This window comes from Alnus glutinosa, chromosome 1 (assembly GCF_958979055.1).
Source record: "Alnus glutinosa chromosome 1, dhAlnGlut1.1, whole genome shotgun sequence".
Classification (NCBI taxonomy): domain Eukaryota; kingdom Viridiplantae; phylum Streptophyta; class Magnoliopsida; order Fagales; family Betulaceae; genus Alnus; species Alnus glutinosa.
Window position 1 is genome coordinate 8,494,024 of NC_084886.1, and position 60,948 is coordinate 8,554,971.

The 60,948-nt window shown below is 36.0% G+C and overlaps 8 protein-coding genes, 1 long non-coding RNA gene and 1 other non-coding gene across 11 annotated transcripts; 4 read left to right on the forward strand and 6 right to left on the reverse strand.

The window, feature by feature from the left end:
- Nucleotides 1-898: 898 nt before the first annotated feature.
- On the forward strand, nucleotides 899-5,928 carry LOC133870594 (thioredoxin X, chloroplastic). Its single transcript, XM_062307757.1, has 2 exons — nucleotides 899-1,450; nucleotides 5,487-5,928. The coding sequence occupies exons 1-2, from the start codon at nucleotides 1,115-1,117 to the stop codon at nucleotides 5,691-5,693; spliced, it is 543 nt and encodes a 180-aa protein (XP_062163741.1). The 5' UTR covers nucleotides 899-1,114; the 3' UTR covers nucleotides 5,694-5,928.
- A 929-nt stretch (nucleotides 5,929-6,857) lies between these two features.
- LOC133870602 (putative pentatricopeptide repeat-containing protein At5g08310, mitochondrial) lies at nucleotides 6,858-12,239 on the forward strand. Its single transcript, XM_062307767.1, has 3 exons — nucleotides 6,858-7,326; nucleotides 8,457-8,852; nucleotides 9,510-12,239. The coding sequence occupies exon 3, from the start codon at nucleotides 9,582-9,584 to the stop codon at nucleotides 12,123-12,125; it is 2,544 nt and encodes an 847-aa protein (XP_062163751.1). The 5' UTR covers nucleotides 6,858-7,326; nucleotides 8,457-8,852; nucleotides 9,510-9,581; the 3' UTR covers nucleotides 12,126-12,239.
- Nucleotides 12,240-15,401: 3,162 nt separating this feature from the next.
- LOC133870609 (E3 ubiquitin ligase BIG BROTHER-related) lies at nucleotides 15,402-24,334 on the reverse strand. The gene is made up of 7 exons (XM_062307775.1): nucleotides 23,835-24,334; nucleotides 22,927-23,281; nucleotides 22,784-22,824; nucleotides 18,801-18,842; nucleotides 18,579-18,700; nucleotides 18,390-18,498; nucleotides 15,402-15,729 (listed from the first exon to the last, which is right to left on the reverse strand). Exons 1-7 carry the CDS (start codon nucleotides 24,141-24,143, stop codon nucleotides 15,682-15,684), a joined length of 1,026 nt encoding a protein of 341 aa, XP_062163759.1. The 5' UTR covers nucleotides 24,144-24,334; the 3' UTR covers nucleotides 15,402-15,681.
- A 172-nt stretch (nucleotides 24,335-24,506) lies between these two features.
- TRNAP-AGG (transfer RNA proline (anticodon AGG)) lies at nucleotides 24,507-24,578 on the reverse strand. Its single transcript has one exon. It is a non-coding gene; the product is annotated as a tRNA-Pro (tRNA).
- Nucleotides 24,579-25,189: 611 nt separating this feature from the next.
- LOC133858510 (uncharacterized) lies at nucleotides 25,190-27,773 on the reverse strand. Its single transcript, XM_062293985.1, has 3 exons — nucleotides 27,230-27,773; nucleotides 26,086-26,647; nucleotides 25,190-25,681 (listed from the first exon to the last, which is right to left on the reverse strand). The coding sequence occupies exons 1-3, from the start codon at nucleotides 27,620-27,622 to the stop codon at nucleotides 25,377-25,379; spliced, it is 1,260 nt and encodes a 419-aa protein (XP_062149969.1). The 5' UTR covers nucleotides 27,623-27,773; the 3' UTR covers nucleotides 25,190-25,376.
- A 1,709-nt stretch (nucleotides 27,774-29,482) lies between these two features.
- LOC133865637 (pentatricopeptide repeat-containing protein At5g08305) lies at nucleotides 29,483-31,602 on the forward strand. The gene is made up of 2 exons (XM_062302088.1): nucleotides 29,483-31,073; nucleotides 31,537-31,602. The coding sequence occupies exons 1-2, from the start codon at nucleotides 29,483-29,485 to the stop codon at nucleotides 31,590-31,592; spliced, it is 1,647 nt and encodes a 548-aa protein (XP_062158072.1). The 3' UTR covers nucleotides 31,593-31,602.
- A 1-nt stretch (nucleotide 31,603) lies between these two features.
- On the forward strand, nucleotides 31,604-36,355 carry LOC133858465 (uncharacterized). The gene is made up of 3 exons (XR_009898518.1): nucleotides 31,604-31,655; nucleotides 35,698-35,859; nucleotides 36,173-36,355. It is a non-coding gene; the product is annotated as an uncharacterized LOC133858465 (long non-coding RNA).
- LOC133858464 (protein TRANSPARENT TESTA 16) lies at nucleotides 34,876-39,662 on the reverse strand. Its single transcript, XM_062293936.1, has 7 exons — nucleotides 39,475-39,662; nucleotides 37,462-37,534; nucleotides 37,188-37,352; nucleotides 36,184-36,225; nucleotides 36,053-36,094; nucleotides 35,624-35,833; nucleotides 34,876-35,046 (listed from the first exon to the last, which is right to left on the reverse strand). Exons 1-6 carry the CDS (start codon nucleotides 39,660-39,662, stop codon nucleotides 35,645-35,647), a joined length of 699 nt encoding a protein of 232 aa, XP_062149920.1. The 3' UTR covers nucleotides 34,876-35,046; nucleotides 35,624-35,644.
- A 1,576-nt stretch (nucleotides 39,663-41,238) lies between these two features.
- LOC133870618 (lysine-specific demethylase JMJ25-like) lies at nucleotides 41,239-53,452 on the reverse strand. Of its 2 annotated transcripts, none has more exons than XM_062307784.1 (13): nucleotides 52,825-53,452; nucleotides 52,641-52,756; nucleotides 51,863-51,962; nucleotides 51,598-51,736; nucleotides 51,179-51,242; nucleotides 50,344-51,073; nucleotides 49,287-49,616; nucleotides 48,190-48,714; nucleotides 46,663-46,735; nucleotides 46,419-46,504; nucleotides 42,610-42,729; nucleotides 41,753-41,814; nucleotides 41,239-41,567 (listed from the first exon to the last, which is right to left on the reverse strand). In XM_062307784.1, the coding sequence occupies exons 1-13, from the start codon at nucleotides 53,353-53,355 to the stop codon at nucleotides 41,525-41,527; spliced, it is 2,919 nt and encodes a 972-aa protein (XP_062163768.1). In that variant the 5' UTR covers nucleotides 53,356-53,452; the 3' UTR covers nucleotides 41,239-41,524. The 2 variants fall into 2 exon arrangements, 1 of the variants encoding a protein (XP_062163768.1); XR_009900755.1 differs by lacking the exon at nucleotides 41,239-41,567 and adding an exon at nucleotides 44,355-44,534 and having other exon boundaries at nucleotides 41,802-41,814.
- A 1,986-nt stretch (nucleotides 53,453-55,438) lies between these two features.
- LOC133870631 (large ribosomal subunit protein eL42) lies at nucleotides 55,439-57,790 on the reverse strand. Its single transcript, XM_062307798.1, has 4 exons — nucleotides 57,634-57,790; nucleotides 56,008-56,187; nucleotides 55,755-55,829; nucleotides 55,439-55,676 (listed from the first exon to the last, which is right to left on the reverse strand). The coding sequence occupies exons 1-4, from the start codon at nucleotides 57,697-57,699 to the stop codon at nucleotides 55,617-55,619; spliced, it is 381 nt and encodes a 126-aa protein (XP_062163782.1). The 5' UTR covers nucleotides 57,700-57,790; the 3' UTR covers nucleotides 55,439-55,616.
- Nucleotides 57,791-60,948: the final 3,158 nt, after the last annotated feature.

Below are 60,948 nucleotides of genomic sequence, written 5' to 3' on the forward strand. Positions count from 1 at the left end.
TTTGAAAAAATCACCATGGCCACCCCCTCTAGAAGTATTATTGTCCAGATTCCATTTTAAGCTCTAAATTAAATCATATTGCAACTAGAACACAAACCCTAATTATTTTTTAGTTAGAAAAAAAAAAAAAAAAAAAAAACTGGCCTATTAAACCCCCTAATTCGGCTGACCCTGTCTGATTCCCCTCACTTTTCATTCTTCCAAAAATTTACCAGCTCTAAATCGGTAGCTCAACTTTCCCCAACTACAAAGAGATTTTCTTATGATTAATGTTATATACTATTATTTTATTTTATTTTTTTATTCTTTAAAGTTGATATAGTTTTTAAAATTACAATTGAATTCAAATTTAATTTAGGAGAGATCCCAAATTTTGATTCAATTTTAATTTTACAAGCTACTCAACTTTAAGAAGATAAAAAAAAAAAAGTCAATATCATTACTCTTTTCCGCCATACCAACACTGCCAGCTCCTCCACTCTCTTGCAATAAAAATGCACCACATAGACTCTTTAAGAAATTCGGATTCTCTCCGGTTGAAATGAACGTTAAATTAAATAGGAACCGATTCATGTAAACAGAAAAGCAAAATTTATCCTTTTAACATCTTTTTAAACAATTTTACCTTTCTGTGCACATGAACCCGCTCTTCTCCAATTCATTTTCAATTCAAATGATCAAATTCCTCCTCAAGATCTTGAACTCACACAACACAATTTTTTTCTTAAAATCAGGCCTTCGAAATTTCGAATAAGAAGGTCGAGAAATAATAAAATTGTGTGGTTTAGGAAAACAATAAATAAAATAAAATAAAAGACAATAAAGAACAAAAAAAAAAAAAAAAATTGTTAGAATTTATATTGAAAAAGAAGTAGAGTGAAAAATTGTTCGAAAAAGTAGTAACGAGAAGAGCTTCATCCACAGTGACACGATGTTGCTTCGTTGTGGCCACAAATTAACGAAGAGTGGCTTTCACGCCATATCCTTTGGGGTAGCAGCTTGGCTTTCTTTCGGTCCACAATTTTAACACCATTTTTCTTCGGCTCGCTCTCTCGCTGATAAATTGCTCTGAACCCTACTCTCTCTGCGCGTATCTAGCTGAGCTCAATCGGCGATGGATATTATGCTCTCAAATACAACGTTATTTCCAAGACCAACCCTCCTTCCGGTTTGTACAGTTACCTCCACCTCCTATTCTCCCGCCACTTCTTTCGCGCCCAAGATGCCTTTCTTCGCGTCTCGAAGTCAAAGAAGAGCACCGTGCAGGTCCCGTAATTCCCCGACTGCAGTTGGTAAATTTTCAATAACTTGCGGTGGTATTACGGAGATAAACGAGAGCCAGTTCTCTGACACGGTCTTGAAGTCGGACCGGCCGGTTCTCGTGGAGTTCGTCGCCAACTGGTGCGGTCCCTGCCGCTTGATCTCTCCTGCCATGGAATGGGTCGCCCAGGTTTGATTCCTATCAGTCATTTTTTTCTTTCCAATTGAAATTGGCTTTGAAAATCTATATATGTATACATGTATTTACGTATATGTGTGTTTGTTCAGTTTGATTTGAAGGAGGTCTGTTTCTCTCTCTCGCTTATGCATGTATGTATATGACATTAGAATACAGATGTGTACATGTCAAAAAACAAAGAAAAAAAGAATACAGATGTGTAGAAGAGTAGTGTGGATAAATATCATGAATTATGAGAAGTGATGGTGGCTTAAACAGAATTAAGAAGGTCATTTTATTATTTGAATTTTTGGTGCATGATTGCGTGCTTAGAACTTGTACATCGTGCACAAGTTTTTGTTCTTTTATGATTAAAGTTTTCAGAGTGATTATCATTATTAGTTTTATGGTATTAGAACAAAGAAGTGGGAGGTTTGTGAAGACAAAGATTGAAAAGAGAAAAATGACGTACAAAAAAAAGAACCTAGAAAATAAAAGATGTATAAAGTTTATGATCAACAGAGGAAGAAAGAATCAACAACCAAAAACACCAGTAAATTAAAGCAAACTTGACAGTTAAAATTATGTAAAGAAATCCACTTGAAATTATAAAGGTACCGTTCATAGAGCTCGCTCAATAGCTGATGCAAATACTCCTCTATGTCCACCCTGTCTTTAATTTAATGTATGCAAATTTGCACTTGATACTTGACTTTCCAAAGACATTTACGAATTAAGCTCTGATCTTTGGATGAGTTGTTCAACTAGTCTATGTTGAACCTTTTTCTTTTCTGTGGGTTCAAAGCTAAAAAAATGTTTTTCTCTATGTACAATATTTTGTACGTTTAGTTTTGTTACAGTGAAGTCTTAGTTGCCACTAGTCTGAACGTTTATTCAGTACTGGATCCAGGAATAGCTAGAAAGTCTATGCCTTCTCTACTCATAATAATCCTGTGGTGGATTTACCGCAACTCCTGCTTTATAATTGTTATTATAATACCTTCTTATGACAAGGCCTTGCAAGCAAAGGATGTTTTATGACAAAATGTCACATAAATAGTTTCCCATGAGGCTCCAACTGTAGCTGGTGGTGACATATCGGTGACGATGTTTTTTTGCTAGGATGAATGCATAGAGAATGGAAGTAAACATAATCCTGTCATTTCTTTGATGATTCATACAATTGGATGTGTCCAGTTTCTTTTTCATGCCACTTGTACTATAGTTTAAACATGGTACAGAATAAAAGATTATTTGCAACCGTACCTAGGAAAGCAGCTAGTTGCTGGGATGTCATGATGCAAATTGGGTTTCAAAATTGAACCTGATCAATCTTGACATTTACAACAAGAAGCTAGTGTAGCCAGGCCCCTCCCCAGACACAACAGTAGCTAGGAAAGCAGCTAGTTGCTGGGATGTCATGATGCAAATTGGGTTTCTAAATTGAACCTGATCAGTCTTGACGTTTACAACAAGAAGCTAGTGTAGCCAGGACCCTTCCCCGACGCAGCTCCTCTGATCCAGGCCCCTCCCTGGACACAACTCTTCTGATTGAACCCAAGACCTCTTCCTTTTGAATCATGATTGGTACCATGAGCTACAAAGCTGGTGCTACATATAAGGTTGTCTGCATTGGGATTTATAATTTGTGGAGATGTAAGACAAAATGCTCCAACACCAAAATGACATAGAATGAATGCCTTTTTGTTTTTGTTTTATTTAAATAGAGAAGAAAGGGAAGATTGCCAGACTTGTTTGTTACCATCCACAAACATTTACTGGTTTAATTTTGTGGTTTTAGTGGGTATAAATGCTGGGTTGCTTTAGTGTTTTTATCATTGTGACTCTTAAGGTTATTTGAGGTCAAGTTGACGCTTGGAATTGGTTATATTGTGCTATAATTTGCTTCAGAAAGAAGACATTCTAGGCATAACTCCTAAATTCCTTGGGCATGAACCAATGATAAGGCCAGGAAATATTTCTAGGAGAAGATAAGGGGGGAAAGACAGGTGGCCCCTAGAATTTCAAAATAGATGGGGGATATCTATGTGAAATTTTATACAGGGTAGCTGGATTATTAAAACCCAGGGGTGGTCATGGCACCCCCTTGTTACCCTAGGTTTGCACCTGATACCTAGAGTTGAATTGCATCATACAATTCCCAAATTCTGGAGCATCATTTCTGAAATGCTACTGATACTTAGGGTTTAATTGCATCACGCAATTCCAAATTGTAGAGCATGATTTCTGAAAATTTCTAGAATTTTTATTTTCTATTGAAATGAAACAGTTTCATTAATATTTATAGAATTTTATGTCCCCTTATCATTGTGAGCCATTGACTCTCAATTTAGAAATACTATAAACTAGGTTCTGAACTGCTAAAGTACTAGAAAGAGGGATCAGTAATTCAAGTTGACCTGAAGTAAAACCCATGTGCTGCAAATACAGCCTATCTCCAAGAATCTTGACATTACAAAATACCATTGACTTCTAAAGTTAAAGCACTAAAATGAATCTAATTCATCAATTTAGTTGTGCCAAGAAAGAAAAAGGACTCAGTAATAGATAAAGTAGCTTCTAGACATTGATGAACTTAGCATTGGAGTAATGGCGGCAAGCCAGCAACTACTACTGAATTCTTAATAAGTTTTGGGGCCACTTCAATAAATTATGAAGTTTTTAAAAGGTCAAAATGCGATTTTGGTCGTTAAGCTACATGTCAAATTTCAAACTGTTTGTGAATTATCGTTGTTTAATGTGGTGCTTGAAGTTTTAAAAAGACCTCAATATTAGCTTATCCTGTCTTACCATTATTCTGTGAACATCAATCACTCATTTGGTAGATGTTTTTGCTATACATATTCTTATAATTTGGTTTGACACATTTTTTTCAAATCAAAACATATGATGCCACAAGATAAGAACATTAGGGATCATTATATTTTCAATTTATGTTAGTACTTTTTAAATATTAAATTAATGTCTCTTCTCATATTCTGATTTTATGAAACTGACATATGACTTTATATGCCACATCAACATTATAAGGATATGTACAAAAAAAATAACATTAGTAGTTATGGTTTGGATAATGATAGTTAAAAGTGACAACTAATAAAGATGAAGTGGGAGTTGTGTCTTGTGATTGCAACAAGCGGGAGTTCCTCCGTGCTCAAATCTTCCTGCTTCATGTTATCTGGCAAATTCCAGTCAAATCCGTGTAACATATTTGCCAAGGTTGAAGTAATCATCTTTAGTCCTAGGCTGTAACCAAATGGCAATAGCTCGGAATTTTGTCCCTTCACATCAAAAGCCTTTCCTAAGAACCTCTCCGAGCGTAACTCTTCAGGTGCATCCCATATTGAAGGGTTTCTTCCCATACCCTATGTACTTATGAAGACTATAGTTCTTTTACGAATATCATAACCCTCTATGTTACGGTCTTCAAGAGCTAAGTTCAGAGCAAGCATTATGGCCACAGGGTGTTTCTTCAGTGTTTCCTTTATAATAGCATCAATATAAGGTAGTTGTGGGATATCTATATATATTATTTGTTATTCGATCTATCTCTATATATATTGATAAATAGCCATTCCTCCAATAAATTTTTAGAGTGAGAGCATTTTAGGAAATTGATTCAATTTAGGAAATTCGGTCGTTCATGTATTGTATCGTCAGCAAACAAAACAATAGAAATGGTCATTTCATTCCAGCCTTTTGTATTCCTAATGATAGTCATTCCTATTCTTAGAGAATCATCATTTTTGTATACTAAATGTAGTCTTAGTCAAATAGAGACTCACTGAAGTCTTAGATTGTAATGATTTTGAATGGAAACGGATACAATTGAGACTTAAAAAGTGTAATTTGACTAGTCAAATTCTAGGGTTTATTAATTAATTACCCCCAAAATAAATAAGTATTGTATTGTGATGTGCCGATATTATGAATAACTTTGGGTGGTGGTCATTGGTTTGAATGTTATATTTGTTATTTGTATATTTATGTGTTCACTCTTGAAAGAGAGTTCTTTTACCACTTTTAGGAATATAGAGACAGATTGACGGTTGTAAAAATCGATCATGATTCGAACCCAAAACTAATTGAAGAGTACAAAGTTTATGGATTGCCAGCTTTGATCCTCTTCAAGAATGGGCAGGAAGTTCCAGAAAGCAGGAGGGAAGGTGCGATTACAAAAGTGAAGCTTAAGGAATATTTGGATGCTTTGTTGGGGTCAATATCAGTTGCCTAGTCAGCTAAACATCTTGCTTGCCGAACTTGCTGATTCCTTCATATTTGAAATGGGTGGGAAATTGTGGATATGGACAGTTCGCTTCCTTTAATTCATCTCTTCTTATAAATACTTTGTAACAGAGTCGGTTGTATAATTTAAGCTGTTAAAAACAGAGTATTTCATGAGCCTGTAAGGATTTGGTTAAATGCGCGTGTTACATATATGTATGTTCTGTACTCTTGTCCGATTTTAATCCTTTGAATTCCTTCTAAACTCCAACATTAATAAGAGGATGAAACTCTATAATAACTTTCTTTTTTTTATATCATTTAAATATTCTTTGAAACAAATACTAGGAGAAAAAGAGAAAAAGAAAAACTAATTAAATGTTATTTCAAATAAATATTATGGAAAAGAAAGTAAAGGTGGATACCCTGTATTTGAAAAAAGAAATAAAATTTTAAAGAATTTGTGGCTAGTGCTTTAACAATATTAGATTTAAATATAATATCATTGAAATCTATGAAAAACTCTATTACATCTTGACATCTCCCCGTGTCCTGTGGCTGTGTACATAAACATTAGATTTAAATATAATAGTATTATTTATTATGTTCGCACTTTTATACCAATGTTATCCAAATACTCAGATTTAACAAGTTTTACCAATCGCTAATTGGGAATATAAAAACTGTGATTTTATAAATTAAACTGCGTTTTAAAATCGTTATTTTGATAAACCGTAATCCCAAACGGGCTTTAATATCCTTGTTAATTACAAGATTAGACATCGTCGTTTATTTTGTTATTGAGAGTAGTACTTTTGCTTTCTTTGAATTTTCCTTAATTTAAGTAACACCTAAAGAAATTAAGTCTGTTGCATGGAATCTTTTAATAATTTCATCTATATTTAGATAAAAGAAATAAGATTTAAAGACCATACTGTTGCTAGTAGTCAAACAGTGTAGATGCCCTTCTTACAAGATTAGACAGATTCGTTTATTTACATCTTCCTTTGGTTATTAATTATCGCCAAGTTTAGAGATTCAAACGGAAAGACAGATCGATGGCGCTACGATCGATCGACTTTGTCACACAAAATAACAATATTCTGTCAATTACCACGACACTGAAAAGCAAGGCATGCAAGCAGCTTACATGAAGCAATAAGCTGCCCTGCCCGGCCTTTTCTTGTAAAACAATTGTTAAGAGAACCCCTTCGCCGGGAGGCCCAACAGCCCTCGATCTAAATATATATAAAAATAGTATAAGCAAGACCGATCTTTTGGGATGGGGCCTGCATGCCAGAATTCTCTCTAGCTTGCTGGATTAAAGGATTCATCAGATCGAGTAAAAGCACTTTGAAAGATCATTTCTTGATCAAAGATGGCAGCTGGAGAAAGCTTTGTTGCATGTGTTCACTCGTTCCATTCTTCCAGCAGGTCTCTGGAATTAACGTGATCATGTTTTATGCGCCTGTTCTTTTTCTGATCGACTTTGGGTTTTGGCCAGAAAGCTTCACTCATGTCTGCGGTCATCATCGGAGTTGTCAATGTCCTTGCCACGTTTGTTTCCATCTACTCAGTCGACAGGTTTGGGAGAAGGGCTCTGTTCCTTGAAGGTGGCGCTCAAATGATCGATTATTTGCCAGGTAACAACAAAACTATCTTTCACTTTTCAATTTAAAATATTATTTCTATATCTACTTTCATTATTTCTAAAGAAGAGTGGAACTTAATGATTTTTTATTTTTTATTTTTTTGTATAAACATAAATTTCCTATAAGTTGAGTTGTAGGGCCCTATAAAAAGTTACATATGTCCTTTAAACTTCCTTATTAAGGGATAAATATATTTTTTGTCCATATAGTTTGGAGTTTTGACATATGGCTTTATAAGTTTTAAAAAAAGTGATTAATCACCCGTTGCGGTAAGCGAAAAAGAATAAATTATTAGTTTCCACCGTTAGAAAAGTTTACAAATCCGTTAATGTACTGGATCGGCACAAATCAGACCGGCTATAGGAGGTGGCCAAACCACCCTATGGCCATTGGTGGTGGTTCAGCCATCCCCTCATTTTTTTTCATTCTTTTTTATTTATTTATTGCCATTTGAGGATGGCCATGGAGAGTTTTGACGACCCCATATATGCTTAGGGGGAGTGGTTCAACCACCCCAAGGTCTTGAGAGTAGTTTGGCCACCCTTATTTAGCACATTAATTAATTTTGTCAACTTTTTTAACTGCAATGAATAATTTGTTCTTTTTTGCTTATCTCATAGAGTGATTAAGCACTTCTCGAAACTAAGGGATTTATTTGTCAAAACTCCAAACCACAAGGACTAAAAATACATTTATTCCTCTTATTATTAATGTTACTAAAAATGCATGTAAGAATCACATGCTATTAAAAAGATATGCGATTTTTACGTGAAAAGAGATATATGTCACTTTTTTAGAGACTGAGTTGTAGGATTTCGTACAACTCAATTTATAAGAAATTTTTGTAATTTTTTTTTTAAATATAAATTATGCATTGTTGAGTTTGCTAAGCAATGTAGTACCTCAACAAATTCTTAGCTATTTTATCTATCTGGATGTGAAGCTTTTTTGAAATTTTTTTTTTCTTTCTACATAACAAACTAGTTAAAATAACCTTTTAGCTAAATAATATGGGCCTATTATTTTTGTTTTATTCTCTCACTCTTGTTATGGACATATTATATATATATATATATATATATATATATATATACAACATATTTCTTTAATTTGCACCGCAGATTGGTGTGGGAACCATGATTGGCATGAAATTTGGGGCAAGTGGAGAAGCCGTTTTGTCGAAATTCGAAGCGGATTTAATCTTGCTCTTAATTTGCTGTTATGTGGCTGCATTCGCATGGTCTTGGGGCCCATTGACATGGCTGTTACCCAGCGAAATCAGTCCTCCAGAGATCCGATCGGCCGGGCAAGCCATCAACGTCTCCGTCAACATGCTGTTCACCTTTGTCATTGCTCAAGCCTTCCTCGCCATGCTTTGCAGTATGAAGTTTGGTCTCTTCTATCTCTTTGCCATCTTTGTCAACTTCATGACTATTTTCATTTACTTCTTCCTTCCCGAGACAAAGAACGTCCCCATTGAAGAGATGAACACAGCGTGGAAAGCACACCGATTGGCGGTTTGAAATTCACTCTCTCTTTTGCCTTTCTTTATTTTCATTTCCCCCCCAAAAAAAAAAAAAAAAAAAAAATGTCAATTTCAAAACATTTTTAACTTTTTATATCACATTAATATTTTTTTATTACTTTTTAAATAAAAAATTCACTAATATATATAATTTTTTTTTTTTCATATAAATTATTTGAACTTTATATCATTTCAACTTATTTTTCAATCATTCAAAAATAAATCCCAAAAAAATGAGGAGGAGTTAGGAATTTTCAAACAGGATATATGAATCCATTTCCCGATGACGCTGTCATTCGTGGCGGCCACTCCAAAAACAAGACAACCTTCTAAGCTAGCTAGTGCTCATGATCGACAAGAATACAAGTCAAGAGGGAATTAGTTATATACATTTCTTTTGGCAATTAACATAATAATCTCTACCCTAGAATGTAGGTGTTAGGAATTCTAACAATTTTTAGTCAAATGTACAATTGATGAAATAAAATAATTAAGAGAAATTAATAAAATACTTGATTACTTTATTAATTATGAACTTTTACATCAATTTATAATAAAAATTATATAGGATCTCCACCGCCGCTCAAAAGAATAAACTAAAACTCTCAAGGCTAATAATGTCTAAATTGAGTCATCTATGCATGGGCAGAACAAAAGATCGCATTGAAGCGGCTACCGGTAAATATCTCTCTTGAGAAAGCAAATCCTTTCAGAAGAACCTATGGCGCTGCTAAGAATGATAGGAGCCCATAAAAGTCTTTGCAAATCAGTTAAACCCGTCAACCCTTATGCTCTGGTTTCACTTTTCTTCATCAAGAACCTCTCTCCCACATCACATTCTCACAGACCCATTTGCACCAAAACCCGCAATGACTCATCTTTTCCTTCAGACCTCACCAGCATCACCAGCGCCCTCATTTCCATCTTCACCAAGCAACCCTTTTCCCCAGACAATCCAGAACTCAAGAACCTTGTTCCAAGACTGACCACCCAAGTTGTTGAAAGTGTGCTAAACGGCCTAAAGAGTTGGAAAATAGCTCACATGTTCTTTACTTGGGCCTCAAATCAATGTGGGTATAAGCACAACTGTTATACTTACAATACCATGGCCTCGATCCTATCCCGTGCTCGACAAATTGCCCCACTGAGAGCGTTGGCCATGGATATTCTAAATTTCCATTGTTCCATGACTCCGGGAGCTTTGGGACACCTCGTAAGGTGTTTAGGCAGTATGGGATTGGTCGAAGAAGTTAACATGTTGTTTGATCGAGTTAGAACGATGGGGCTTTGCGTTCCGAATAATTATAGCTATAATTGTTTGCTTGAGGCTATATCCAAGTCTAAGTCTATTGATTTGATTGAAATGAGATTGAAAGAGATGCACGATTATGGTTGGAAATCTGATAAGTACACGTTAACCCCGGTGTTGCAAGTTTATTGCCATGCGGGGAAATTTGAAAAAGCATTGAGTGTTTTTAATGATATGAATGAGCAAGGGTGGATTGATGAGCACGTTTTCTCTATCTTAGCTTTGTCTTTTAGCAAGTGGGGTGAGGTAGATAAGGCATTCGAATTGATTGAGAGAATGGAAGACCGTAATGTTAGATTGAATCAAAAGACTTTTTGTGTCTTGATTCATGGGTTTGTAAGGGAATCCAGAGTGGATAAGGCCCTTCAATTGTTTGATAAAATGCGGCAATCAGGATTCAATCCTGATGTTTCGCTATATGATGTGCTTATAGGAGGACTCTGTAAAAATAAAGAGCAGGAGAAAGCCTTATGTTTGTATTCAGAAATGACGCAGTTGGGTATTCATCCTGATGTTGGAATACTTGCAAAGCTTATGACATTCTTTGAAGAGAGGGAAATGATCCGATTACTTGAGGAAAGCAAAGAAGTTATGGACGAGAAAGCTATAATTTTGCTTTACAATACTGTTTTAAATGGTCTTGTCAATAACAGCTCACTCGATAAAGCTTGTCTCTTGCTCCGGGTGATGATGGGAGATCAACCTGATTCTGACATTGAATCATATAAACTCCCAAGGGTTAATAAAGCTATTGGCCCTAACACCACTTCTTGTAGAATTGTTATTGATGGTCTAGTCAAGACTGGTAAGTTGGACCTAGCACTTACCCTTTTCCGTGATATGAATCGAATTGGTTGTGAACCGGATATTTTACTTTATAACAATTTAATTGATGGTCTGTGCAATTCAAATAGATTGGAAGAGAGTTATGAGCTTCTTAGAGAGATGAAGATGTCAGGATTTGAACCAACCCAATTTACTCACAATTCTATATTTGGGTGCCTATGTAGAAGAGAGGATGTTGTAGCAGCGCTTGATCTGGTGAGGGAGATGCGCGCTCATGGGCATGAACCATGGATAAAATATTCTAGCTTGCTTGTAAAAAGGCTGTGCAAACATGGGAGAGCTGTAGAAGCTTTGAAATTTCTTTCTAGCATGGTTCAAGAAGGTTTCCTTCCTGATATAGTTGCCTATTCTGCAGCCATAGACGGTTTAATCAAGCTTCAAGAAGTGGATCGAGCTTTGGAGCTATTCCGGGACATTTGTTCTCGTAACTATTGCCCTGATGTGGTTGCATATAATATATTGATAGGTGGGCTCTGTAAGGCAAAAAGAGTTTTAGAAGCCGAAGATATTCTGAATGAGATGGTGGTCAAGGGGCGTGTCCCCTCAGTTGTTACCTACAACCTTCTTATAGATGGATGGTGCAAAAATGGTGATGTTGATCAAGCCATGCTTTGCCTTTCCAGGATGCTTGCGGAAGACAGAGAGCCTAGTGTGATAACTTACACTACGTTAGTGGATGGGTTGTGTAATGCTAGAAGACCTGATGATGCACTGATGCTTTGGAATGAAATGGGAAAAAAAGGGTGTGCTCCAAACAGAATTGCTTTCATGGCCCTCATTCATGGTCTTTGCAAATGTGGTAGGCCCAACACATCACTCGCTTTTCTCCGCGAGATGGAAGAGAAGGAAATGAAACCTGACACATTTGTCTATGTAGCATTAATAAGTAGTCTTGTGTCCAATCGTAACCTAACCTTGGCTTTGGAAATTTTAAAGGAGATGGCTGACAAAGGAAACTTTCCAGAACCACTAGATAAGAATTGTCTAATTGTTAGAGATGCAGTACTTAAGTTGTTAGAAGATGCTAAGACTTCCTCAGGAGTTAAAAATCTTATTGCGGAGGGTAGAATTCCTAGAATGTGTTATTCAGATGTTGAAGGTGGAGGTTGACTTGAGCCAGTTGTTTGAGGAGTAGTCAATAAGATTGTTCATAAAAGCTCAACCAAATTTTAGTGTGGAATCAGAGTGCACATGGTTAAAGAAACATGTCTTTCTCGGCTTTAATGATGGATTATTTTTCAGCATGGAATGCTATGTTTTCATAATTGACCTTTTTCCTGCGATACTGATCTCTGACATCACCAATTGAGGTATGCTCTCCATGGGAAAATTCTGTTCTTTTTTCACTATTATTGATTTGATTCCATGTGAAGATTGCATACTACCTGATACTTCAGAAACCAAGATTTATGAATCCATTAGTTGGATAAAATTAATTGAAAACATTTCTACAAGTGGATGTAAATATTGAACATGGGCCTTTTCTGTGTCTGTGAATTGCAGATTTGTTCAATGGAGTTCAATTATTTGTTTTATGAGTGAATGCACAACTTAAGAATCATTTCGTTTTCTGTGTATGTCTACAAGTTCCATTGGAAAAAGAAAAAAGAAACAAGCTATATTCAAAGCCCATAACCCTTTAAAATGATATAGTTACAATATGTGAAGAGTTGTTCAATTTCCAAAGAAAGCAGAAGGTGCAGAGACAAAACATTGTAGTATCATACATGTGACTTCCACCGATCTAACTTGAAACATATAGAAGTCATTTGAGTAGCTCACTCCCAGGTACAGATTGCTGAACTTTGTTATGCGAAGACAAGAAACATGACTATTAATTAATGTACTGGCTGAGCAATTTCTAGTATTTGTGATCAGTGTTACATTAGTGTGGATGACCCATTTGTATGCAATCATTGAATTGTAGTTAACATCGCATTAGCACTGTGAGCTAGTCTTGTTTACTTTACTATTTTGTAACATTGTTTCAATACAACTTAAGCAGCTTTTTTTTTTTCTTTTTTTTGTTCCTGTGTTTATTGGGATGATGAAATTAATGAGCAACATAATGGGTTGAGAATCTTACATGTTATTTAGCATTCTGGAGCTTTTCCTGGTATCTGTTATCACTTCCAAATTTGATGCCCGCCCGTTTTAACATGCACAAACTTTAAAAGAGTTACCTGTGATGATGAAAATTGTGGCACACTGGAGCAAGTATGGCATCCGACAAGGAGAAGGATAGAAGTTTTCAGGAAAGTGTTGAGGAACGTAAATGGGATGAAAAATGAAAGCTCCGGTGCATGCTCTCACATTCTTCAACTATTTAAATTTGTTTCCTTCATTCTATTCTGGTCTACTTACTTTATGCAAATTTCACCCCCTCCTTTTGAATGTTGGAAATCCAGGTGCAAAAGACTTGAGTGAAGCATCAGTGAAACTGAAATGAGGAGAGCTCTGAGATATTTACCGATGCATGTTTAATAGCACACGTGGATAGCGTCTATAAACTTGAACTTCATCGATATTGTAACAAAGAAATTTAGAAAAAATATAAAAGAGGATCTGGTTAATTATTTGTATGAAATGGCAACATATCTATATTTAATTTGATTCTGGAAGATATTGTGTCTCTAACAAGCTGTGAGAGAGTCTAGATGAAAGTCAATTGTTTATAGTAAGGGAAAACTTCAATTTACCCCCGCGAAGTTGTCACCAATTTGCAATTCTAACACTAATGTTTTAATTTTGTTAATTGCAACCCATTAAGTTTTAGAAATTTTCAATCCACCCCCTTCCGTCTAAATCAACCGCCTGACTTAACGAAATCAAACAAAAAGACATAAATACCCTCATCAAAATGCAGCATTTTGTGAGGGTTTTTTTTTTTTTTCTTCCTTCTTCTTCTCAGCAAAACGCGGTGTTTTGCACTCAATGGTTTTTTTTTTTTTTTTTCCCAGCAAAATGCTGCGTTTTGCATTCCCTGTCTCCTTCAACAATCGGTCGACGCAAACCCTAAGTCGACGAAAACCCGTTAATCCTCACTTGGAAATAGTCATCCATGGAGCGTTGAAGCTTGGAGAAGGTTTACAAAACGATGCCGTTTTGTAAGTCTTCTCCAAGCTTCAAAACGGCACCGTTTGTGTGTCGAGCCCTAAAACTCGTCGGGAAAGATGGCCTCGATCATCTTCCAAACCTGGACGGACTTCCTTCGATACACGACCCACCTCGAAAATTTCTATCTGCGCTGGCATTCGTCGCGTGGTCCATCTTCGTCAAGGATGACCCGCTCGCCGCCAACCGATCGACGCCGTCTTCCCCGACAACCTACTCCCCGACAGGACCATGATGTTTTGTACGAAAACGACACTGTTTTGTAGAGAGAAATTTTGGTTTTGGTGTTTCACAAAATGGTGCCGTTTTGTAAAGGGTATTCCGGTCCATTTTCATCCCTAACAGGCACGTGAACGGCACATGAGGCAAATTTCGTTAATTCAGATGGATGATTTGGACGGAATCCCTAAATTGAAATTTTTTAAAACTCAATAGGGTGCAATTAACAAAATTAAAACATTGGTGTTAGAATTGCAAATTGGCAACAACTTCATAGGAGTAAATTGAAGTTTTCCCTTATAGTAAACTTTCTATAGTGATTGAATAGTAAGGCGAACAATTACGTTGCGTTTTTGTTTCAGCGCAAAATAATTTCTAAGGTAAGACATCTTTAGCTCAAAATATTTTTCGGAAAATACAATTATTTCTCATTGTTTGGTTCAAACCCTAAAAATTCATATTGAAAATATTTTTCATTGTTTGGTACGAGAGTATTTGTGCACCGCAACCGAAAACTAATCAAAATTATCAAAAAACACTCAATACCGTTGCCGATAGTTGGAATTTCAAAGAAGGAAAAGGGGGAGTTGGAAGAATTGTTGGGAGGTTGAAATGCAGGAGAATGAGGTTGATTGTGAGGGGGGTTACAATGGAGCACCGAGGATGGTAGGTAATAGTCGGAAAAGGGTGGCAATGGGAGAAGGGGGTGGCTAAAGTTTCTTTGTGGCGGTAGTGATTGCCATAGGAAAAGAAAGTTGGGATGGCAAAAGAAAGATGGCGGCCGAGAGGCAGAGGAGGGTCCCCCTAGGGGTAGGGACAATTGAGTTCCTCTACGAGGATGGGTGGGGCTATGATTCAGGGAGAGAGTGGAGAGTGGTAAGCTATTTTCCTACATAGTGTCAAACTGCTTGTTGATTTGAAAATCAGTTTCCATTTACTAGTAATTTTTTGCTCGATGCATCCAGACAAGAAAATTGCAAAGCAAGTATGCAGATTAACCAGGTGACATAATTTACGAGGTCACAAGCAATGTATACTATTTGCAAAGGGAAGTTGAAGTGCAAAGAAAGTCACAAGCAATTGCATACTATTTATCCATTTGTATAACTAAACCATCTTCAACTGCGGTTAAAGAGAAAGGCCATATCTAATAAATATTGTAAACTAGCTTCAACTGCAGGGTTTTGCTTTAAAACATGGATACAACCAAGCACATTTGGTATTCCTTCCACTTGCAGAGAAAAACTATATGCATAATAACGAAACAAGAGCCACGACCCAAATTATGTGCTAACTAATGCAAATAATTATGAGCCATGATCCATAAATTCTACTAGCTGTTGCCAGATATGGAAACCTCAGTGCTGCAAACAGGGCAGACCTGCAATCACAGGGCAGATCAAAAAAATTTCGTTAGTATTATTTTTTGTAAGCATTCGCAAAGCAAGTCACATGTAGCACACATCCTCTTTTAGCACCTATACCTTTTAGAGCACACATCAGTGACTAATTCATATGCATAAGATCGAAGAGTTATTGAACAAAACTCAAAAGTACAGAGTCAATCTTCAGAGAGAGAGAGAGAGAGAGCACATTTTCAGAATAATGGTACACTGCACGAATCAAGAGTGCAAATTAACTTGGAGGAAACAGTGTCTATGTTCCAATTTCTCAACTATAAATGAATTTTTCTTCTTTTCATTGGTAAGTTAAGCACCCAATGAACCTTTTATTGATGACAAAGAACCCCTCCAAGAGAGGACCACTTTGTCTACTTACTCCTGTCAAGCAAACCACAGACCCGTGCAAAGCTACCCCTCTGCACGGATCGGGTAAGATTCTGGCATCACCCGTGGGCGTGGCCTCAAGGAATTGTTTGCATCCAACGAAATCTTAAAGACCTGATAAGGATGCCACCAAGACCATTGGAATAAGCAACCAATGAACCTTGGCACCATAAATGAATTGACATCGCAGATGAATTATTTCTTTTTGCAATGTGTTTCTTCTTTTCTGAAAAACGCCATTACATATTTTCAAGAGTTTCTTTAATCACAGGTATTGAAAAAACGAATATAGTAGAACTAGATATAGAGCTCATTTGTAATTCAAATTTACCAGCCAAACATATAAAATGGTGTATATATAGCTTTCAAGCACCTAACAGAAGGGTGATCTGAAGCATCAAATACCAACACAAATATTGTCTCAAACAGCTTTCTTCTATTAAAAAACATCTTAACATACCACTCTATCCCTCCCTCCCTTACTTTTTTCTTTAGAAGAAAAGTACATGGATATAAAATTCTTATTTACAAAAAGATTAAAAACCAGTCATTGTAAGCTAATGATATGTTAATCTCATAGGTTGGTCTAATGAATAAATAAATCCGTTTTTTGATGATAGGAAAAATGATCATCTCATGTATAAGTCATGCACACAAAGTTTATAGAGAAAAAGTTCTAAGGTTGGTCTATTGAATAACTAGGAAAAAAATAGAAGAAATCTATTTGATGATGATGGGGAAAAGGATCACACTATCATGGAAAAGTCATGCCCACAGGTGAATAGAGGGGGGGAAAATTAAGATTTACAAAACCCATTCAACTGTGTTGACAGTCAAAGCCAATGTGGTATTAAACATGCCATTAGAACCTAAGTTATTAGGGGAGCTTCTACGTTAAGTGGAAGGGAAATGTTAGGTGCTACTTTAGCTCTTGCTCAAAAAGATATCAACAGAGATTTAGCACCATGTGAGATAGAGGGGTGTGGAAGCGACAAATAGAGGTGTGGAAATAGGCACTCACTAAGTGAAGATGCTACATTAGCTTACAGATGAGAAGACTAATACACCTCACAATACTCGTAAACTAGATGAGTGAGTAATTACCTCCAATGATTTGTGTAAGACTCAGGTCCAGCGAAAAACAAAAATTTGGAAATGTGGCAATTTACTGTGATGATTACATACTCCAAATAATATTCGACAAAGAACAACAAACCAGCTATTTCACAGGAAGCCATACCTTGCTGACTTGGTTTTTTGAAATTTATGACTTTTTATTTTTCTTTTTGTGGGTATTGAAATTTATGACTAGTTGCACTTCATTCTCCCTCTTTTCCATCTATAGCTTCTTATTTGTTTTCTTCAATCTTTTCTTTAAATCTTAAATTTTAAACTTGTGGGTTAGAAGCTTTTAGTCTGTTCAAGTGTACAAAAAAGAAAAAATAAATAGATACCAAGTTGAAGCAGATATTTTAAGAGGCTAAATGAAGGTTGGTCTAATTTGCAATGGAGTGGGAAACAGTTTTAAGAGTTTCTATGAATCACTTAAAATTGTGCTTATTGCAAGCTTACCTTTTTAAGGTTCCATAAGTTTAAGTTTCAGTCTATTAGAATTCACAGAATTACAATTATATCCTCGTATTTTTCTTGAGAGCTCAACACATGTTATTGTGTAAGTTATTCCCCCTTGTAATCAGGCATAAGGCTTCGACACAGTAATTTGTCCCCTGTTAAAAGGTGCTGATGATTCCACGTCTAATGAGTGAGTGATTCTCACTGCCATCCCTCTCTTCTTTGGCCAAAACCTCACTGTTTCCCTATCTTTTGCAGCCATGCCATATTAGATTTCATTTCATTAGTTCACTGCACTAGCAGAACATTCCAAGCAATAACAATGTTAAAAAAATATTTGTATTCTTCTTGGTTCTGAAGAGGTAGTAGGGGGGAAAAAAATAAAATCTTGCATGGAACCAACAACTTTTGAATGGTATGGAACCACAAAACACTTAAGAGACCATCAACCAAATCTTGCAGACCTAAAAAAGCCACAAATGCATAACACAGGCAAGGAAAACTAGTCCGATCAGAACTCCAAGGCAAAAAGAATGAATCATGCACTAAAAAAAAACCCAAATCTGCAGTTATGGTCTCTGAGGGAATAATAATGAAACTTTAATTTACCCAGAAGTTTCTTCACAGAACTATGCTTAGTGTATTTATAGGGAATGTAAAAATCGAAAGTATATGAGCATACCTTGTTTATTTTCAACCAATTATTTATGCATTCAGGATGGTAGGAATGTTTGCAGGAAAGCAATGTCAACGTTTCACCATCCTCGTAGTCCAAACGGCAAATGACACAACTGAAACAGGAGCATACAAAATTCATTATAGTAAAACCAGTACATAACCTTCAAAAAGGGGAATCGTTTATTGAGCGTACGAATCATTGCTTCCATTCTGACTGCCTCCTGACTTGTAATTTACTGAAGGCAAAGAGGCAATTGTATCAGCGGAAAGCCCTCTGCTCTCCGTCCCAACTACTTCACCCAATGCAATCAACTCCTGAGATAATTAAATTCATACTAAGAGAAGAAAAAACACCCAACCAAAAAAATAAAATAAAGAGCTCCACCAAAGGCACTAGGATCCAAACCCAGTTTACCTCATAGGAAAGTTCATCGGGGTCAACCTCCTCCCATGTATCCTACAAAAAGTAGGCAAATGAATTGATGTAAAGTAGACTAAACTAAAATACAAAAATAAACAAATAAACCAGTAGTAGCACCAGTTGCAGGTAGCGGTAGCAGCAGCAGCAGTAATAGTAATAGCAACATAAACTTACTAATAACTAATAAATAAGACAAACTTCACAGCTACAGTCCTTAAAAAGCAAGCTTTACCAGCCCCATTGCAACAACATGAGCGCCAACCTACTAATTCAACAAACAAAAGCTAAAGGGCACACACAACCAGGGCTTAAAACCTTAACGTCGTCAGAGTATAAATAAACGACCAAGCGGTAATTATTGAAATGAAAAAGGAACTCCATAATACATCCTTTGATGCAATATAACCGTCTAGACTAATTGCAAGAGCCAGTCAAGAAAATTATCATATAATCATCACATTTCCGGCAAAAGTATCTTAGGAAAATATAGATTTGGATAACAGTGAGGAAAGATAACCAAAATACAAAAAGCAAGGAATCTAAGAATAGAGTAGATTTTCTAATCAAACATAAAGAGAGCAAGGCCTCATGGGAAGTACAAGATTTTTTTTTTGGAAGGAATTCGAATGAATTTCATCATCTCAAACTGGAAATCGAATGAAAGCCATTGATTAATATTGACCAAATGACATTATTAAAGCTGGCACACTTGATCAACAGGATCTCCTAAAGCCTATGCACAAAGGCAGAGCACAAAGCTAAGAAAGAGCATGAGTGAGAACATGTTTTAAGACACGAAAAGTGCACATGGTTGCAAAGAAAGACAATTTGCAACCGTGCAATATGCAACTTTATAATCAAATAAAATTCACACAAAGAAAACAATACTACATCCAAGTACATGACATCAGATGCAAACCCATCAAGCACATGGCTTTACCAAATATGTTGATGTCAAAATGCATCAATTATTAAAGATAAATATGTTCCTAATATTTGAAAGTCCAAAATAGTAAACATAGCAAGAAGATGAAGAGCAAGGTTAGAATTATTCTGTTGTCAAAACAAGTTAGGATTCCTTTCATGTCCTTTAGAGTTCTAATTGTAAGTTGTAAGTTATAACATATATAGTCAAAAAGCTGAAAAACAATAATATATACAAAACTCAATAAAGATAACATGAAAAGCAAACCAGTCGCAACAACAAAATAACTAACATATAGAACTATTAATTAACATGACACTGAAAAGAAGTATTTTTTTTTTCAGCTTAAACGTTGTGAAAGAATGGATTCTTTTCTACTAAATTACATCTCACTAAAGGTGACTCGCTCAGGGCATGCCAAGGCATTTCATGCAAGCTGCACTGAGCATTGGGCTTTAAGCATACCTAAGCACTCTTTTAATACCTATTGATCAGATAATTTACACTCTTTAATACCTTTTGATCAAATTATTCCAATATAGTTTAAAGGAACTCAAAGAACATTACCAGCTGAGACTTGGAGCATACTGTTGTTATTTCTTTTTCTTTTTTTTTGAGAGGGAGGGGGGGGGGGGGGGGGGGGGGGGGGGGGGGAGGAAAAAGAGAGTTGCATTCTAAACTTTTTTTTAGTAAGTGTTATATTCTAAACTATTCGTAATCTATATGGAGTAAGGAGATAATGCATCAGCTAATTGAATGACAAACATACTTCATTTCTGCCACAAGAGAAAAAACTGCGACTGGTGACTTTCCCAATGGCCCATAGGACCTGCTACAATTATCACTACAAGCTCATTCTTAACATTGCAAGAAAAGATACTAGAGAAGCATAGCAGGCATGCCTGCACTCACATGGACATATAACAGCACTATATTAGGAAAAACATGCTCATAAACATACAGGCAGGCAGGCCAGCGCACGCTCAGATGGATGTCAGAAATTATATCAGCTCCTGACAAACATGTTTGAGATCTGAATGTCAAGGCATTCTAGGCCAAAATGTTTGCAATTCCAACAAACATGTGACGTACTTTAACGTTGAAAATTTTACAACCATAAGAGGCCAGATCCCGCAGCCATGTGATCAAATGAGATGCATATATTTGGTCTATGAACATTTGGGACCCTTACTAGAAAAGAAACAGATCCATCCATATGGAGGAAACAGTCAAACCACTCGGAAATTCCAATAGTACCATCGAATTGAGCATAGCTTCTTAGCAATATAAAAAAAATAACTAAACTTGTAATATTTTCCTGAATCCTGAATACCATTGTGCACCAACTTTTAGGTTTCTAGCACTGTCTGTCCTTGTCTTGCCACCTATAAATTAAATCTCTTTCTGACCTTTTAGGATGACATGCTTGCTAAATCCCATATTATGGAGCATGATAGCATTACACATATTCTTTTTAGCTGATATTTGCCATTCATAACACCCCAGAATGATTTATCCATTAGATTTTCCAGATGAGATTGAATATCCCCCATGCTCCTCAATCTCTGCCACAATATGGGTGATTGGCAAAAATAACGAAAACTCAGTTTTCTCTAGTAATGCATGAAGTTTTGATGTCATAAGTTGCTCTTATGCTGTGACCACTCCTGCCTGGACTGACCATTATTTGGCTTATCGAAGTGAGCTTGAAAGTAGTAGAGGCATGTGCTTTTAGTTGAACATTCATCTTCTGTCTTTCCCTATTTCTCCCTTCTAAAATGTTCTGTTTTTTCCTAGAAATGGATTAGATTGTGATGAGAACTAACTAAATCCCCAAGATTAAAGGTCAATTCGAATTTTACTTGATGAGTTTCAGGAGAACACACTTACCATGGTAGATCTCTTGGCATGCTTTAGAATCAAAAGATTTTGAGATAAGCAGGACAAACATAGTGTATTTGATCTAACAATCCTTCAACTCCTAGTAGAAACACGAGTTTCCAAAAAGATTTATGCCAATGATGAACCATCTCAGTCTGTATTGTGATAACAGAAAATTCAGTTCAATTGCAAAAGCGCTTTTCATCATTTAAATCACTCCGACTCTATTAAAAATCCCTCTTCTTGCCATTCCACCACTAGAATGTGTTGGTACCCAAGATTGTGAGATTGGTTGCTTAATTTGAAGAAATTGGTGCTAAAAACCTTGTATAAGTGGAGAGTGACGTTGACTACTTTGTCTGATTGTACTTTTTCTGATTTTTTTACATTTGTATTCTTCTTTCTCTTTGAAAGAGGGGTATCTTGTATACATCTTGTGTACTTTGGATTGCGCCCCTCTGCGCCTTTTTGAAATATATATTACTTATCCAAAAAAAAAAAGAATAATGTTGATACCTATCTATACATACAATTGACTTATCTAAAAAAAAAAACTATCCATACATACAATTGAGTTTGATTCTATCAAACTCTCACTTATCTATTGCATAAAGAAATAGATGGATATTCAATTGAAGTATAATATTTCCTATCCTATCCAACATGTGTATAACTCCTATCTAGTCCCTAATCATAAGGGGATAATTTTTATTTTTTATTTTTTTATGACGAGGAACTCCTTCAAGGCAAAGCCACTTTGTGTACCTACCCTGTTAGGTAAATCTCGATCAGGTAAAACTCTAATCAGGTAATACTACACACAAATCGGATAATACTCCGGCTTCGTCGGCAGGCTGGCCCCAAGAAATTGTTTGTACTCAAGGAGATTCGAACCTTAGACCTCATGAGACTACCACAAAGGCCGAGGCCTTTACCACTTGAGCTAATTCCTTGAAAATCATAAGGGGATTATAGCTCATGATCAAAAAAGCATTCCCCTTTACACGATACTAGGCTATAATCAAATGTAAATGGGTGAGATTAAGACTGCTGAGCTGAGTGTGTTTGTGTGCACGAGCGCTCATTCGCATGTGCAAGCATCTGTGCAGGTTTGCAATGTGTGGAAACAAAACCATGCCTTTTCTGCTTCCATTGTGATAGAGATAGATACCTGAGAGTTACCACCATGATCCTCTATGTACTCAACTTCACCTGCCACCCCAAACAGTTATAGAAGTTAAAATAATTGCAAAATATTAAGATCTTCAGAGAAGCAATATTTAACAGAGTGCTATAATAGCCCAGAAAACTCACGATCATTTATCCCTGCAAGGGCGAACAATCTAGCAGCCATTTCTCTCTCTTCAGCATCCTGCAGGGCTCTTGCATAGGCCTCGTCACTCGAAAACACAGCTGGGTCGAATTCAATAATGGGGTTATTATCCTCCCCAGCTTCTTCATGAGCATGCACATCGAAAGCATCTTCATCATCATCAACATCAACTCCATATCTCTCCTCTCCCTCCTCCTCATCATCATCATCATCCTCATCAGTATCATCATGGGGATCATCAAAATCATCCTCATCATCATGCACATAGCTTCCTGCTTCCCAACTTCCATAATCACTCCCGTCATTGTTCATTCGAAGCATCATGTATGCCCTTTCCTACTCCATAACCCAATCAACACCAATTAAACCAAAAGCGTACAACAAAACCATCACAAAACAATCGGCAGCACTCAACTACCAGTAAGAAATCAAAGAGACAAGCAAGCAACACTGAGATAAGACACTAACCCCACTTTTCGTGTGCTGAGAGCAAAATAGTTGCATCAGGTTAAAAGCATTGGAATAATACGTTTGATTGGGTTTTCAAAGGTCAGGAACCAAAACACAAAATATTACCACATCTTTCCACCAACATTTTCGCAAGAACCAAACAGAAACTAAAATTGCCATTGTCATTAATTTCAATAATGCGATGACTTCCGAGCCACGAAACTGATTACGTAGTGTGTTGTGTTTGATTTTTGAAAAAAAGAAGAAAAGCACCTAACAAATAGTCCATCGAGCTCAGTAATTTCCAAACCATAGCATTAGTCTCAACCTTAGTGATCGTAGGAATTCAGCTCCAAGAAAACCAATTTATTGAGCCCCCAAGAACAAAATTTTGAAAACAAAGAAAGTAAAAGAAATTGAAGAGAGTGCAGGGAGGGACCTGTTCTTGAAGGGTACGAGCAAGAGCGAGGTCAGCATCGACCTGACTGAGATTAGTAAAGGGGGTTCTCGAGGGCGGCGGCGGCGGCTGAGGAGGCTGCTCCACGTCGGATCCACGTCCCTCTTCCTCATCATCATCTTCTTCTTCCACTCCATGTTCTTCTTGTTCTTCTTCTTGTTCCTCAGCATTCGCATGATTAGGGTTCTCATCGGACTCCTGGCCATCGTTGTTATTGTGGTTGGCGTTTGGTTTGGGTCCTCCGGAAGCCGCCTTGGCGTTGTTACTGTTGCTGTTGTTGTTGTTCTCCATAGAAAGAAAGCAAGAGAGAAAACAAAAGATGAGCCAAAGGGTTAGAGGAGATCAAAATAAAAAAGCAATCCGGTGGAATATGGAATTATTCAAGAATCTGAGACTCAGAGTCTCAGACTGAGACGGCGAGAGAAGTAGGTGTTTGCAGGAAATTTGATGTGGGAACTGAGAATTTTTTTGAGGAATACAACAAAAAAAAAAGAGGGTTATTATTTATTTAAAGTATTGTTGAGTGTTAAGGGGGATGCTCCTATGTAAAGAAGCAGAGCTTAGACCGGTTTCGGTTTCATAATTCGGCCCAATGAAATTGAGCCATCTAGCAAAATAAGGGAGCAAGTGAATAAAACAAAACTCTAAAAAGCAGGGGCATTCCGAGAATTGAACTCGGGACCTCTCGCACCCTAAGCGAGAATCATACCACTAGACCAAATGCCCTATGTGATCAAACGGTACGCCTGTGGCAACTGATACGTATTAAGTATATATATCAAGCTCTAACTTTGAATGCCGTGTACGTGTCATTTTAAATTTTTTTTAATCACATTAGTTATGCTCAGTGGATACGATTACCCTCATAGGAAATATTGTTAATTATTAGATTCAACAGAATTTGCTGATATGGCACAAAATATATTAACCGATGTTGCATGCCCAAAAATGGAAGTGATATAATTTTGCAATTAAGACTATTAATATAGTATACTGCATTTATTTTTTATTCATACATTTATTTATTTATTTACCTATTCATTTTGTCTTTAATTGGCAGAACCAACTGAGAAGTGATTCAATCACCTTCAAAACTTAAGCGGAGAAGAAGAAATAAATTTAATTGAAATGAAAGATAAATGATAAAGTTAAGGTTTGAATTCGAAACCTTTGGCTCTTATACCATGTTAATTTATTACTTATTCCAAAAATTAAGATGAAAGAAAAATGTAAATTTAATCATTTAATGATTAATCTTTTAACAAAAATAAATAATAAAAAACCAAAGTAAACCAGAAATAAAATGAAACAGGACCTAATTAATTCGAGGTTTTATTCTACTACAAGGAGTGTACATATATGCACTAATAATGGTAGCTAGACAAACTTTTTATGTGTCCTGAAGACATAACATTAACACAGAAGGAAAAAAGAAAAACACACAATATGACTGCATGCAGTCGTTATTTAATTTGATTTGGACCTCCGATCCAGATCGATATATAAATGTTTGCACAAATTTAATTATGTAACAACTTTACGACTAAATTGGCACCACCGATCGTAAGAAAATTGGAGATTCGGCCAATCAGAAGCAGCTATGGCAAAATCTTGCAGCCAATTTGTGAGGATGACTTCTTGATCCCCGGCCGGCAAGCTGGACAGTACTTCATCGATTGCTCTCTCTACTTCCGTCTTTTCGAACCTTGTCAAGACAGGATACACCAGCCCGTTGCTTGCATGACAAAATAAAGGAAGCCAAAACATAAGCAACCTGAACTTCACTTGGCTCGATATTTCTTCACCCCTTAGCTCTCCACATAATATGGCTATTTATATCAGAGAGAGATCGAGAGAGAGACAGAAAGGATTAGTGAATATATATAAACTAAGATTCTTTTTTTCATTATTCATAAATAAATAAATAACAAGATTCTTTTTTTCATTATTCATAAGAAAGTGCTAATTTAAGATTTAATCATTGAATTAAATTTTAACATTAATAAACTGATAAGGAGTACATAGCAAGCAATCGAATTAATGCAGACATAATCACATAATGCTAGCTATTTAATTGGTACATAATTTGGTGGCACAAATTTAGTGCTATTTTATACATGATTAGTGCTCATAAATTTACTCATTTATTTTACAAAAGTGATCGAAGACAGATAGATAAAGTTTGTGCAAATAGTAGTACTGTGTGTAGGGGGGATCGGAGATGAAAGATCACCTGAGATCTTGACCATGAAGCCTTGGACCCTAACATTAGCACTGAGAGAGAGGGGGGCTAGACCAGAGGCAAAGCTCCATTGCACCAAAGCTTCATCCACGGCTCCATAATCCCTAAGCTTCGTCGTTATCCACAGAAGCTCCTGAGCCAGCTTCTCCGCCATCAGCTCCTCCACCTCCCTCTCACTGGCTACCTCCGGTTGCCTCTTCTTCTGTAACTGACACGTGCCAGCATTGGCCACAGTAGACATTATGGCATTTACGCAAACGCCGAACCCTTTCATGTAGGAGGTCAAGTAATTCCCCATTGGAAGCGCCCGAATCACACGTGTGGTCCACGCGCCAGAGTTGGCATCCTCGTCGTCTTCTGCTTGTGTGCGTTCGAGAGTGCGGTGTAGAAGGTTTGACGTACGCGCGAATGCCGAAGCGAGGGCCATCCGATTGATCTGGAGAAGCGCCGCGTGTCCATATCTGGCGTTCTCGTCCATTATCCTTTCAGCCATTGCCAACGCAAATTGGTATTTCCCGGATGTGGCCGGGATGTCGTTTAGGAGCGCAAGGATCTACGCGCGACACCGTAAAATTAAGAACCAAATCAATAAAAAAGTATCAGCCAATAATAATAGAACACGTACTTTGCCATATACATGGTTTGTACTACTGTTATTACTGTATATGGCTTTTCGGTGAATTTCCGAAAAAAGAAAGGTGTAACCCAATGCTTGAGTACGGTTCTTTAACAATTTTACGTGGCATGGCTAGTAGTTATAAAGCGGTGCATGTAGTCCACCTGTACCCTAATGCATGCAAAACTGCCACCTAGCAAGCTTTGGTACAATCACGCAATTTAACGCACGGCCCTGGATTCTAATCATTAGATTTTGGTCATCGAATTTGATGATTTTGGATTCGATCATGAGCCGATTTGATGGACCCACCAACAAAAGTTCTTCTATTTGTCTCGGGATGATGATGATGATGATGATCGGCTCAAGAATTAAAATAATATAACAATAAATTAAAAAAATAATGCCCAATCGCTAAGTCAACGTACATATTTTTTTCCTCAATTTTCTAACTAAAATTACTTGGCGGAATTGTGTTGGAAGAGAAAAATAAATTAATTTTCAAGTAGGCTGGCTTACTTGTTGGAGTGCTCTGCCAAGGGCTTGGACGGACGGTCCATCAAGTTCTTCATGAACAATCAAATCCAACGAAGGAAAGGAAGGCATTAACGATGATGAAGATGACAAGTCCAATGATCCAACGGACGAGAAGCCTGAAAGGAGATATTGAGGAGAAAAGCCTACAGAGCAAGGGAAGTAATCCATGAGAACCCTGAGAACCCACAGAGCGACCCAAGTCATTAGCATGACCACAAAGCGCAAATGGTCCGAGGCCTTCCACTTCGCCTGTTCAGTTTTCGCCACCGAAACGAGCGTCTTCGCCGCTGCGTTCACCGTGGACATGAAAATGGAGCTCAAGAGAGATGAAGGCCTGGTTTTGTAGCCATATGCTATGTCTAGTTCGGTTCCCATGGCTCCTACAGAAGGACTTGTCTTTCTCTTCGAGATATATATGGTATCCTGGAGAAAAGAGTAAAGTGGAGGGTTCTTATACGGAAGTCATGGCCAAGTGTTTCGATATTTCCATGGACATGTAGAAAGCTTGGGGAGCTTAATGGTATATATATATATGTGGGAAGCAATTAATATTGGCTTTTGTGTTTTAGGTAGGTTTCCAAACTGTCGAGTGTCATGGACAGTTATTACTTTAATTTCCTGTGTTTGTCAGGATTTGGAGACCTTTTTTATTGTTTACTTAAAAAATAAAATAATAATAAATAAACAATTAGAGAGAGAGAGAGAGGGTCGTTTATAAGGATAGAAGAAAGTGAAGACAAAGCATCATATATATATATATATATATGTTCATGTCATCGATCTTATGATATCTTATAATCGAACAACATATTTAATTATTTTTTAATTTTTTTAACAAGGAGAATCCTACAAGCACGACCTACCAATTGGATGTGAGATCGTGCTAATACACTAGGTATGTGTCTATCGACTCTATCCAAAGTCATTCTAATCTTAATTAAAGAAATACAGTCTCTTATAAAATATAAGAAATTCTTTCAACTTATTTGGTTGTTTGTATGACCCTCGATGAAAAGAAGTTCACTCCCCACAATCCTCTCGATTTCCCCATTATATATCTCTTTCTTTCTATGGGAATAAATGCAAAATATATGATGATTGAAATAATGGTTTAAGTAATGAAAGTAAAAAGAAAATGCTTGAAGTACCACAATTTTTTGTAAATTGACATGACATTGTCATGTCAGCTACAATTAAATTGTTGTTCAGTATATGATGTTGTAAGTGTTGCATACTGATGTGACAGTTCATATGATATTACCATGTTAATTACAATCAAATTTAATTGTTTAATAGTTGACGAGATAAGTATCATGTATATGGAGTACAACAATTGTTACTATAATCCCTTATAAATTGATGTGACATTGTCATATCAACTACAATTAAATTGTTGTTTAGTGTCTAATGTTGTAAGTGTCACGTACTTATGTGGCAATTTACATTATATTATTACGTTAGCCACAATCAAATTTAATTGTTTAATGGTTGACATGGTAAGTGTCATACATATAAACTATCATATCAATTTGTAAAAAACTTGTAATAAAAGTTATAATGTTCCTAATAGCATTCTTTTATTTTTTATTTTTGAATGGTCGTGAATACAACAAGCATTAATTATTCACCCATACAAAAAAAAAAATGTATTTATTTGACCCTAAAATAATTCCGAAAAAAGAGTAGAAGAAGAAGAAGATACCAAATGTAGGAATTTGCATGCCCCTTTTATGCTCGATAAATGATATTCCTTGTATGTGAGGTTGCAAGTAGCTAGGCACAGTTTGAGTAATATTTTGTCCATATTTTTATCTTTTTAAAGTTGACGTGATTCTTAAAGTTATTATTGAATCAAAATTTAATAATGATCCATCTCAAATTGAATGATAATTTTAAGAGCCACATAAATTTAGGAGGATAAAAAGATGATCCTTAACATTATCAGCACATTTCTAACTAAAAATTCGAGGCGTTACGAACTAGTTCAAGGAATTCACTAAAAAAAAAGAGAAGAAGAAAGTGTCTTTTTCTTGGTGGGCTGATAAATTTTTTGATCCAAGCCCAAGCAATTTAGCTCTCGAATTGGCCCAGCTTGCCTACAACCCAAAAGGGCTTGTGTTAGAAGTGTTTAATGCCTGCTGTAGCTCTTTACCGTTTGGCAATTGTCATGCATTCCCTCCAATTGGTCAAGCGTTTGAAAGTGTTCTACCAACAGCTTTACTCCTTCACCAGTAAATGTTGAACGTGTCATTGCCCAGTGTAAACCAAACTTTGATTTCAATTCTTGATCAATGCAAATCGATGCTTGAGCTAAAGAAAACCCATGCTCTTATAACCACTCTTGGTCTCTCCCAAGATGACCCTTTTGTATCAAAAATTCTGTCTTTCTCTGCAATTTCTGACTGGGGTGACATCGAGTACTCCTACCGGGTATTTTCACAACTTTCCAGTCCAAAAACTTTTGTTTGGAACACTATCATAAGAGGCTACTCGAACAGCAAAAATCCAAATCGTTCGATATCAGTTTTTGTTAAAATGTTGCGTGTTGGCGTCTCGCCGGATTACTTGACGTACCCTTTTCTTATGAAGGCGTCGGCGCGCCTTTTGAAGCGGGAACTTGGGGCGGCGGTGCATGCCCATGTCGTGCAAACTGGGTTTGAGTCTGATAGGTTTATTCAGAATTCTTTGATTCATATGTATGCCTCTTGTCGGGATATCGTGTATGCACGTCAGACATTTGATGGAATGCTGACAAGAAACTTAGTTTCATGGAATGCAATGCTGGATGGCTATTCCAAGTGTGGGGATGTAAATTCTGCACGGGAAGTGTTTGAGTTGATGCCAGAGCGGGATGTTGTGTCATGGAGCTCTTTGATCGATGGGTATGTCAAGAGTGGGGAGTACAGGGAGGCTATAGCTCAGTTTGCAAAAATGCGTGGTGCAGGGCCCAAGGCCAATGAGGTTACTATGGTGAGTGTTTTGTGTGCTTGTGCCCACTTAGGTGCACTTGAGCAGGGGAGGATGATGCATCACTATATTGTTGATAATGGGTTGCCTTTAACTTTAGTCTTGCAAACTTCTATTGTGGACATGTATGCCAAATGTGGGGCGATAGAAGAGGCTTTGATTGTCTTTCGTGGGGTTCCAATGAGACGAACTGATGTGTTGATTTGGAATGCACTAATTGGTGGGCTTGCAACACATGGATTAATTATAGAGTCACTTGAATTGTTCACCGAAATGCAAGGTGTTGGGATTGCCCCAGATGAGATCACATACTTGTGCTTGTTAACTGCCTGTGCTCATGGAGGATTAGTGAAGGAAGCTTGGCATTTCTTTGAGTGCCTTTGTGAATATGGCATGACACCTAAGAGTGAGCACTATGCTTGCATGGTAGATGTACTGGCACGTGCAGGTCAATTAACTGAGGCGTATCAATTTATGAGTCAAATGCCCATGGAGCCAACAGCTTCAATGTTAGGTGCTCTGCTTAGTGGGTGTATGAACCATGGAAAATTAGATCTTGCAGAAATAGTTGGAAGGAAGCTTATAGAGTTGGAGCCGGATCATGATGGTAGATATGTTGGCCTTTCAAATGTTTATGCAGTTGAGAAGCGTTGGGACGACGCAAGAACCATGCGAAAAGCCATGGAGAGGAGAGGGGTGAAGAAATCTCCCGGGCATAGTTTTGTGGAGATCTTCGGAACCCTTCACGGGTTCATATCCCAGGATAAAACACATCCTGACTCGGAACAAATCTATGTGATGCTGAAGTTTATTATAAGCCAAATCAAACATGATATCGATTATGAAAATCAAGAATATTGTATGTACTATATGAAAGATGTCTGAACGTATTGCAATGAATCTTATTTGAAGTTCATAACAATTAAAACTCTATGTTGATTCATTATAAATTTTAAAAGGGTCATTGAAAACAAACTATTAAATTTTCCTAAGGATTTGATATCTGATATTTTGAGTAAAAGGTTATCCTGCTTGCAAGGGGTAGTAGAGAAGGTTAAATGAAGCCTTCCCATACCTTTGATCTGTTGTCCCTCATTCTTTGAAGAACTAGCATCTTATTTTTTGGGCATTCACTCAAGGAATGTGTAGAATAGACCAATTGTCTAATCCAGTGCTTTCCCTGGAAAGGTGAACAATGTAGCTACACTTCATAACCCAAAAAAAAAAAAAACCATCATCAATAGAGACAAATTTTCTAGGGTGGCATTGTTTTACACACTTTTGCTTGCAATCATGGTTCATGGATTATTTTTTCTCTGCAGATAAAAGGACCTATCCTGAGTATGTTTCAGAAAAATTACATTCTTGTTTTGTATGATCATTGCTGCTGACTTACCTAAGCTTTCTCCGATTCACTGGCAACTTACTCAAAATTGAAAAGGTATGCTTCTAAATGGATTTTTCAGTTTATTTTTAAATCCTTGGATCCCAAGTTTTTAAGAATTTGCACAATTATATATTATTTGCCTTTGCATTGAATTTAAGATGACTCATTTAGCGAGTCATGTTTTCTTAATTCTTAAAATGGTTGTAGTTTCCAGCTTACGTTGGTAGCAAATTACATACTGAGGCAGCTATATACTTTGTGGGTAATGATTCTATCTTCTAATGTTTGTGATTTTCCATGTTATTTCTGTGTCTATGGAGTAGAAGGCTCTCTCTGTAAATGTGTTCCATTTTGCATCTGATGGAAATTGAAAACAATTAGCTGATGTTTGCTATGAGAAAAGACTGAATTTCCATTTTATTTTCTTGATTTCCCTTTTTTTTGAGATAGTAATTTGATATCAAATATTGTAATTTTCTATATATAGACATAGTTATAAAACACGTACACATATATTAAATAGAAATAACCTTACATCTTGAAGCTTTGACTCAAGACCAAGGAAGCCTTTAATTGGGTTTCTGAAGCCCATGTCTACATCCTGAAACTTCTGCTCAAGTCAACCCATCGGTAGATCACCCTAGTTTCAGTCTTTTACATTAGATATCCAAGTGGACTACTTGTATTTTGTATTGCAATCAGTGAATCTGAAAAAAAGAAGAAGGAAAAGACGAACCACTAAAATTGTCATCCCTGTCAATTTATTTTCACTGTGATGAATCTTTAAGGCTGCTCATTAAGTCAAGGGCTTGTAATGCATTGGCCTGCAGGCATTTATATACATCTGATATTATAATGGGGGGGGCATCTTTGGATATCCATTAAACAGAATTTTTGCCTCTCAACATATAACAGGTTGGAACTTCGTTGAACTTCTTATTCAAACTATTTTCTGATGATTTATGTGTCAGCCTTTGGTACTTTTTCCTCCCTCCGACTATGTTCCCAACTTTTAAGTTTCACCCAATGATCAGATCAATATCATGTGACCTTTTGTTCTTACATGCTGTTTCTACAAATTCAGACTGCAAATTCTATATTAACTGTTGCATTTATAAGGTAAGCTTAAATATGGAAACATGGCTTCCCAATGTAAAAGATTTACTTTTGATATAAATCAATTTGTTTTTCTTTCCCTCCACTAATTGGGGTTCTTGGTATGATTTTTTTTATATCATATTAAATATGTCTAGTCTGAAATGCCCATACCAATTGTGACCATCCAGATAGAAAAGTTTAGATTTAAATTGTCTTTAAGAATTTTGTGTCTGGCCATGTGTTGGGAGGATAAACATGTTGCGTACCACTTCAACCTAAAAGTTTAGGCATTTAGGTTTGAACTAAATCATGTATATGAACTTCTCATTCTTGCTACTACATACTTTTCAAAATGGGGCTCCATTCATGCATGATTATTCCAATAATGTTCTCTCACATGCGAGTCTCTACCATATTCCCTTCCCTTCCCCTCACCTATGGGCTTTGCCTATGCTATTTTGATAAATTAAAATTGAAGGAGATCGGAAGCCATGCTCCCCTGACCCTCTGATCTATAAATCCGTCCCTAGAATCCACAACTAAGGGGTACCCTTTTGATAAATTATTCATGGCAAGATTCAGCTTATTTGTGTAATCATCTACCGGATATCAATTAAAAAAGAAAACCTTCAAGGGTTTTTTTTTTTCACTTTTCATATGACTGAAAAAGGCCCTCTCCATTAAGAAATCAGCTAGCATGATGCTAATCACTGCAACTTATAATGATGGTCACATATAATATAGATTAAGTTTACTATATCAGCTATTGTAGTAATTTCTTTATTTGATTTTGGTCATAGCATGTGAATGACGGGAACATATCTTGATCAAGTAAATCAAACCTATGAACTAGTGATAAGTGTTAGATGTAACCCATGAACCTGGCTTTAACCGTTTCTGATACTTATGATATTGCAATACTCATGGTTGGGAGGGAACAAGTGGGAAGTGAAATTAAAACATGTTACATTAATATGTGATCTTGCTCACTCTCTTTTTATAGACATGGTAAACATATCGTGTTACTTTATGTTCATGCATTGGTTAGTCAAGGAAGTCCAATTTATATTATATTTGTCCTTAAGAGACACTTCCTGATCTCCATAGAGTCTGATTTAGTAGTCTCTCTCATGGTACAATGATCTCTTCATGACTTTTGTTGTATGTGAACAATGGCCACAGTGAATATGTTCTTTCAAGCAATAATCTGGAAAGTAAGCACATCAAAATGTGACTTTTTTCTGCATATCTCACTGACCACATATTCAAAGTTCAAAAACAAAAGAAAAAGGTTAGTTACAAGCAGGTTGCTCTTACAAGAGCCACCTTGGTTTGCGTCCTCAATCCTCATGCAGGAGTGGCATATCTTGCTGACTAATATCCTAGGTGTTTGATCTCACATGCCATCGTCTACTTCTTTCTCACAGAACATTTCTGTCGAAACATGTTTTCTGGAAATGAAAACATAAAACTGTTCTTCACCCACCACACAGCCTGCTTTCAAATAAATCATGCCTGACACTATAAGTCATGACATCTCTTACTAAGTATAGATTTATTTCTTATACACTAGCTAGTATTTTTCTGACAAAACTTTCTAGCCAGAGTAGAGAAAATTTAGGCGAAAAATGTTTATGGTTTGTTTCATTGGATTAAACTTCTATATGATGAGAGATTTTATGATTTCAATTAGTCTGATAATTGCAAAAACATTTATAAAATAATACCTCAAATTGCTGCATTTACTCAATTCAGTTATCAGATTTTGATGTAGCTAGACAGTATAATGAACTGAAGCTTCATTGACCCTGCTTTTAAAATTATGATTTCTCTTCAATGACAGATATTTTTGAGGAAATTTTGCTATAAAATTTTTCAAAAATTAAGATTCCGGAGTTTAGGTCTAAAATCATTGACCTTAAGATATTTTCTTTTCTTACAGTGTCTCCACTAAATCGAAAAGGAGACAGAAAAGTAGTAAATCATTGTCATACCACATAAAGTGATGAATTGAAAAGTTATAAATTCCTTTTGGCGAGTAGAGGAGCAATATCATTGACATATAGGTCTCTGCTTCTCTCCCTAATATGATAGTTGCTATAGTGCATGGAAACTTTCAGACATACTAGAGTCAAATCCTTGGTATTTGATAAAGAGTTATTTCAAAAAACACACACAAAGAAATTATTTTTTCTTTAGTTAATTAAGTAGGTTCAGAAACATAAAAGCTGTCTTACTTTAGAATCTCCCATACAAGTAACATCCAGTAGAAACTGTAACCCTTCCTCTTGATAACAATGTGCACTATTATTCCTTCATCCCCTCCTTCATGCTAGAAACCATCTCACTGCAAAGTCGTTAATTAATATACGTATCAATAAGACATTCAAATAAGAATTGGTACAATTTTAACTTGTAAGAGAGTATATGGATTGAATCGCCAATCTTTCTGATTTTTATTTACTTATTTTCAATGCGTTAGTTTGGCCCATAAGACTAGAGAGAGAGAAAGATTGGTACTATTTTCAGGCTAGTTTTATCAAGAACCCCATCAAAAAAGTCGCCCAATCATTTCACCAACAGATTCACTGAATATGCATCGGTTTCTATTTGCCTTTTTTTCCTGCACGTCTTGGAGACTGTCTGATGCCTTCTAACTGGATTCCTAGATAGCAGTCTAACCCACATCTCAACGATTGATTTGTTTTGATGGACATTAGTCAAATTTATAATTAAAACTGGCTGCACAAAACTGCATGTTTGACACCTCTTAGAGTCTGCAATTGATTCACACTTTTTGAAGCTGTGAGCCAGCTGAATATGTGCAGCAATGCAGTTGCCTAAAATCTGATGTCATTTCTAGTACTAGTTGAAGATGATGACAAGATTTATAATGATGATTATATATAATTATTATGCCATACCTGTGGAACCAAAGAAGAAAGTTAATCTTGAAAACTGGGCTGAGCAAGTTGAAGATGATATGGCTGAATGTCAGGAGGGAAAGTGGCAAGTTGAAGCACGCTACAGGGGTGCTCTCCATATAACGGGATTTGATCTACAACTTGATGCTCCACTTGCTTTGCCTCCATTGCTGCTTGATGATACTCTATGGCTGCCCGGTGCTCCTGAATCTGTCCATAGCCATCAACCAACGCAAGTAATTACTTTGAATCTCCATTGAACAATTATTTCCCCTACAATTTTAAACTGTTTGATACTTCTGCTAATTGAAGTAATCTCAGCCCATTAGATGGTCCAGATAACCTAAGTAGGATGCTTTAACATTCTGAAAAGGCTTCACAAGTCACAACTGGACATCCATAGTGCCCTTTTGAAAATCCTTTACTTACCCAACGATACATGCTGCTATTTTCCTCCTCCAGCATACGCTCCTAAATATTAACAACAAAAGAAAGTTTAAAAGCTCATATTGGTGTGTCTGTGCGTGTGTGTGTTTGTTTGTTTTGCAGAGAAAGCTCACCTTCCTTCTCAGGTTGTCCAGCTGCTGCTGCAAGAGCTCATTCTGCGCACTCAAACAAAATTAAAAGAACGAAGGAAATAAGAATAGTACGTTTATTAATTCAAGGAGTTCTCTATACATCTATAGTGCATGCTTTTATTATTACTAATATTTTAGTTCATTTTAAAATCGAGCTGTGAAACTCCATTGTACTTCGTGAATACTTGTCTCATGAAATCTCATATATATTGTTATTGAAATAGTTGACAATTAAGCATTGTTGGTCGAGGTTCGAATCCTAATTCACTTAGATGACAAACAGTTCAAGTGTTCAGAGTTTACTCGATTAACATAATATAATCCTCGTACAGTTAGTCACGCAGTACAGGATTCGTCCTTGTTAAGTATGGCCAAATTACCTTGTGAGCTAAATTAATGAAAGCAAAACTAGTCCAAGGATAAATAATAAAGACCGGAGAGTAATGGCAAATTTAATAATTTCAAAATGGAACAGTTTTTAAGTTACATAGTCAATCAGTGCAAACAAACGCACAGTAATCCCAAGTAATTCTAGAACTTGATATATAATCCAAGACTATCATAAAGTGATAGCCAGCGAAGATTGACTACAACAAGACAGCTTTCAACTTATCAATTGTCTCTAGGGCCGACAATTTTAAACACGTAGCAAGTTTGAATTAATGGGTCTAAACTATGTCATGCCTCAACATGACCTGAATCCGACATGCGATCGATATAAGAACTGTCAATTTTTGATAAGACTCGTGAATTGGCCGACACAAATTCAACACAAAATTAGCTTATTAGGATTGAAGACTCTTATCCGTTTAATATAATCGGCTAATGTTAAGATTGACATATAATATAAGATAGTCTTATATCGTGTCACGACACGTGAACACTAATTGCCATCATTAATTGTATCACGAGCATTGAGAAAGATGTAATCTGAATGCGGAAAGTAGGAGATGTAATTGAAAATATTAGAAAAGAAACAAATGTACCTTCCGATCTCGAACCTTTTTAACTGAGCGTTCGAGTTCTTTCTCAAGTTGATCCAAATCCTCATATCGCAAGGAACTCAAGTCCTCGCCAGTGTAGCGTTGCATGCTCACTTGAAGACGAAGAGTTTCTCTTTTCAGCATTGCCATTTCAGCGTATATTTGTTCCTATAAATGCGAATGGTAATTAATTAATTAATCTCATATATAAACTTAGTTTAATAGTTAAGAGTACAAATTTGACAAATTATTAACTTAAATTTATAATTATATATACCCGGCCATCATGCTGATCAGGATCAATACGAGTGCCCGAAACTTTTTGGTACCTTTCTATCAATTGCTCCATTCTGTGACAAAACATAAACAAATTATATATATATATATATATAACTCTGAAGAAACTTCCAAGTGTTTGCATGCAAAACTAGAATGATTTTAATTAGATAATTTCACAAGAAAACTTGACACCTTGGAATCATGTAATCCTGTTGAACATTTTTGTGGCAAATGCTACTTGATTATCTAGCCATTCTTCTTCCTACTGAACATGTGTATAGTATTTGTGGCCATTGCTGCTATGGAAAGGTGTTGTGTTTGATTATCGATCTACGTACGTACAAGAGTTTACTTAATGGATATTTTAAATGATAATTAATTACTAGTCATTCATCTTAAAATTGCTATCAATAGATTTTTTTTTTTTTGTTTCTTTTTTTAATTGGTAATTAAGAAGAACCTAAGATCCGTTGCAAGTGCAAGCTCACTGTCTCAAAAGTTTATGTTGGCAATGTCCATAAATAGGAGAGAACTTCAACGTACAAGATGATCACAGAAACAACCCTAATTTTGGTTTTTAATTATCTTCTAGTTCAGAACTATCCATTAAGGAAAGGTTTTATGAACAACCATATAATATACAACTGTCTTACAATTGGGATATTGACGTGACAGTGAAAACTACTATACCCTTTAAATCAACAAGGGCTTATAAAAAAAAACAAGTGTTGATTTTTCACTAACACGTCATTCCAATCCATAACAGTTTACTAAATAACATTTCTCTTTTATTAATGACCTTGATAAACATATTTAAATAATTGAAGATGGTCATCACTGTACGTAGTGTTCAGTAAATTAATTAATTCAGGTACAATCTTTGTCAACCTATAAAAATATATAGATGACTGGTAACTCAAATCTTTTCCAGCATCTTCAGTAAATTCACTTTAGGTGCAAAAATTAAAATGAAAAGAGAATGGTAAACGATTTATTAGAGCATTGAATGTAAACAATATTTGAGGTACAATTTTGCAAACAAAAGATAATGTAGTACTGATCGATGTACCAAAACTCAACCAAACTAATAATTAACTGCTGATTCATTCCTAAATACCGCGCTCAAAACATTAACAACCTACTAGATGAACTACGATTACTTATTCCATATTTATTTCATAATAATGATGTGACAATTTTAACTAATAATTGAGTTTTTTTTTTTTTGTAATGTAGCATATATACATATTATTATGCTATAATAATATGTACATCAAGGTATTTTTGACTGCCTCTTCATGCATTAATTTATTTATTTTTTATTTAAAAAAAAAAATCTAATTAATGTTTTATGAGGCCATAAATCTTAATCTCAATATAGCTGGTGCAGTTAAAAACCCATCAAAAATATCTACTAAGAAAATTAAGCAAGTTTTGTTGTTAATTATCAATTTATCATGTGTGTTTATGTACGTATATATATATATATATATAACAATTAGTAGCACATTCTGAACAATATATGCGGACTGATTATATATATATAAATATTATACCAAGGCAGTTAGGACCACAACTGGAAAAACGAAAATAAAAAATACCCAAAAATAGTGGAGAAGATGATCAAAGTCCCTATTATAACTGTTGAGTGACTGCAACTGAAAAGACATGTTGCATGATAGCAGCAAAACCCTAATCTGTCAGAAGCATGAAACTGAGAGTGAGTCAAGGCACTCAAGCTGGTCAATCTTTATTTAATGGGGGGGGTAATTTGCCTTCAAATCTAACACAGAGAGAAAGAGATTTTGAAGACCTAACTAAATGAAAAACCCTAGCCTCACAGTCACAGGGAAAACAACATTAAATATAGTCATAGGATTGAAGCTCTTCCCCAATTCCATATCGTCAGATCGATCATGCAAAAGAAATCAAAGAAGCTAACACAAGTTATGGAAACATGCAAAAGAAATCTTTTTTTAGAGGAAATATATATATAATTAATTAGACCCACCTAAAAGGCTCAGTGCAGTACTGGCACAGCTTTCCAGTGCTTGAGAAAATGATGAGCCCAATCTGGGCATCACAAAGCACCGAAAGCTCGTGAGTCTTCTTCAGTAGCCCTGATCGGCGCTTGGAGAAGGTGACCTGCCTTGTCGTCTTGTTCTCAATCCTCTTGATCTGAATCTTTCCGCGTCCCATTTTCCAACAGTTATATATATATGTACCTAAATTCTGCCTAGAAATGCTATTGAGTCAAACAAACAAGAAATTAGTCCACACGCACTCTTTACATGCTAGAATTCCAATGTTTGCTTCATTACAAAAACCCATTCATTCTGTAAACCATAAACATAAGCTCTAGCTCAGTATATATATGAATAATCCACTTTGTTAATTAAGTAACTTAATTACCGGTATTCTTCTTAGAGCTTTTTGAACCCGAGAGAGAGAGAGAGAGAGAGTCTGTATACCTGAACTGATGCTGCTTTTCTTGCTTGTAAATTGGAAAGAGTATTGAAGATTATATGATCGGCTACTCTGCATGCTGATTACTTAAAAGCCCTTTTCCTCATATGCAAAACTACCAAAATGCACCTGATCATCTTATCTTGCATGGATACAAAACCAGAGAGAGAGAGAGAGGTTTGCATTTGTTTGACGCAGATGTATGGGTTTGCTGAGTGGCATTCACAAAAGCGTTGGGTCAAATGAATAGACGGTGATGATGCAAATGGCATGAATGTAGTTTCATGGAAGAAGGTGGTCCTTGCCTGTCCAATACGGACGCAGATTGCTGTGGGCCTGCATGGCCTAACCACCACTGCTGTGGTCTGCAAAGCAACCTGACTTTTTGCCCATTATAGTAATGGTTGGAGAAACCAGGCTTACCAGAAATAGAAACCCCGATAAATAATAGGAAACGACAGAGTGTAACAATCCCCTTGGGACACATTTTCATTTATTCATATTTCTTCTTACATGCCTTTCTTATTAATGATCATCCTATTCCTACGCTTTTATATATACATATTATAAATACATATTAATTTATTCACAACTTATATCGTATATATATACGTACGCTGACCATGTCAATTTTTAATAATTTTTATTTTGTCAATATTCATTATTGGGTAATTTGGCTTTTAATTATTTTATGTTTCGTTTATTAAAATCGAGCAAGTTCATGCATGCAACGCTTGAAATAGTCCAGGAAATAATTTTTGGTTTGTTTAAAATTAGATAGCAACACTTATTATGGCATTTTTTTTTTCAATTTGTTAAATTTATTTTGATTAGACATAATAAAGTAATATTGATGGAGAATGCTTTATTATATATATATATACCTCGGAAATTAAAATGGAAATAAAACCCCTTCTCAATATTGTTTTCTTTGATTTCTTGAAAGTGTGAGCAGTCAAGTAGTCATAATAAAAGTATCGGACTGTGTCTAAATGGGGTGGCGAAGCTTAGTCAGACAACACATGTTAGGAACCTGAAATTGGTAGTTGGTCCCCCCCCCATAATTTGTTTTGAATCTCATTGTCATCATTATGATATATTCCTGTTACCAACCTCCTACACATGGGAAACCCTAAAACGAAAAATTGAAAAAATAAAAAAGGAAAATTTTTTCAAATAAGCCAATGTGAAATCCCTTACAAGAGTAGTAATTGTATAGTAATAGGTAAAAAGTAAATAAACAAATACGTGCAAGATTATCCAAAACAAGAGCACCACTGAAAATTATGAATAAATATAGGCGATTAGATTGGGGAGAAAAATGATTTACTATGATTAGTAGAGAGAAATCCCACTGATGAATCACTCGAAACAAAATTCGCCGTGACCTTTTTCTGTTTGTAGGCAAAATAAACATCATCACCAGTCGGGAATGTGGAACAGACAAAGGCCTTTACCAAAAAGCAACTAGTTGCTGTATACCAAAATACAGAAGATACTTCTTATATTATACAAGTATGCATGACCCAACTGTATTTAAGTAACACAAATCAACCTTTTAACTGTTGCAAAATCTTCACCAATGAAGTTGGAACCTACTTTGAATCTCCTAACAAGGAAGCGGTAGCTGCCTCAGACCTGAAATTCAAATATCCAGAGCAGCCGGTTTTTTCAGCAGATATCCATAAGTGCAAGAGCATGTATATAATGAAAGAGACAGAATTGAATTTCAAATTTTAGAAATCGAGAAGCAGCCCGTTTTCATCAACATGTACAGGCAAAAACATTTTACAATATATATGAATCCATGGTGATTAACTAACCTTGGTTTCTGATCCAACTTGTCCACAACCTGGCAAATCGCATGAACAATGATTTTCTTCACCTGTTTCAAGCAGAGCAGCAATCAAAACCTCAAACACAAGATTCAAAATTCAATGTTTAGAAAGAAACTATTTCACATTATATAATTGTCATAATAGCACAAAGACCTAGATACCGCATATTTCAGCCAACCCAATTGTGCTGAGCTCATTCCAGAATAAAATCAAAGCCAATGCACACCCAAGTCAACTTTTATCCACATAAACATCATTCAAAGATGGATGCTGCAATTTTGCAACAATTTATCAAGAACTTGTGTACAGCAAAGTAGGTGCCAGTGGATTAAGCACCCTGCACACAATGATTATATGTAACACAGTGGAGGTAGAATCATGGTAGTGGACTGCTGAAGGATAAGAGATTTCTGGTGCCATACAGCTGCGGTTAGCTCAGAATGAGGGGAGGGGTATGAGAAGTGATGGATTGCATAGTTACGGTTGTGGGAAGAGGGGGACATTGTGATGGCAACAATAATAGTGATTCGCAGCCGTAAATGAATAGTATTACTGAGGTTTCTTTGTTAACACTAACAAGTTTTATTAAAAAAAAAATGATAAGACCCTTAATGATGATATCACTATAAAGAATGCTCGTATTGATATCAGCAATCGCTAACCGAAGGAATGAAAAGGCCTAAAGTGAAACAAATAAAATCTAAGAAAAAGCAGTAGGATAACAGGATCTAATTGAATTTCAAGAACCAAATTCTCAGCAGTACACATGAAATATCAAACTATTTGCACCATTGTACAATAAGCTCGTCTGGAACATGCCATGGATAAATGCAATGACATACCTCCAACTTGTCCTCTTTAGCTCTATGATTCTGAGGAAGTGTACGGAATTCCTCTGTCAAACGGATGCACTCACCAATATTTTCAGGTGAGACAAAGTCTAGTGCAACCTTTATGCATGACTGAATGGAAGAAAAAATTTAAATCAATCAACATATATTTATATGTGCATATGGAAACAATCTATCAATAGAAATCAATTAGTGCAAGAGGCATTCTCCACTAAACATTCCATTCCAAGTTGGTGCTAACGTGTGTGCATTTGGCAGAATGACTCTTTGCATAAAGCCTATCGATAAGATTATGACACTGCAGAGTGAAGATACATTTATTAGTTTATGGCGATTGTACATTGGGTAGGAAATTCATCTTAATAAAACTACTACATTAACATATAACCCAAATAATTGACCACAGGATCTTAAAAAATAAAAAATAAAACCCCTAGAGAAAATAACATATAGATGCAAGAAATACCAAACACACAATGTAATTTAGGTGTTAAAACATCTCTAGCATACAAATGCACTGATCCAATTGCAATAACGATGCAACATTTGACTCCGCCCTGGATTCAAGTACGTGGCTGTGAGAATGCATACATGTATATGTGTGCATTTGGACATAGGCTTATGCATATGAATTGAAGTATCTAAACATCAAGACATGTTAGCTTTAAAGTTGAAAAGAGGTGAATACAACCACGACAAGAAAAAATTTATGAAATCAATTCCTATTTTAAAAATTGGAAGCATAAGGTAGATAAGAATGTCAATTAGAAATCTACGAGGCAATTCCATAATGACATCAATTTACATAATATTAGAGTGAATATATGAACGAGTGTAGAATGGTGTGTAATTTTCCAAGGGTATGAGCAGTGGTATGTAAACCTTCTAAAAGTAGGTTAGGTGTCCTATAGCTGTCAGAATATTCCCGTACAAACATCTATAAATAAAGGAAGGGGCTACGAAATGGAATAGCTCCATTTCATTTTTATAAATTATCCATTTCTATTTCATAGAATCCATTACATGGTATGAGAGCATGTAACAAACTTTGCCAAGAACACACTCCTGGGCGCCTCATGTCCCAAAAATCTCTATGCTTGATAAGGTAGGATCTTTTACCCAATTAGAACAGATAGATTGGTCACCGTCTAAGCACATGTGCCACATGTGTTTAAGCATAGCCACTCGGTCCAAACCTCAAAATTTGTAATCCCAAGACCACCTTCTTGCTCAGGAAGATAAATACTTGCCTAGGCAACCTTTGCCCACCATGGCTAAGGTCACTCCCCTTCCATAGGAAATTCTAAAGAACTTCTATACCTGCTTAATCATACTTTCAGGCAAAATCGACAAGGATGACCAGTAAGTCTGGATGGCAAAAACAATGAAATTAATCAATTGCAACCTCCACCTCCAAGATATGGAAAGGTAATATGAGAAAATAGTAATGACAAGTCAAAAGATAATTTCTCTTCTACGGAATGGAATATAAATTGATAATTTGCTTGAGGACCCACTCTTCCCCCCAAGGAAAGCATGGAAATTGGGGGTCTGAAAGGGCTCATTCGACGAGCCGAAGGAAAGATACTTCATTTTTAGTCGCCACTAAAATCCCAAATTCAAAGGGACTTCAACGCCTCTTTCGCGAGAATCTGCCGCTCAATATTTATAGTGAGCAGCCGGAAACTTTCACTTATTATAGACTAAAAAGTAAATCCAAATACTTTTGGGGCTACCTGAAAGCAATAAGTTGGCCTAGTCTCTCGCCCAGCCTTCACCTTCTTTAGCGGACAAATTGAAGCGTTCAACGGTTCTTCAGCCTACCACCTTTCTTTTTCAAGGTTGAGCTTGTTCAATTGAAGTTAATGCTATGCTACCCTTCCCTCGTTCAAGAGAAAGCAAGGACTTTCTTTTAGCTACTGGCCCAAACAAAAGAGATTAGCCTCTCGATCAATCGATTGCAATACTAAGGCTGAGCAGACTCCATGAAAACCAGCAACCCCAAACAACACTAGAGTAACAGACTCAGTAGTAGCAACTGTCAACTTTCAGCAAACAACCAGTACCAAGAAACCACAAAACAAGCAAGCACAATCAATAGCGAAGGAAAAAATAAGAAACTAAATTTGCAAGATGAAACAGAGACTAGAAGTACCTGACCTGACTAAAACTGAGTTGTGTATAACTACTAGAAGACTGAATTTGGACAAAAGTAGGTCTGGCTTGGCCTAAATGAGAACATACCGGTTTAAATTGGAATGAACTGGGCCAAGTGTAACATCCTAGACCCACTAGGGTAATTTTATTAAGTTGCTATTTTAGTTTTCTTTAAATTGTTGTGTGGTAGTTATTTGTTTAACAATCCTTATAAATTAGTGGGGTTTAATAGAGGGGTGTGTGAGGGCTGAAAAAAAGTTATAAATACAATATTAATCAAGTCTAAATCCTAACAGAATCTGGCCACCTGTTATTTTTTCCCCCAAAAAACGAAAGTTTCCTTTGTCAAAACAAGTCTTAATTGTATGCCAACTCATTTTGTTGGAGTTATTTCTGAAAGTTATTTCAAAAAGAAAAGAGGTTTAATTTTATGGGGAAACCTGAATGATTACCGCTGCCAGTTTGTACTCCAAATAGCCTACGTTATTGCCTGCAACCCTAGCTCAAGAAACTGTTTTTTTTCAGCTGTCAGTTTACCTACGTACTGCCAGCTCATAAATCCCAATTAAAACCCTAAATTGCCCTTCAGCCGCCAGTATTTTCAGCCCCATATACACCCAACGTGAGTTTTAAAAACTCAGCTCTCTCTTCTCCAAGCTAAAACCTAAAAAAACAAACCACAAACTCTCTCAATGCTGAAACCAGAACATGTGATTTCTCCAAGTTTTTCACCAACTTTTCTATTCAAGACTGAAATACAAATTTTATATAGCCTATCTAAAATTTCTATTACGGTTTAGTTAGCAAACTTATCACAATGTACGATTTAATTAGAAAAAAGAAAAGGAATGTACTGATGAACAGCTTCCTTAAAAAAAGCTTCCTTATTTGTGATCAGTAAATGCTACACATCCCAAAAAATTTCTCCAAAATTTGGTTAAATTTTGGAAAAAAAAATTTGGGAAGTCTAGCATTTTTCTTTGTGATCAGATCAGATAAAAAAATGTTCACTTTTCTTTTTTTTCTCCACTTAGATTAAAAGTTTCACTTGAATCTATTGGTAGTAAATTGTAAGTTGTTGCCCTGTTTAGTTCGGGGAAAAATAAAAATTAGTAGTTGCTAACCCTTTTTTTTGATAACCGGTTGTTGTGGACTTCGCCCCAACTAGATTTCCAGGACACTATGCAAAGCGCCCCCTCCATATGAGTTAATTGCTAACCATTACAAGACATTATGATGACTTTCTTAGAGTCATTTGCACAACATTGGGACTCATTTTGTGCATATTGTTTCTGGCTTGGAGACTCTTACAATTGACTCAATGATGAGGGAAACAAAACGACACTGGGAGAACAAAATGTCCACAGAATACACTTGAGACACTTTCTACTTCAACTGGTAAACCAAATATGATGCAAACAGTAAACCCACTGCAGCAGGCAAACTGGGCCAAAAGATGATAATCAAGCCGTAAAGGAATGTTTAGTTTATATATAGGCTATCCTTTGTCTTGGAAAATAAATAAGCACAACAGATGTATTTTGAGGGAAAAGGCAGCACAATAACAATGTATAGCAAATAACTAGGCATTTTAAATTCATATCCCGTTTTCTATTAAAAAAAAAATGATAAATTTGCTTTACCTTTAAGTTTCTTACTTGATGAGGACAACCAGCAGGAATAAAGACAGCATCACCAAGTTTTTGGACGAATGTCCATGGTTCAATTCCTATATGATAGCATAGTAGGCTAGTAGCATTAAACTATGATCAACAAGAGTCAAAATATGATTATGATTTAAAAAAAAAAATGGACTGCAACATTCAATCCCTATATACATACATGTGTGTGTGTGTGTGTGTGTGTGTGTGTGTAAAAGGAACTGACCATATTCCTCCTTGAGCTTCCTTTTATGATCCAAAGTGAGATAAAAGGTCTGATCATGTATAGGATGAACAACCTATAGCACCAAAAGATATGACAATTTACATTAATAAACAAAAAAACAAAAACAAAAAACATTTAATAAATATTTGTAATCACACACATGTATATTCAAATCAATCAATTTTACTTACAAAAACACCAGAAAAACAATGCAAGTCCAAACCACAGTTCATGAAATTGACTTTTCCACATAATGACTTCTCTTCTTTATTCAGCTCTCTAACTCCATCACTGCTATATCCCAATTCGTGCCATCCAATCCAGATTTCCCATGGTTCTCTTTTATACAACAAGATAATAGCTGTTTTAAAAGAGATATTTTTTTAGAGAAAATGACGTATCTAGACTTGTTTCAAAAAAAAGTACTATAATTTTTAGGTATGTTTAGGATGACTAAGTTTCTCTTTCAACCATTAACTTTTACTTGCCAAAAATACTGTCACCTGTTTGCGTATTTCCAGTCAATAGGGTTATTTCAATCATTACAAATAACATAATAAAGCAACTTCATTTCTTTTTGTTAAATTGTAAATTAAGCATCTAGTGAGCTCAAAACCACAACATTATCATAAAATTGTTACATGGGGAGAATATGCTATTCGAAGTTAAGCTCATTCACAATGTCAGGATGATTGACCAAAAGAGTATGTTTAACAAACTTTTTGAAAACATTTTCCGGATTCAAAAACAAAAACTCAATTTTCTCAAAATATTCAACAAATGATTCACTTTTCAAAACGCAAAACATTTTTTCAAAAAACAAAACACAAGACTTTTTAGAAAACTCTTCACACCTTCTTACAATAATATTTTCAAAAAACAGGTACTTATTTTTGTAGGACTAGAGACAAACTTATTACTTTAAATAATAATAATAATAAATAAAGGCATAGCCACACGGCTATCCCTTAGGTCAAATATGGTTGCGCAATCATCCCAATAGGATAAATGTCTCAACCACACAACCACCCCTCACGTCAGAGGTGACTGTGCAGCCACCCCCTCTCCTTTGTTAAAAGTGGCCAAAGGAGGACCTCAAAATCACCTCTATATTTTTTTAATATCTTTTATATATATATATATATATATATATATATATATATATATATATATATATATATATATATATATATATATATATATATATATATATATATGAATTCATTCTCTTCATCTAAAAAAATAAACATGTTCATATTTTGTTTATTTGAAAACACAACAATTTTCAAAAAGTTTGTCAAACAATTTTTATTCAACAAACCCCACAGAAAATACTTTTCAAATGTGGACCCCACTAAAAACACTTCTCAACTTTTTGTTATATCAAAAACTTTTTCAAAACATTTAACATTTATCGCAACCAATATAAAGCAGCAATCATCACGAAGAAAGCACTAGTTAACACTTCATAATTCAAAAAGAAAAAATGATGGCAAAAATATAATTAACATTGCCTGACTGAGTTACCTGCTGCAATGGACAACAATGAATGTGCCTAAATTCCTTGAAGTGCTTTTTAAGATATTCCTGGAGCTTAGGAACATCTTGTCTACGAAAAATGTCCCACAGGGCACCGCCCTCGGAAGCTTCTAAGCCATCCAACTTATTTCTAGAAACTCCAAGACCACCACTCCCAACATTGTTATTTTGATCAACTTTTGCCTCAGTCTTTTCCAACTCTAATCCCCTTGAAGAATCTTTCTCATTCATTCCTGTCTTACCAGTACTACCAACAATTTGAAAAATAGAAGCAGCAAGGTCTTCAGTTGCACCTTGATTTTGATCACCAACTTCACTGAATTTGTCATCATCAGAAGTAATTTTACAACATTCACCATCAGAAATATTATTCTCAACTTTTTCATCCCCAGTCATAATATTTCCAAAGAGTTCACTTTGGTCTTGCTCAAAGTGTTTCTTTTTCATCTTCTCTATAACCGCAATATTTTTATCTTCAAGGGTAACTTCAGCCATATGTGTCAAAACATTTACCTGAAAGTGTGAATTTAACGACAAAAAACATTAAAACGTCAAACAGAAAAATATAAGCTAATTGTTCTTTTAACCTCAAATACAAACACTACAAAATGCAAGGATTAACAGAGCAAATGAATCAAGTCATCAAACTCAACTATTTTATGATTAAAAATACGAAGAAATAATAACCTGGCCTGAGACAGCCAGCTGACCTAAACTGTGTTTTGACTTGATCTTGATGCCCATTGAAACCAAGCATAGATGTATGTGTCTAACAAACTTAAAACTCAACGCCATATTCAATTTTAAAGGGTTATAAAATGTGTGATACAAAATTTAGCTAATTAAACCATGGAATCAATCATAAAGCATTTCCGATGGGCAATAATCGACAGAGCAATGCAGGGTTCGCCTAATGGCTAATGGCAGCCCTTAAACAATTCATCTGGTCCTTACATATACTTCCTTTAACCTTCCATTACAAGTAAAATAAAAGGAGAGATCCATGCAGAACCCAAACAGTACAGGAGTTTTCCTGTGGGAAAGACAAGGTAAAATAGTAGAAGTTTCAAAACAACCAAACATACCGCATCAGACATATCACAATGAAGTTTAGTGACAGAGTCTCCACGGCCAAGTTCCTGAGCAAATCCGTACGCAATATAGGTCTTGGGACCCATATCTGGCTTTAGAGATTCCTCAGGCAATTTGACAACAAGGTTTAGAGGGCCGTTCTGTGGATGGGTATATTCCTTGAATGGCAAGAAATGGATAAACTCAGCACAATGACGTGGCAAACGTTCTTCAAATAAATTAGAGGGCGGCCAATCTTTCAGTTTCAGTATCTGGGGCCATTCAGAACGATCGGGTCGAAATTTCTTATACCCAGTAAAGAACTGGTGGATATTGATAGGGCCCTGCAATTCATCACAAGCGTTCATATCACAAAGCAAAATCATCACCAACTAAACCAACTTTTACTTATCATATTCAACCTAGATGGACATGAGGAAAAGTAATTATTAAAGAAGCCCAAAAACTCTTAGAAACCAGAGAAAAGTTAATGAAACAATTACCCATTAAATACAAAGATTAGGCATTAACAATCACTAAAGTGAATGAAGAACAGCTGGAACATGGTGGACCTAAAATTTTCAATTAGAGACTGAAAGAATGGATGAGAGACAGTTATCATGATGTTCCCTTCAAAATCAATCTAAGGAAGAGGGAGCACGTGCAGCTGCTGATTCTAGAGTGCTAAGTATTGATTGTTAATGATATGGGATACTGATGAACAAGTTGCAAGTCAGTGCTTCCTTGTTTTGTTATTTGGATTGAGAAAGACAACTGTACTCAGCCCTTTTCCAATTTCTTCCACATCCAAAAAGCTAATATTAGGAAGCATCCGGAAACTGGATTACTGTGTTCAAAAACTAATGGTAAACGCCCTAATAATAAAATCAGTTAGAAAATTTAAAGAAAGAAAACCTTGTACTTAGAGAACTTTCAAAGATATTCTCACTAAAAATGATAAAGTAATCAAAAAAACAATAATTAGACACGAAACATTACATCAATTATAAGCAGTTAAACGTCCAAAAGTAATATGCTTTCACATATAAAAAAGGATGACAATGAACTAACCTCACACCAATCCAAGCAATCAATGGCCTTAACTTCCAAATTTCTATCATGCTTGATATGTTTCAACTGACGGACTGCACGCCACATAACCAGTGGTTCCCAGCTTAAACCAGATGCAGATTCAAGCACATTGCTTACAATCACAGGCTCACCTCTGCTCCAATGCCACTGGAAATGCTTCAAATCCCCATGGTGTATATCTTGTGCCCTGGGACAATATAAATAGTTGTCATCAGAATCTTCTCGAGAAGCCGCTTTCCTTAACTTATCATTGCTTAGGTCAACGTCACCCACTGAGTTGAAACACAAGCACCGTTGTAAAGGAATTGCAGCCATATCCAGAAGTTTGTAAGTTCTGGCTATTTCTTCCGCTTTTCTCACCAACTCTGAAACCAGGTTTTCTGCGAACATAGATCTTAATTCTAGAATACAATGACCACAACCACCCATGTCTTTTGGGGGGCAAGGAATGCTACCATCTTCTTTCGCCTTCCACCAAGATTTTGGCTTCACATGATCCTTAGGGCTAATCTCAGTAGACATTCTCACTTTTTCCTCCTTTCCACCATGCAAATAGTCAAATCCCCGGTCAATATACTGCATAATCACCTCCTCCTCACCCCCCTGCAGGTGTCCGTCACGAATCTCTTGGCAGCAGATAAGGCAGAGATCAAAAGAACATCTAGGACAGCTTCTGTGGAAATCAAAAATAGAAGTTTTGCAGTTGTTGCTGAAAAGGCAAGAGGTGGCAAGGAAACATTAAAACATTTACAAAAATATGGAACAAATGGAAACAGAAATCATTTCTAAACAAAAAAAAAAAAAAAAAACTTACCAGTACGTACGCTCATCAACAGGGCAATCTGCCTGTTTTATCTTTAACTCTGGAAGTGCTAACCCTACCAAATGAACATTCAGTAACCAAACCCAAGAATACATCCAAAATAAATAAATTTTAAACTGAGTATTACGAAGCAACCATGAGTAATCAAAATTAACATTGACCCACATCAAGGTGTAGGTTTTAGGATTCAGCATATGACAGAAGCCAAAGAATACTTCTCTGCCGCCAGTAAATTAGCAATTTTTGCATTTATGAGAAGTCAGCCTTCTGGTTACCCAAAAAAAGGAGAAGAAGCCAGTCCTCCGATCTAAACAAACTAAGGAAATATGTTGTCTATTCCAAACTAACAAACAAGATTTGTAGCACAGATGAGTTTCTAAGCTTATTTGACAGGGACTGAAAGAATATACCTTGTATTTTAGCCTCCATTTCCTTCTCAATCATTTGTTCGTCATTAATCCGTCTCAAAAATGGAAGTATTGTTTGTAGCACATACTTACAGCACTCGATTTCCTCATCTGGACTGACTAATTCTAAGTTCTTCAAATTCTGCAGCAAAAAATGAAAAATTTGTCCATCTTCACAAACACAAAATAACTACTTCAAAAGAAAATACCACCAATTCATTTCATGGGAAGTGAGAGGGGGGAAAAGAAAGAAGAAAGAGAAACTAACTTTAATGGGTACATCAGAACGCAAGCAGGCTTTGCAATTGCAAATTCCACGGCATACTGGACAAGCCTCAGCAATAAAATCCTCCACCATATAAGGATACCTATGCAACAAACACAAATAATATTCACAATTACAAAAACAATAACAGCAACTAGAAACAGAAGCTCATGCATTTTATGAAACCGTGTAATTCACAATGGCTGGCTCATTTCAAGATTAAAGCCATAATTTCTTACCTAAGTGTAATCAACCAAGATCACTTCAATTCAAATTGCCAAGACTACTAATACAAGTTAACCACACCTATTTGGACATTGAACAAAACCTCCATACTATAAATAAATCTTCAAGAAAGAATGGCAGCCTGGCAAAACTGACAGAAACAGAAGAATTAAAAACAGATAAAGATAAATTTATTTTTGGTAACTTGGACTCTGATAAACAGGGGAGGACACACACACACACACACACACACACACACACACACACACACACACATATATATATATATATATATATATATATATATATATATATATATATATATATATATATATATATATATATCGGAAATCTTTCACAAAACAAACATTCTGAAGTTTAAATCTTTCACTAAAAGACAGGAGGAGGATGTCATCTTAGGATTTGCCCATTAAAGAACAAAAAACGTGAAGTAAAGTGGCACGATACAAATCAACAAGCTGCTACAAAGAGATAGAGAGAAAACATAAGAAATATAAACAAACTATTTAAGCAAAAAAGAAAAGAAATGTGTTACCATCTAGTCAAGCAGGGGATACAATATCGTTTCCTCTTACAAAGCTTGCACCGAACAACCCGGCCATTATCATTCCTCTGGCACTGATGGCACATTAAGGACTTCTCTTCAATCCACTGTTGAAAATCCAAAAGTCAGAAACAGAGCAACAAGTTGATGTCACTGGAAATAACAATGAAATTACCTTTTGAGTCCACTTATTTATTTTAACAATGTCTTTGTTTTGAACCTTCTCCTTTGTATTGGCAACATTGGTTTTCTTCCTTGGCCTTCCACGAAGCTTTTTATCTCCATCAACTTTCTCGGCAGATGAAGTGTGGTTTTGCACTACTTTCATCTTCTTCCTTCCACGCTTCTTCACCACAACCTGTTCTTCATCATCATCACCTTCATCCCTGCTTTCGTCATAATCCACCTTCTTGGCGGGCCTATTTCTGAGTCTCTCTTTCACAGGAACCAAACCTTCATACACAGAACCACCTTTACCCTTCTCCTCAGCCCCCGAAACCCGGTTTCCCTCCACTTTCCCCTTCTTCCGACCCCTCCGACCGGGCCTCTTCACCCCCTCCTCCGCAACGTTCTCTTCCATTTCTTTGCCGTCGTTTCGCTTTTCCAGGTCCTTCACCGCTTCCACTCCTCCTTCCCCCTCTATCTCAGCACCGCCATTACTGTCTCTCGCTTTCTCCGCGTTCTTCCGCTTTCGACCACGCGCCATCACCAAGAATCAGCGACTTCGAGACGAAGATCGAGGTAGTAGTAGCAAAAGAGCGTGTGTGTTGAACTGGTTTCGAAACAGTGGGGGTTAATTGTTTATTTAGTTTATTTATAGAAAGCGGTTTGGGGGGAAACTCCGGATGGGATTTTGAATGTTTAGCGCCGAGATAATTAATTTTTTTTAGCTTTATTTACTGAATTAGGGTTTTCGAGAATAGAAACGGTGGGTAGAAGCAGGATTTTCCTTTACGGTGGGTAGAAGAACCAGTGTAAATTAATTTAAAAGGGAACAACATATTTTGTTATCAGCCTTGTTTTGTAATTGTAAGGGAGGGTAAGAATCGGAAGCTATAGATGTGATATAAAGTAAAAAAAAATTGAAAATGAAAATGAAAAAATTTTGTATTATAATAAATTTTTTTATTTAAATAATAATAAAAAATTATTGATGTAATATAAAATTAAAATGGTTCGAAGTTGATTTTTTAAAAAAAAGTGAAAAGGAGAGAGAGAGAGAGGGGGGCTTCTTTATTTCTTTTACAAAACAAGCTCAATTTGTGTTATGTGAACCTACTATTAATGTTATCATATCAAGCTTTCATCGAAGGACGAAAGTAGAAGCTTTTGGCAAAGAAATCCAGGAAGGTGAGGCTACAATTTCTTTCGTGCGCCAGCATATGTCAAAGCATGAGTAATTTTAAAAGTCTTTTGGTGAGTTATTTTTATGTTCCTATAAAAATGAAGTGACTTTTAAATTTATTATATGATCAAAATTTAATAGTGACCAATCATAAGTTAAATGGTGATTTTACATGCCACCTCATTATTTTAAAAACACGAAAATGACACAGAATTTCGAGCATCACTCCTATTAGACTGCTTCAAATATATTTCATATTATCTGTAACAAGAAAAAGATATTTCATATTTTTCAGAAAAATACGGAACAAACGGAGCATTGAGCTCAAAATATTTTATTAACGTTCCTATGATAATATGGATTCTTATCATTCTAAGAAACCTCAACAAATTTTCTTCTGATGAAATGAGAAGAATAACCTAGAATGTAACAGGAAAATACGGGACAGACCACTAACCAAAAAACAACTGAAGTTAGCAGCCACACAACCCAAATCAAGCAAGTAGCCAAGCTATTCTCACCACGTAAGTGTTACAAGCAACAAACCGTGAGTCAGAAACACTAAGAGCTTGTTTGGAATTGTCTTTAAAAGCTTAAAAAATACTTTTCATACATAAAAAGATTTGGAAAGCAAAAATTAGTCTGTTCGGTAAAAACTTTTAAAAGTACTTTTTTGACACTTTTGCCCTATAAAAACACCAAAATGCACTTTTGAAAATAAAGCTTTTTTCTCAAAAACTCTTTTTTACTATAAAACTCTGTTTCCAACACAATCTCATACAGATCTAAAAACAACCACCATATCTAAAGGAGCAGATCATCGTAGAAGAAGTGGCTTGGTGAATTAAGGAAGACCACAGCATACAGTCACAATCGATTCCTCTTTAGGTTCTCATACAGTAAATTATGACTTGATGCCTAGCTCACGTACCTAGCTCCCACAAAGCCATTCATAAAGGTATTAAAGCTAAAAGCGAACAAAGTTAAATCTAACAGAATCTGTTAGTTCTAATGGGGTATTAAAACCATTTTGCAAATATTTGGGTATGATTGTTAACGTGATTTTGCGATAATTTTTTTTTTTTTTTTGGTTTGAAAAAAATGCTATAACGTGATGATATAGAGAAGAAAATAGTTTAAATATTTTGAGTGTTGTGTTGTAAGTTGTTTGTTTATATATTTGTTCATACCCCCTACTTTTATCCCCTAAAGCAGGCTTTGAAAACCCGGATCAGTATTAATTTTGATACAATAGTGTTTTTAACTTTATGTCATGTTTGGGAGAATAAAAAGATGGTATATGGGGTTACTCTTGTTCTAAATTAAAAAACAAAAACAAAGACATTTAACATACATGACCCATATCTCCAGCAGACATTTCACAAACTTTCCAATGACTTGTTTAAACAAAATATTAAACACAGCAGCAATAATGATCATCAAATTTAATCTTTAACCAAAACTGATATCATAAACAGCGATCAGAAACAACTTGATTTTTTGCTACACCAACATTAGACATTAGACTAACAGAACAAACTGAAGAATTATCCGATTGTATCTTTCAAGCTCCAACAAGATTGAAAAGCAAACCAGAATAAAATAAAACCAACAAAATGCCTTCAGAAAAGAGAAGTTCCTTTCCCCTTCTTATCTCCACCAATTTCAAAATGCTTGCACCTCTGCAAATACAGGTCAACGACCAAGCATTAGCAAAAAGCAAGAAACAAGGAAGGCAAAGAAGAAATGCAATCACTAACCTTGATTGCGTGCTGGGACACATGCTTGCAACTCTGGCACTGCAACCTCAGAACAATCTTCTTGGTAGTCTTAGCCTGTGGAGCAAGAGAGGGAGAGCAGAAAAATAAGTCAATATTTAAATGATTCAATTTTAATTTTCATAAATTTCTAATAAAAATGACACAAACTATAATTTAATTCATCTCCTAATGGTACAAGAATAATTCTAGACACAATTCATGCAAGGTAAAAAAGTGAACATTAAATTTACACCTTTTTGTGGAAGACGGGTTTGGTCTGTCCTCCATATCCAGATTGCTTGCGGTCATACCGCCGCTTTCCCTGAGCAGCAAGGCTATCCTTACCTTTCTTGTACTGCGTAACCTTATGCAAGGTATGTTTCTTGCATTCTTTGTTCTTGCAGTAGGTCTTCTTTGTCTTAGGAACGTTCACCTGCAAAACACAGGACATCATTAGATTTAAAGGGTGGGGAGGAAAAAAAAAATAAGGACTGAGAGCATTACAAAATAAGCTAAAATCACAATCACATCCCAAAACTTTAAAGCAGCACAACATAGTACAAAAAAAAATACCAAGAAAAAAAAATACAATAACAGTATTAAGCTACTATACCAGTTTATAAGCTCCCACATATTATCTCCATCTAGAACCAGTTTCATGTTAGAAGTAAATCGAAAATCATAAAACATTTAAGTAACACGGCCATAAGAAATCACTCAAACAACACCATCATAAATTATTTTGAATTCTTTTCAACATGATTAGCACTCTCAGTTCAGGGCAAAGTCATCCACTACTTTCATAAAAATTTTATCAAGTAATTCTCGTGGTTTTAAAACATCTTGAATAGCACCCTTTTGGCACTATCCTCTAAATTTGGCTAACATCTACGCTCCTAGTTCAATTTAAAATTTAGGAACACTCTTCCAGTTAAACTGTTCACATAACACAAGCCTTTTTTAAGTCATGTCTGACACTGTATCAGCAATCAGAGCATACCCCCAGGATACCTCCAACATTCTTATTCTAAAATCCATCCTTGCAATGCTATCTTCTAAGCAATTCATCCGGACTTAACCTCATCCCATTCAAACTTGATTCTTGAATAGGTCTCTCGACTGCCTAAAACTTTTGAAATAGGTGCTCCAATGCACAAGGCTCAAGAATTTGACCAAACCATTTCCTAAGTTAACCACGCACCCATGAGTCTTAAACTCACGACCACACCCTCCACTTGCTCTCACAAGTTACAAGAGGAAGCACCATTTGAGGTAGAGCTCATTGGAAATAACACTAGAATTTTTTTTTTGGACGAGTGAGAAAAATCAATCATCTATCATATAACACTAGATTTTTTGCACTCTAATACTACTTGTCTTTTTGTTTTAGCTAGCAAATAGCAGTCTTACAAGCATCTCTATGCAGAGGATAAATAAAACGTTAGATCGAAACTTGATATAAGGAATAACAAACACATGCGTAACAACCAAAATAATATCCGAGTATGGAAGAGAAATAATGTTTGGTTGCCAAGAAAATATGAGTTCGAACTCACGACTTGAGCTCTTCTTTTTTAACCAAAAACGAGAAAACCAGATGGTTGTGCTTGGTTTGATACATTTAAATACTGGGTTTCAGTTTTATCCGCTCCCCAATATCGAAAAGCTCATAAACAAAATTTTGGATTTATTCCCTCTTCCCACTGTTTCTCAGCAGCCAAACACAACATAAAATGATACGCAAAGCAAAAATAGGAAAAACAATGATCCACTAATCCAAAAGACAAAACATCAGATCACCACGAAGTAGGACATACAAACAATTGGTAGAGATCAGAGAAATATAATGCTTGAAAGGTCCTAGATTGAAAGAGAGTACCATGGCGAATAATTGAGGTCTGCGCTGCTCAGAAAACCCTCGGCGGTGAACAAAGAGGCAGCACATAAAATGAGTTGGGCTTTATAGGGGCGACAAGAGCGTTAGGGTTAGGGTTTTGTTTGGCTCAATTACAATCTCCGACCCATTTGTTCGGGTCAAAAATAGATCCAAACCGACTGAATAATGGGCTTCTTTTTTTTTCTTTTTTTTAAGAGAGATCTTCAGCAATAATAGTCAAAATAGCTATTGAAAAAGTACAACTTTTTATTTTAACTACTTTTTATTTTATATTCTTTCCAACAGAATTTATATTATACTCTCTAATTACATTTAAATATTATTTTGTGTGGAAAAAAAAGTGCGAAAGAAATAGGGGAAAAAAAAAAAACCTATGTGAATAGTGAATAGACATAAAAGTCTATTTACTGTTTACACTAGAATGAAAAAAATCAATTTTACCAATTCTGCTGAAGACAAAAAATGGCTCATAATAATCAAATTTAACTATTATAAACTATTTGCATATTTTGTTAAATATGCTCTAACACGCCATTCGCAAAAAGGTCACCAAAGTTTAATAGATATCTTTTATCCTCTTAAACAAGCACTTAATTGCAAATTAGAAGTATATGCTAATTTCTACTTCAAATATTTAAATTACCTTTCAAAATTTTATATATATATAACAAAGTAAAAAAGAAAAAAATTGAGGGATGGCAGGGTGAGTCACCCCTTATCAACTTTGAGGTAGTTTATTTCTTTATTATAGTTCTTTTCTCGCAAATATTAGAGATGCTACTGTTCAAATATATAAAGAAATATAACTAATAAAATGTATTTATTTTATTTTCAAAACAACAACCAAACACGTGCAAACGAATTGTTCGGTGATGATCCAACATCGAAGCATTTAAAAGAAGTAACAGTCAGAAAATTCAAGGCTCAACACCATGGAAAAGTCGATCACAATGATGTTTGAGAGGTTGATGAAGAAAAGATCCAAGCCGGTGATGACAATGTTGTCGAGCTTCACGGGAACCGATCGCAAACAAGGAGGCTCCACATGCTCCGGTGCCTCTCGAAAACTGAGGGGTATCTTCAATTTCATTCGAGGATGAGCGTCGTATCCAGAACAACTATGATATCTATGCACCCGTATTGCTTCACTTTCAAAATTCGGTCACCCGAGCGATTCGTGGCAAAGACATCACCATCTTCGAAAGGACGTTGCTGGCCGGACTTCGATTCCCATTCCCGAACATCGCTCAGGAACTAGTTCTTTTTTCTGGGTGTAGCCCCAACTCAAATTTTGCTGAATGCGTGGAGATATCTCTTTGCATCTTTCATCACGTGGCAAACAGTTCTCATGGCTCAAATGACAATTCCAGAGTTTTTTAATATTTACCGTGCAAAAATTAACAGCAAAGGGGAGGTGGAGTTCTCAATTCGTGTGCACCCGATCTTCATTTTCCCTTCTCAAAATTATTCCAACAACCGAGGATGGAAAACTCAATTTTTTTGGGTCTCGGGCGAATGGGAATTTGCCGAGCCACTTCCTGAAGGTCAAAGGATGCATCGGGAATGGAGACCTCTGGTTACTGATCTGAGGGAGCGTCCCGTGTTAAACGAGACCAGGAGTAAAAGGGTGGAGAATATGCTGATCTTTTCCCGGGACAAGGCTAATGCCAAGCGGATGGACTTTGACAAAATTGTCGTGGACGATAATATGAGGACGATTCTCAGGTATCGCATAACCAAGAACAAAGTCCTTTACGATAAGAAGGGAAAGGGGAAGGGGAAAGCCAAAGCTTCCAAAAAGGCCAAGAGCGAAGGTACCATTTTGGGGAGCGCTGCGGGGGCAACGTCAAAGAAGAAGGGTTTGAATCAGTACAAGGCTTCCCAAGCTAGTCCTCCGGCGGTAGCTCCTCGTCCGAAGCCTCCGACCTCGCAGCAAAGTATGAAGAATAACGTTGTCACCGAGTGCTATCGAGACCGAGGCCAAACTGGCGGCCACTCCCGAGAAGCCAATTTATAGTACTCCTGAGAAGGATCATTCGGTCAGGAGAGTTGAAGCATCTAGCTTCAATTTTGTTCACGTCGAGGAAGAGACCAAGGACATGGACGAGGACATCCGCCTCATTCGAAAGTCCCCTCGGAACAGCACTGTCAAACGTAAGGACAAGGAAAAAGTGTGCAATACCCCGAAAGAGGCCCCGCTTCTCCCTGTTCGAGGAGCAAATGCAAGTCGAGCCCAAAGATCAATCTCTGCAGACCAAGACCGGGGTTCAATTAGAAGTCTAGATGGAAGAGGCACCTGTTATTGAGCCCGATGAAGGACAACAAAATGAAACTGGAGTGCAACATCCAGGTGAGGCAAAGGAGCAACAGGCAGTCTTGGCCGAAACCCCAAGTCTGATGCCGAGCCTTGGGGGGGGGGGGGCAAGCACTTCTCGGAGTGGGAAGAAAATAAAAGAAAATGAGAGTAACTCTTAAGCAGAAATTCAAGCTTAAAATGAATAGTTATTACTGTAAATAAAATATAGTAGAATGGAATAACTATTTATACTTATTAATTCTGTGACAACACATATATTTTAATTATAATCGAATCAAAATTATTAAAAACTCCTCACATTATCTCTTTTTATTTTTAGTTTTTGTTTAAAAAAAAATGTGAAAACTGGTGGGTGGTTAGGCCACGCACGCCCAAGTTCTCATTGAGGGTGGCACATGCAACCCCCAAATGCCGGGGGTGGTGCAGCTCTACCAATTGCTGGCCGACTGCCACAATATAAAGTAGGTTTGTTTTTTATTGTTGTTTTTTTTTTTTTTTTGAAAAAGAGAGAGAGAGAGAAAGAAAAGAAAAAGAAAATAATAAGTGGGTTTTCCTAAGAAAATAAAATGTAGTATATTCATTTAGGAATAAATATTCCTCTAATTTTTTTGAGGAACATGTATTCCTCGTTGTAAGGGAATAGTTATTCAAATTGGAATAACTATTCAAAATAATAGACTACTACCAAATAAAATGATGACTATTTTATATGAATAATCATTTCATTATAAGGGTCTGTTTCGCGAACCAAACGATGTCTTAATGATTTGTTATCTAGCTTACCTCCGATGCAAAAATTGGAGGTAATCTTTACCATTACTTTTTGTACAAAAAGATCTCCGGTCATTTTTTTTTCATTAGAGGTAAGCAAGGACGGAGGAATGAAAGGCTAGCATAGGCCATGACCCCTGCTCAAATCATAAAAACAAAAAAAATTTTAGGTTAAAAAAAAAACCTACTGGCTCCTAGCAACCAAATTT

Coding starts and splice junctions, on each gene's coding strand:
- LOC133870594 (XM_062307757.1), top strand. CDS start 1,115: ATGGATATTATGCTCTCAAATACAACGTTATTTCCAAGACCAACCCTC. Junction 1,451..5,486: donor CCATGGAATGGGTCGCCCAG/GTTTGATTCCTA, acceptor TACCACTTTTAG/GAATATAGAGACAGATTGAC.
- LOC133870602 (XM_062307767.1), top strand. CDS start 9,582: ATGGCGCTGCTAAGAATGATAGGAGCCCATAAAAGTCTTTGCAAATCA.
- LOC133870609 (XM_062307775.1), bottom strand. CDS start 24,143: ATGGAGAACAACAACAACAGCAACAGTAACAACGCCAAGGCGGCTTCC. Junction 22,825..22,926: donor CCTTGCAGGGATAAATGATC/GTGAGTTTTCTG, acceptor TTGGGGTGGCAG/GTGAAGTTGAGTACATAGAG. Junction 18,701..18,800: donor CCGATGAACTTTCCTATGAG/GTAAACTGGGTT, acceptor TAATTATCTCAG/GAGTTGATTGCATTGGGTGA.
- LOC133858510 (XM_062293985.1), bottom strand. CDS start 27,622: ATGGGAACCGAACTAGACATAGCATATGGCTACAAAACCAGGCCTTCA. Junction 26,648..27,229: donor TTGGCAGAGCACTCCAACAA/GTAAGCCAGCCT, acceptor TGTCGCGCGTAG/ATCCTTGCGCTCCTAAACGA. Junction 25,682..26,085: donor CTTCATGGTCAAGATCTCAG/GTGATCTTTCAT, acceptor TGATATAAATAG/CCATATTATGTGGAGAGCTA.
- LOC133865637 (XM_062302088.1), top strand. CDS start 29,483: ATGTTGAACGTGTCATTGCCCAGTGTAAACCAAACTTTGATTTCAATT. Junction 31,074..31,536: donor TTATGAAAATCAAGAATATT/GTATGTACTATA, acceptor TTTTCTCTGCAG/ATAAAAGGACCTATCCTGAG.
- LOC133858464 (XM_062293936.1), bottom strand. CDS start 39,662: ATGGGACGCGGAAAGATTCAGATCAAGAGGATTGAGAACAAGACGACA. Junction 36,095..36,183: donor TGGACAACCTGAGAAGGAAG/GTGAGCTTTCTC, acceptor GTTAATATTTAG/GAGCGTATGCTGGAGGAGGA. Junction 35,834..36,052: donor ATAGCAGCATGTATCGTTGG/GTAAGTAAAGGA, acceptor GGCTATGGACAG/ATTCAGGAGCACCGGGCAGC.
- LOC133870618 (XM_062307784.1), bottom strand. CDS start 53,355: ATGGCGCGTGGTCGAAAGCGGAAGAACGCGGAGAAAGCGAGAGACAGT. Junction 52,757..52,824: donor TAAATAAGTGGACTCAAAAG/GTAATTTCATTG, acceptor GATTTTCAACAG/TGGATTGAAGAGAAGTCCTT. Junction 46,505..46,662: donor GAAGCTCAAGGAGGAATATG/GTCAGTTCCTTT, acceptor GCTATCATATAG/GAATTGAACCATGGACATTC.
- LOC133870631 (XM_062307798.1), bottom strand. CDS start 57,699: ATGTGCTGCCTCTTTGTTCACCGCCGAGGGTTTTCTGAGCAGCGCAGA. Junction 56,188..57,633: donor GACCTCAATTATTCGCCATG/GTACTCTCTTTC, acceptor TGTGTTTTGCAG/GTGAACGTTCCTAAGACAAA. Junction 55,677..55,754: donor TGTCCCAGCACGCAATCAAG/GTTAGTGATTGC, acceptor CTGTATTTGCAG/AGGTGCAAGCATTTTGAAAT.